This window comes from Perca fluviatilis, chromosome 15, assembly GCF_010015445.1.
Source record: "Perca fluviatilis chromosome 15, GENO_Pfluv_1.0, whole genome shotgun sequence".
Taxonomy (NCBI): Eukaryota; Metazoa; Chordata; class Actinopteri; order Perciformes; family Percidae; genus Perca; species Perca fluviatilis.
Window position 1 is genome coordinate 30243611 of NC_053126.1, and position 70311 is coordinate 30313921.

At 40.2% G+C, this 70311-nt stretch overlaps 3 protein-coding genes across 3 annotated transcripts in view; all 3 read left to right on the forward strand.

Annotated features, from left to right (window-relative positions):
* The window catches only part of LOC120574203 (platelet endothelial cell adhesion molecule-like), a 14190-nt gene extending 10907 nt beyond the window's left edge, over positions 1 to 3283 (forward strand). Inside the window, exons 7-8 of the mRNA XM_039824428.1 lie at positions 2526 to 2660; positions 2748 to 3283. Coding sequence (XP_039680362.1) covers positions 2526 to 2660; positions 2748 to 3046 — 434 coding nt within the window. The 3' untranslated portion in view covers positions 3047 to 3283. The remainder of the gene's footprint in view (positions 1 to 2525; positions 2661 to 2747) is intronic.
* A 5744-nt stretch (positions 3284 to 9027) lies between these two features.
* Positions 9028 to 49891, forward strand: LOC120575287 (deleted in malignant brain tumors 1 protein-like). The gene is made up of 10 exons (XM_039826007.1): positions 9028 to 9086; positions 13164 to 13199; positions 13293 to 13610; positions 13977 to 14279; positions 14634 to 14936; positions 16579 to 16878; positions 21590 to 21880; positions 29054 to 29377; positions 49417 to 49452; positions 49557 to 49891. The coding sequence occupies exons 1-10, from the start codon at positions 9044 to 9046 to the stop codon at positions 49889 to 49891; spliced, it is 2289 nt and encodes a 762-aa protein (XP_039681941.1). The 5' UTR covers positions 9028 to 9043.
* A 1833-nt stretch (positions 49892 to 51724) lies between these two features.
* LOC120575288 lies at positions 51725 to 59942 on the forward strand. The gene is made up of 3 exons (XM_039826008.1): positions 51725 to 51987; positions 53540 to 53788; positions 59611 to 59942. Exons 1-3 carry the CDS (start codon positions 51882 to 51884, stop codon positions 59940 to 59942), a joined length of 687 nt encoding a protein of 228 aa, XP_039681942.1. The 5' UTR covers positions 51725 to 51881.
* Positions 59943 to 70311: the final 10369 nt, after the last annotated feature.

A 70311-nucleotide genomic window follows, 5' to 3' on the forward strand; every position in this document is an offset into this window, starting at 1 on the left:
GGGAGCAGGTTTTCTTCAAGAAACCTTGAGTTTCTCTCAGTATCCTCCCTCTCAGAGGGAGGGGAAACTCATTTCCTCATTCATTCAGTCTGTATCAGGTGCATTTTAATGCAGTTTCTTATCTGCATGAATAAAACAACTTTGGTTTATGTTAGGCAGACTATAAAATGTTTTTTTTCTCAAACATGTCATGTCCTTTTGTCGACGATCCCGTTGATGAAAAAGCTGTATTTATTCAGAGGGCCCTATCTTGCACTCAGCGCAATTGCCTTTGTACACCGACGCATGTATCATTCCTATTTTGCACCCGACGCACAGCGGACTTTTCCCTCCACGGACGCACGTCGGTAAATTAGGGAATGTATTTGCGCTCCCGGGGGCGGTTCAGCGAAAAGAGGAGGCGTGTTCTGGCGCAAACGTTACGTGGTGCTATTTCGCAGTTTCAGAAAACAATTCCGCCACTGACCAGGAAAAACCTGGTCTAAAGTCAGTGGCGCTAGTCTAAAGTCTGTAGCGCGTTATTCAGATGCTATTTTAGAGATGAATGCTTGGCCATAATGTAGCGTGTGTACAACGCGCATACACTTCTCTCATCTACAGCAGTTCACATTTTTGAAAACCATACATAATTACAAAGAAAAATATTACTGAAAATGCGCTTCAGGTGTTTGGATAGATCAGGAGGCATTTTACAGAACAATCCTCAAAAAGTCGCAGCATTCTTTGTGGCTTGTTGTGTTTTACACAACATTTCCATGAATAATGGATGTGTTGATGACATAAATGAGGAAATATTAGAGGAGTTAAGGAGACATAATGTTGAACTATGGCGGGATTGGACACTCCGGCGGAATCTGGTCCGGGAGTAATGCGCGATGCGCTCCTGATGGAGTGGGTGGCCGGAGATGGAGTGGGGGGAGGAGGAAGGGGCACAACAGGTGCAGGTGGTGCGTTTGGCCAAGACGGGCATTTATTACTTTGCCGCATCCCGGACAGCTCCCGCTGGCGTGCGCCAGGCAAATTCGCCGTCATTATAGCAGTCCGCCATGGAACAAGCGCGCCTTTACTTATTCCGGATTCCTTATCCTTCCACTAGTTCAACATCGTGGACAGGCTTTAACATCCCAGCAGATTCTTTGTTACGGCAGTTTTCTTTATAACAGCAGCGGATCATACTGTAATAGTAAAGCCACTGTATGTAGAGCCGTCAGAAAAGTGTTATCGCTCTGAGATGTTTTTTAAACATTTTGTAGTGTTCCTGGACACAAACCAGTGAGAGCCATTAAAAAGAAATAAATGATTATTCTTATAGTTCTGTTAATGATCATGGTGCTGCAGCCTCAGAATGGGAATAGTATAGTTTACTTTTTCGCCCGCAGGATTGCACCTGAATAAAATTATAGGTGTAGCCTACAATTCCAGTTTTCACCAGTAGCCTAATATTATAAGTTAACTGTGATTAAATATGAAATTATACACCGTTAATGCGTACGCATTGACTTGAGCAGCAATTTTCTCCCACACCAATTCTCTCTCTTTTGCAGCAGCAGCCGCTGTTTTGCTTTTTTAACGAAATGCATGTTAAAACTCGCTGTTTGTGCGCATGAGTATTTCCGCCGACCCGTTTGTTTGTGGTTGTTACCATGGTGAATCGTAGAATCATGGCTCCATTCATACTGCCTTATGTGCACACGCGTAACCCTGAGTGAACCTACTCATATCAACTGTTCTGGAACCGAAAACTCAGAGTTTCCCATCTCAAGGTAAATCAACTCAGACATCAGGGTTAGACTCAGTTTGTTAAACCTCCTTCCTGGAACGGGCCCCTGGTCTCCTGGTTTAAAGTCCTGTGTTTTAAAAGTAATGTCTACCATACACTAAAAGACTTTGAACAAACTTTGAAAAGACTAAAGTCTGACACCATCTCACATCTAAAAGACAATATCCCACATCGAATGTTAAAGACTGGGGATCTTGCAGGGTCACAAATTACAAGAACACACGACTATATATAATAATGTTCCTCTTTAGCATTAAGCTTAGCGCCATAACAACCATAAACAACACTGGCTCTAGCTGTTTGCTGCTTCCTGTTTGGTGCTGGAGGGAGCGCACAGTGTTCATCCATTGGTTGTTGACTATGTTCATGTAATTTAACTTCACTACCAAGACTTAAAACGTTTGTGAGAATATCAAGACGGGAAAAATAGTGACTCAGACTGAGTTTTGTGAACACCTTACACCAAGCAATTGAGATGACGGGAGTGCATGAGTGAACCTCAGAATTTAATTCTGATGGATTGCAAATTAGTCTCAACGGTGGTAACGCTTGAAAAATTGTTTGGTGTAGGGTTGGCATAACACAAACTGAAAGAAAAAAGGATATCCTCTGACAAGCTAGCAGTTATTGTGTAGAGATAGATAGAGATATATCTATCTATCTATCATCTATCTATCATTGTTAATCCCAATGTAAAAAAATTGACAAAATGTAGGATTAACTGTTGAATGTTTGTCTCTCCTAGTGCATTTGTTGCCGCTGGTCTCTTCAGTAGCTGCTGGGGGTCTGCTGCTGCTCCTGCTAGTCTTGGTGGTGGTCTGTCTGGTCTGCAAGAGAAGACGACGAGCCAAGCACACTGGAGCCCTCGTCCAAACTCAATGTCGGTGCTCACACAGTACACATTCATCCAATGAGTTCAAATGCTTCTAAATAATTTCTTCTGATGTTCATGATGCTTGTGTTTCAGTGGCTGTCAGAGTCAGGAATGATTCTGAAGATAACGAGTATAAGGACGACGAGGCTGACTATGAGAATGTTGATCCAATGGACACCACGAAGAAACTCAAAGAGGAAGCAGGGAAAGGGGAGGAAGAGGAGACCAATGATTATGTGGAGCCAGAGAGCGACGTAGATCATGATTATGAGGAAGCGGACCCAAGTGCAAGTATTATAAAGACCAATGATATCAATTTCAGCGTAGAGAAAAACAGAGAAAAGAGAAGAAGAAGAAGAAGAAGAAGAAAAGACTATGAAAATGTAACCTAGCGACTTGGTGAAGAAACTTTTGACATTTATGGAGAACAGGATATTTATCAAAACTTTTAAAGTGTCCAATGGACAACAATAGCTAAGTTTCCATCCATTTGTCAATCGAATTATCTGAAGTTCGGTAAAAAAACTTGTGCGAATAAAGCTGGTGAAAGTGTGTTTCCATCCAACAGCTTTAAAGCGAATAAAAACCGGTCCGTAATGACATCACGTGCTGTTTTGCGATTAAATATGTATATCGAATTGATTTGAGACATTTTAAGGTGTTTCCATTCATTTTCACACTGAATCGCACAACATTCAAGCAAACATTTGCTAGACAAAAGTAGTTGTTGTTAATATTAGAAGCCAAGGAAGCTACGATGGGCCTTTGGCCGAGGATCTGGAGGATCTGATCCAGCTCATCAAAAAAGGTGGAACTTGCCTTTTATTTTCCCTCCGGCACCGCTGCGAGACAACGCTCTTTTTTGACACAACTCTCTTTTTTGAGACATGTATCGCTGTTTGAGCCCCTTCCATTTACTCCGGAAGACGTCCCACGGCTTGTCGTAACCTTTGTTGGTCATTTCCTTCGCGAGTTCCTGATAAATTATGGCATTTCTTAGATTTTTGCCATCTAAAATATCAGTTATATTTTGCTCTTAAATTAAATTAAAAAAGAATTCTCTTGTCTCCTCGTTCGTCCACTTACATCTGTCTTTGTTGACATCTGTCATGTGAGCAAACAGAGTGGAAATACTGGGCGGAAATGAACTAAAACTTCGTTTTGTGGCTGGTTGCAATCATAAAATGACCTAAAACTTAAATCGCAATTCATTAATTTATTCAGCAAATAAGGTTTCCATCCGCGTATATCGATCAAGAGAAAATCCGATGAGACCAAACGCATTTCCTTCGAGTCGATATTCATGAAATTTTATCAAATTTTACTGTTTCCATAAGGCATTTTTCATTCAATATCACTTAATTCGGATAAAAACGTGTGGATGGAAACATAGCTACTGTCACAGTGGTTACCGTGGATGGAGCACTGTTTTTTTGATCCACTGCAAAGAATTAAAATTTTAGAGTGCTTTCACTTCTGTAATTCGGCTAATTTGGTCAAGACCAAGGGCAAAAAAATATACAGTAGCATTTTTCAGCTGTTTCAGTTCCTTTTCACACCGTACAGTTTGCTCTGGTCCAAATCAGCTGATGAGTTGGTGAAATGAAGCAAAGTGCAACACCACAAGTCACAGCCATTTTGGGCCACAACAATATAAAAAAAAAAGAGGCCGCAAAATCCTGGAGGGACTGATATTTCCTAAACTGCTCTTCAATTGGTCAGAATTAACATGCAGGAAAATTCCAACGGAACTCCCGGTCATAAACAAAGAGAGGAGGAAAAGCCAGCAGACAACATGTGTTTTTGCCTTCTACGTTCTATGGAGAGACAACTGCAAGGGTTGATTGTAGCCCTGGTCATCATAGCATAGCACAGCTGACTACGGCAGCTGGTTTAGTCCAAACATGCACAGTTCTTCCAGTAGTTGGGTCTGTTCCAGGTCGGATCACGTTCTCACCACAAACAAATTCAAAGATTAAACCGAACTAAATTAGGCAGGTGTGAAAGTCCCTTTAAAAGTGACTATTCAAATAGATGGAGTAGATAAATATTAAAATGATGCTGAAGAAACTGCAGCATGGTGTCATCCAGCCTCAGGGGAATCGACTGGTCATAATTAATAATAATTATTTATTATTTTGAATTGCATATACCTAGATAAATTACCAAAACTCTTGAATGCACTGTTGTAGATCTAGGTTCTAATATTTTAAAAACCAGCAACTGTATTCCTATAGTTCAAAATTCTTGTAGGCTGGCCTGTTTACATATTTGAATATTGTAATTTATACCAATGAAATAATATATTATTATACTAATTACTATATTAATAATTATGAGCTAGTTTTGTGGCTCTGTATCATAATTTATATTTTTCAGGGGACTTAATTAAAGCCAGTTAGTATAACTGAAGCAAAAGGAGAACTGGTTGGTCTCTGGACATACAGTATGTTAATATTTTATTATATGTGGTCAATAGGTTCAAACAGCAAATTATAGTCCTATGGACAGTAGCCCATGATTATTTTATTGTTGCTTCTTTGCACATGTGATTTATCGTATTTAGGTCATGAATTGTTAATGTTTGTAGAATTCTATAATCTGATGTTTTGTATTTCATTTGCATTGGATTATATAAATGATTTATTGTTCCATCTACCAGTAACCATGGGCGGGAAATAGCAATTGTGCTAAAACCTGATACAGTGCATCGCTCCTTGTTTTTATTAGAAGTTTAATTGTTGTGGTTTTGGACATTTCTATTGCCTGTTTTATTATTATGCATGTTTCCTGTTTTGTATATTGTATTCTGTGGACTGTGTATATTTTGTTGTGTATATTTCTGTTCGCTGCTGTGTATATTTCGGTTTCCTGTTTTATTTTGATAGTCTGTTTTCTGTCTTGTTGTGTCTAGATTTACTTCCTGCGTTTTCCCGCCTGTGTGATTGTCTAATGTGTTCCACCTGTTCCCCAGCCCTGGTGTCACCTGTCCCGTGTTTGCTCATTACCTAGTTTTTTTAGCCTCTGTGTTTCCTTTCTTTTGTCAGAACTCTTTGTCTCCGTTTGGGTTTCCTCCCTGTCTGTTCGTGCCTTGTCAGCGTGTTGCCTCGAGTTCAAACCTTCTGCCTGCCTGCCTTCTCCTTGCATTTGGGTCCTTTAATCCCTGGAAACATAACATTAATGTGCACTGTCCCTGTCTGAATAAAATGACATTAAATGGCCCCCATGTACAGAGTATCCAATAATAATAATTGTTTTATCATGCACATAATAGTAACCTCTTAAATATTCAATTATGTACTTTTCTTGTTTATGCTACCTTTTATTTTTTTATTGAACCATTCAAGTCCAGCATGGGTCTTTAAAACACATTTCAATTAAGACCTTTATTTACGCCTATATTAACTGTCTTGTATTATTTTAAATAAACTTTTCACTTTCTTGCTGACTTGAAAATTGTAACCACAAAAATAAATAAAAAATATATATAAATAAAAAAAAATAAAAAAAATCACAGCAATTGCAATAACTCCAGTCCTAAAACAACTCCACTGGCTTCCTATCTCCCACCGGATCACCTACAAAATCCTGGTCCTCACCTACAAAGCCCTCCACCATCTGGCACCCTCATACCTCACTGACCTCCTCTCCCTGTACCAACCCTCACGGTCCCTCAGATCCACCTCAGCCGGTCTCCTTTCCATCCAAAACTCCAACCTCCGCAGTTTTGGGGACAGAGCATTCTCCAGGGCAGCTCCCAGGCTCTGGAACTCCCTCCCCCAAGAGATCCGCACCTCTCACCATCTTCCAGTCCCACCTCAAGACCCATCTCTTCACCTCTACCTATCCGTAGCCCCACCCCCCCTCCCTTTTCATCTGTGCCTGAATCTTGTTTTGTTCAGTTTTTGTAATCTACCTCCCCTGTAAAGCAACTTTGAGTCTATGAAAAGCGCTATATAAATACATTATTATTATTATTATTATTAAGAAGAAGAATAATAATAATAATAATCCCCCTCCCTTTCGTGCTTCCGCGCACTAACCCCCCGACCCCCACCCCCAAATCCTTCTTGTCGGTTATTGGCTGGAACGCTGGAAGAATGTTAGTTATGTTTGGTGGTGCAGGTTGGCTAGTTTGTTTTTGTTGGTATTTGTGGAGCCTGGGCTGTCTACAGAGACCGCGTTTTTTTTACAGTGTGTTCAGGGGACAGGCAGCTAGTGGATAGTGAAAAAAAACCAAACAGGTGACATCGCTTAGAGCACCTTTAAGATAATTGTGTTTTAGTCATGTGGTTTGCTACAGTTTCATGTGAGAAATAATTTGTTGTTTTATGAGGTCCTTACTGAAAACATTTAATCCTTACGAGTATAATCTGTACAACTACAGACTTTGCTTATTGATTACAAACTCACTCCCCTGTACTGGAGGTGCAGGAGCATGAATTCCAGTGTACAAACATACTTATAAGGCTTCCCATATTAGACTGCATCTCCAGTCTTGCTAGTTCTCTTTTTATCTGCTGAGATGATAAGCATCTCTCTTTGTCCATTTATTTCTGGCACTGGCACCTAGAAAAGGTGTTAAGGTTCTTGCTGATTCAGCACATAGAGCTTTGGGCGGACGATATATGGGCTAAGCCAAAATTGGGTATTTTTGTGACGATAAAACTGGAATATGGCTGTCACAAATGACAATTGGAGAGGAGGCTTTTCAAGTGCTCAAGTTGTGGCTTTATTAACAAAAACACCCTCACTCAAATCAAACCAAAATATTAAACTGAGGTAAAATAGCAGCAGACAAACAAAACGGTCACCTCACAGCAAGCTGCCAACCCTTCTTTCTTCTCCTGATGCCCTTTTAACTCAGCCTCCCCCCTCCCCCCCCTAATTGGAACCAACCACCTGCACAGGTGATTATAGGGTGAGCTAACCTGAGCATGCAACAGTAACACTTAAGTTTCTCAAAACATTATTACAATTGGATAGATCAGTTACTGCCGACATTATTATTTATACATATATGTGCACCCACTACAAAAGACGACCCAAAATATTATAAACATGTCATTTACTGCAGAACTATCTTACCCATTGTTTTTCACCTTCGTATTGCCCAGCCCCTCCCTACAGAAAGGACCTAATGAGGCAAACCTGCATCCACTCTCCCTGATTAAGCTGGTGAGCTGCTGAGCTAACCCCCACACACACACACACACACACACACACACAGGCAGAACCACAGCAAAACACTATGAACCCATAAAATATATATTGATAAATATATCAAATAATAAAATACTCTAAAACAATAACTTACAACATTACAGTGATATCAAGAATTAAGCAGACACAAAACAGTATCAATCTTGGGAACAGGGCCTAGTGAAAAGGGAGAAAGGCAGCCTTTTCACAATGGCACAGAGAATTATGTTGGATATAATTTGTCGAAAAGGCAAAGATCTCTATGTGCTCAAATGAGATCTGGGCTTTTACCTTTGACCGTTGAAACAGGACGATACGTTAATGTAGAAGAGGAAAAACGGATCTGTTCCATGTGTTGTTTGAATGATATAGAAAATGAGTTCCATTTTGTTTTCTGTTATCCTTTTTATTGTGAACAGCGTGATTTTTTTGTTTAGTAAGATAAAAGCAGAGATTGATTTGGTAAATATGGATGATGCTCAAAGACTGAGATGGCTGTTCACATGTGAAACATAAATTAGCCAGTTAGACTGTGTGTCTGTGTGTGTGTGTGCGTGTGTGTGTGTGTGTGTGTGTGTGGGGGTGTATATACTTGTACTCATGTATCTCTCCGAATGATTTGTATATGCGACCGGAAGACGTTTGCTAAATAAGTTTGTGGTGTCTTGTAATCTCATGTGGGATGGGCCAAATGTTTGGCATGACACAGAAATAAAATTAAACCAACTAACTAACTAAGTAACTAATTAGAACGATTTAACATGTTTATAGTTATCTTTATAGTTATCGTTCTTGGTGTGGAAGGCCCTTTAATCCATGCAGATGATATGCAGATGAGCAATCTTCATGACATTGAAGACTCTGGCTTTAGCCTTAACATATCTCACTAATTTATCAATCTCGCTTCAAGGTACACTCCTCTCTTGAATTTTCTTTTTAATCAACAATTTTAAGAGGCAGAAGTAGTGGTTGATGGATTGCTTTGGTGCTGCAGCTTTTGTACTTTGCATGGTTTTGAGCTACAGTGGTTCTGTACTCTGTAAATTTAGCTGAAAAAAGCTAAAAAAATTTGTGCAAGAGGAAGTGTTCTGGGATGTGCAGTCGTCTGTGAACCGCAGTATTAAGTTCAGTTTTCTGTCATCTGTTCTATCACTCATAAATGATACAGAGCAGCCTTAGTGTCAGCCATGGGGAGCAAACAACAGAGAAACCTTAACCATTTGGCCATGGGTAAGACAAATATTCGAAAAAAAATTATTTGGAAAGCAGCTTTTTTGTACAGTATAGACGCTGTATTGTATAGGCATGAAGTCTCTTAACACTAAGATTTTTCTGTATGAAGGTCCTACTCTTTAAATAGCAGTAAACGGCTATTTGCTATGAAAAGATATAGTGGTGTCCTGAGCAGAGAATTAATTCACATTCCTTCTGTGTGTGTTGTGTTCCGAGCTATGTTCATTGATGTATATGTATATATTCTTGATATTGACCATGCGTGCATGTTAGTGCATGTAAGTTCCTCCCTTTATAACAATTGAGCGGGCAGAAATATATTTCACTAGAAACTGAATTTGAATCGTTTACGTTTGAATTGGTTAACTTGAATAACTGCTTTGAAAAACTTAAACTGAATGTCATAATTTGAAATAGATTTTTTCAGTTTGGAAGAGAATTCCAATAAACTTGAAATTTAATGTAATATTATGAAATTGAATTTAGTTGCCCTAAACCTTACGTAAAAGCATTAAGGCCACATGGAAACCATTTATTTGAGTTCTGAGTCAGAACTCAAATCAATATAATATAAATTATATATAGTTTCCATGTGGCCCTAATCCTCTGTATCTGATCCTCATCAAATTCACCTCTGTTTACATCCACATTCAGTTTAATGAGAAACATAATCATTGGTTGACGAAGAGAAGAACTTTGGTCGGTGTATGTTTTGATAGTTTCTTTATTGGATTAAATCCAAAGTGTTAGAAATCCAACCTTCCGTTAGCGGCTGTAGCTACTCTACGCTGGGTCTAACCTGTGTAACTGCATCCATCCCAGACCCCCCAACGCCTTGCCAGATCAGCAACCTTCTTTTATCTCTGAACTTTTCAGCTTGTTCAATAAAATTAGCCTTGCCATTTATTTCTCTTCTCTCTATAGTCTGTTTTCTCTTGACTGTAACGTAACCTGCTGCAGGTCGGTTTTCAGTCATTTGTTTTTGTAAAATACTTAAATATTGTATATTATGTGTCTGACAAATGGCCATATTAGATTAGCTGGGTCAGGGTCATTTTGGTGCTCTGAAAGAGTTGAAATCTAGTAAAACAACATCTGGGGAACAGTATGTGATGACAACTGGGACTTAAACGATGCTAAGGTGGTGTGCAGAGAGTTGGGCTGTGGTACGGCACTGAGTGCCCCTCATTCAGCCTTCTTTGGTAAAGGAACCACACAAATCTGGCTTGATAATGTGGCCTGTTCAGGAAGTGAGAGTGTCAGTACAAAGGCTTGGGACATACAACTGTAAACATAGTGAGAATGTTGTCTGTTCAGGTGAGTAAACTTTTGGATAAAGTGTTTTAAATAAATGTACCATTTTCTATAGACAGCTCTGTCACTAAGTCTTTGTGGCTTGGGATTTGTGTAAGAGCTGTTCAGATGCAGCGATGAAAAAGAGCTGGTAACCACAGCATGCTTTTACAATTGGAAAGTAGAACAAGTGTGAAATGTTGCTAAAATGTCAGAAATTATACTGTAATGTAAGTGAAGAAGTTTATCGAAAGTGTTTTACTGGCAGTCAGTGTACGGGATGTAAGTAGGCTCCGAAATTAACACTTTGGCCAGACGCCAAATGTGGGTAAATTTTCCGTTTGGCGAGTAAATGTGAGAGGGCTATCCGCCACATGGCAAGTAAACGTTTGAACCAAAATATTTCTGTTTTTCCATCTTCATTTTGGTGAAGTTGCAGCTACTTTCTTCTGTTCCTCTACTGTCTGTGGTCATCATCGATATAGATTGAAGTGTCACGTAGCTCTCCACAAGCAGAAAAAAGAGGAGCTTAAAACTAAACTTGCTGGTTCAAAGTTAGGACTAGCAAATTAATTAGCAGTTAAGAAATGGATTGTATAGCCAGTGCTTAATTTGTAAAGTGGGAGATCCCGGAGCGCGGGGGGGTGGATCCAGCGACTCAAAACGGGGGTTGGACGTAACGGAACAAAAAACTAAAAATTACACTGCCTAGTAGCTTCTCGGACCAAAAAAACCTAAACAACAATGTGTGTACATCAGGGCAATGTTTATTTTTATTTCAGAACATGCACTGCATCGGTGCGAAATGTAAAAAAGTTTTCACAAGCAGCAGTTATCCATCGGACTATTAAATTAACCCACCGTGGTCTCCACATTCTTGATCGGCAGAAACGGTTTTTGCTTGTTTGGGATCCGACGGGCCAGCATATTTGAACAAATTATGCAAACTTTGTTGTCTTTTTGACATTTTTCGCCCTGAGGGAAATGAGGCTACAACAGCAATCTCAACCAGCACAAGTGCAGCCTCCCCTCCCTCTGTCCCTCTCCCTCCTCCGTCTTACCCTGAAAATTCACGTCAAAACGCATAGAAAATGCTAATATGAGATATAAAATGATAACAACATTGAACACTACACAAACAGTAGTTTATTTTTTTCATTTAGGCAATTAATTTTTCCTGGTGAGACAGGAGGGGCCGGATCCAATAAAAAAGGTTCCGGATCCAACGTCGGAGGTGCCGGAACATGTTCCGTCTCAAATTAAAGTGATGGTTCGGAGTAATTTACCCTAGGGTACTTTGCACCATGACATCGAGCCAAACACCCCCCCAGAAGCTTTTTTCACCTGGGTCTAACATTGGACGAGTTAGCGTAGAGTAGCGTTAGCCGCTGAATAGCTTAGCGCAGGGGCTAATGGACCCACGTTTGTATCTCTTAAATGACCCCACTAATAGTCCCGAAATGATACCAAAGGTCTACCTAGTATATATAGGTTATGCACTCAAAGCACGGATGGAGAAAGTTTGCAAGTACCCAGAAGTTTATGTAAATAACACTTGCCTGCTGGCTTCTGCTCTCTGCTGTTGTTGTTGCTGCTGTGAGACGAGTGCTTAGGGGACGTCTAAAATTACAACACCGAAAAGAGATGCAACAAAATTATTTTTTAATTTAACTTATTTTTTAAAGTAAGTGCTGTAATATAACTAAGCAAGGAGAAAGCAATAATTGAGGTAAGTTTGGAGACATTACCTTATTTAATCATTAAATTAATACATATTTTTGTTGTATCTCTTTTCGGTGTAGTAATTTGTAGATGTCCCTAAGCACTCGTCTAACTGCAGGTAGCAGCAGCAGCAACAGAGAGCAGAAGAGAGCAGGCAAGTGTTCATAAACTTCTGGTGTACTTACAAACTTTCCAATCCATCGTTTTATGAGCGCATAACCTATTCGTACTACTGTAGACGTTTGGTATCATTTCGGGCATTATTAGTGGGGTCATTTAAGAGATAGAAACGTGGGTCCATTAGCCCCTGCGCTAAGCTATTCAGCGGCTAACGCTACTCTACGCTAACTCGCCCAATGTTAGACCCAGGTGAAGAAAGCTTCTGGGGGGGTGTTTGGCTCGAGGTCATGGTGCAAAGGACCCTAGGGTAAATTACTCCGAACCATCACTTTAAGCCCTGTGTATAGCCTATTTACATTTTTGCCTATGCCTGGAAGTGGCGACATGCCACAGATGACCCTTCCACAGGAGAGCAGAAAACGATGACTGAACTCCGTTTTCTTAGTATGACGCATAGGCCTTCACTGTTACTTATTTTCATGTTTACACCACGTTGTGCTATTTTATTTAAAAATATATATATATTTTTTATTGAATATTGGAAGTTCATAAATAAGTGTTTTGACTGGCCTGGCTAAGTAGCACCATCCATGGTATTGAAAGGGAGGTTTCATTCTTGCATGTTTTATTTTGTTGCGCATGATTGCAGAGCCTATGTGTCCGCATGAGTAAGTTGAAGATAGGCTGGCCAAGGGCCACCGGTCACTAGCAAATGCTAATTAGCACACCTAGCAAACACCACTGCTAACTCCGTAGCAGCAGGAGGCGCAAATCAAGAGTCCGGTCTCCATGGCGGGAGGGACCGGTGTTGCATCACAGAAGTGTTATGCCCACTATTCAAAATGGGGCTCAGAAACCCAACCTTCCGCAAACTTTATTTATGTCTTAAAGCTTGTTGAATTTATGAGCCTAACCATTTTTCTCTCTTTCTCTCTATAGTCTATTTTCTCTTGAGTTCAACTTCACCTGCAGCAGGTCAGTCAAGTTTATGGTGTAATACATACAATCCTTTTAGTTTTCAGTTTTTGCAAAATTTTTAAATAGTGTATGTTGTTATGTGTCTGACAGATGGTCAGATCAGATTAGCTTGGTCTGGGTCTACTCTGTGCTCTGGAAGAGTTGAAATCTATTACAACAACACCTGGGGAACAGTCTGTGATGATAGCTGGGACTCAGATGATGCTAAGGTGGTTTGCAGAGAGTTGGGCTGTGATACGGCACTGAGTGCCCCTCATTCATCAGCCTACTTTGGTGAAGGAACCGGACAAATCTGGCTTGATGATGTGGCTTGTTCAGGAAATGAGAGGTCTCTAACTCAGTGTAAGCACAACAGATTTGGGACACACAACTGTGGACATGGAGAGGATGCTGGTGTTGTATGTTCAGGTGAGAAAGATTTTTGATAAAGTTTTTTGAATAAATGTATCCTTTTCTATAGACAGCTCTGTCACTCAGATGCAGTGATGGAAAAGAGCTGGTAACCACAGCATTCTTTTAGAATTAGAAAGCAGAACAAGTGTGAAATGTTGCTACCACACGAGAAACTGTTACTTAAACTGTAATGTAAGTGAAGCAGTGTATCAAGTGATTGATCAATATCATACTCACAGTCTTGTAAGGAATGTAAAGCATGTAAATTAGTCATACATTTTGCCAAATATGTTTAACAAAGACGGTTTCTGTCATGACTAAATGAAGACCACCACCCCCCACCCCCCCAGCAATGGTCTGTCTTCTGTGTTCTCTGCCTAGGTGTCAGATTGGCTGGGTCTACTCTGTGCTCTGGGCGAGTTGAAATATATTACAACAAAACCTGGGGAACAGTCTGTGATGATGGTTGGGACTTAAACGATGCTGAGGTGGTTTGCAGAGAGTTGGGCTGTGGTACGGCACTGAGTGCCACTCAATCAGCCTCTTTTGGTGAAGGAACCGGACAAATCTGGCTTGATGATGTGGCCTGTTCAGGAAGTGAGAGGTCTGTAACTCTGTGTCAGCACAGAGGATTTGGGACACACAACTGTGGACATGGAGAGGATGCAGGTGTGGTCTGTTCAGGTGACAAAGATTTTGGATAAAATGTTTTGAATAAATGTATCCTTTTCTATAGACAGCTCTGTCACTCAGATGCAGCGATGGAAAAGAGCTGGTAACCACACCATACTTTTAGAATTAGAAAGCAGAACAAGTGTGAAATGTTGCTAACACACCAGAAACTGTTACTTAAACTGTAATGTAAGTGAAGCAGTGTATCAAGTGATTGATCGATATCATACTCACAGTCTTGTAAGAATGTTAAGCATGCAAATTAGTCATAACTTTTGCCAAATGTGTTTAACAAAGACGGTTTTCTTTCATGACTAAATGAAGACCACCCCCAACAATGGTGTGTCTTCTGTGTTCTCTGCCTAGGTGTCCGATTGGCTGGGTCTACTCTGTGCTCTGGGCGAGTTGAAATATATTACAAGAATATCTGGGGAACAGTTTGTGATGATTATTGGGACTTAAACGATGCTGAGGTGGTTTGCAGAGAGTTGGGCTGTGGTACGGCACTGAATGCCCCTAAATCAGCCCACTTTGGTGAAGGAACCGGAGAAATCTGGCTTGATGATGTGGCCTGTTCAGGAAGTGAGAGGTCTGTAACTCAGTGTCAGCACAGAGGATTTGGGACACACAACTGTGGACATGGGGAGGATGCTGGTGTGGTCTGTTCAGGTGAGAAAGTTCTATTGAGTGTGTCCCTGCCATTCCAGTGAGAAGGTTCTGCTGCATGCTGGCTCATTCCCGGGCCGTGGCCCACTTAAATGGTAGGGCCATATTTAATGTTATTAATTACACCTACTTGCCCTTCAATGAAAATGTCAAAATTGTTGCTGTGAGATAAGGGCCTATTGCCATTCATAGAACATTGCTGTGGCTAAAAATACATCGTACACAAAAACAAAAACACAAACATTAGGAGAAAAGCACTCCAAATTAAAAATGCTTAAAATATCAAAGTCTATACATGAGTAAATTAAAACATCAAGAGACTTGTTCTCAAAATAAGAAAGAGACGCAAATGCTTAACCTTTAAACACTGTTTGTTGCTACCCCCTTAATTTACTGTTTTCGGTAAAATTTGACAGGACAGTTTTAACTGCTCTTATTTTAACATATATGCCAATAAAAATGACAAAAAGTATTTTTAATAGAACATTTATTGTAAGAGAACCTTATTAGAACATTAACATCTATAACGTGTGTGTGTGTGTGTGTGTGTGTGTGTGTGTTTCTGTGTATGTGTGCATGCATGTGTTTGTGAACATTGGTAGTTCACATGCACAAGTGTCAACATGAACTATGTGTGTGTGAGAGTGTGTGTGTGTGAGTGTACGTGTGTGTGTGTGTGTGTGTGTGTGTTTGTGTGTGTTTCTGTGTGTGCGAACATTGGTGGTTCACACGCACAAATGGCAAATTGCAGTCACGGTGCAGTGTCCCTTCCAAATTGAAGCTTTGCACCTGTGAATGGGTACACAAGCACAGGAAAGTTGTAGGAGTGTGTGTATGCAGAGGTCTTTTATTTCCTGGATGAAAATTATACTCTTTCCCATTTCCTATGGCGGTCATTTTTGACTGTAAACAAAAGAAGTGTGACTAAGTTGAATAAATCACTCAAAATAAAAAAAAAAAGTAGTCACAATGAATGTTATGTGTTCAAATGCCTTTTCTGAAGGATATCGTAGGGTCTTGTGGCAATCTGATGAAAAATGCCATATTTATGGTACAGGGAATGTGTAAATCAGTCATTATTGACGGGAACAGTGTTAGAAGGTTGAATACAAAACATGCATATGTGGCTCTTCTACCAAAATCCTGTTGTAAATAATTTTCATTTTGAATCATTTTACGTACATCATACAAGTTATTTGCCATTTGAGGTCCCACTCTTGACTTAAATGGGACAGAACTGCACACCATATGCAGGGAGACAAGCATATAATCAGGTTGTATTTAAAGTGTTCAGCTTGTGTTGCACCCTTTCACATGAGGGGCTTTCACAGCTTAAACTCTGGTTGTCTTTTTCAAATATCAGTGGAAGAGAAATTACATTTTAAAAACAAGCATGTGAACCTGAAAAAGTTGAGCAATTCAGGAAAGGCCTATAAAACAAACAATGCCTCTTTACAGTAATTCAGCTTGACTGGTACAAACATCGTTACTCAAAAAAATAAAAATAAAAAAGACCAGTAAATTCTCAAATCTTTAAACTTTTTATTAAAAACAGGAGGCTTTTAAATCTGTACGATTTATTGGATGTTCCATCAGTCAGAGTTCCCATTTTCCCTCCTGATTATATTGTTGTGTTATGTTTCAGCACTCCTCCCTAAGCCCAACATCTCCATGAATCCTGCTGCTGAGGTTACCTGGGGTCAGAACGTCGACATCACTTGTTCTGTCTCAACTCAAACTCAACAGATTTTAAGTCCAACATTTATTTTGAAAAAGGCTTCAAGTTCAGTTGGAGAAACCCAAATGTCAAGTACCAACTCTGCTACCTTCATCATGCCTAAAGTCAACTTTGACAACGAAGGATCATACCAGTGTCAGTATAAGATAACAGTTGCAGGTCAAGACTTCACCTCCTCAAGTGACTCTGTCAGCCTCTCTGTTACTGGTAAGGAAATCAGTCAGTTCCCCAAAAATTGATTAAAAATTTTGTTTGCAGAGTTGTTGGCTTTCTTGTTGAGAGTTATATGAGGAGACACCTGTGAGTAGTATCAATTTTCTCATCTAACTTCTGCAAGAAACACAATATAATATATACAGTTGGAACCAGATATTTACATACACTTCAGAAAAAAAACACAAAAACTTTTATTTCTTTACTGTCATACATTAAACCAGAGTAAACTTTTTCTGTTTTAGATCAATACATATTAACATATTTTTTGCATTTGTTAAATGTCAGAATCAAGCGAGGGAGAATTTTTATGTATTTTTTGTATCACTTTCATCAAAGTCAGAAGTATACATACACTTCCTTAGTATTTGGTAGAATTGCCCCGAAACTGTTTCACTTGGGCCAAATGTTTTGGGTATCCTTCCACAAGCTTTCTACAATAGTTTGCTGGAATTTTGGCCCACTCCTCTTGACAGAAGTGGTGTAACTGGGTCAGGTTTGTAGGCCTTCTTGCTCGCACTCGCCTTTTCAGTGCCGCCCACAAATTTTCTATGGGATTGAGATCAGGGCTTTGTGATGGTCACTCCAATACCTTGACTTTGTTGTCCTTAAGCCACTAATTTGGAGGTATGCTTTGGGTCATTGTCCATTTGGAAGACCCATTTGCACCCAAGCTTTAACTTCCTGGCTGATGTCTTCAGATGTTGCTTCAATATATCCACACAATTTTCTTTTCTCATGATGCCATCTATTTTGTGAAGTGCACCAGTCCCTTCTGCAGCAAAGCAGCCCCACAACATTATACTACCACCCCCATACTTCACAGTTGGGATGGTGTTCTGAGGCTTCAAAGCTTCGTCCTTTTTCCTCCAAATATACTGTTTATCATTATGGCCAAACAGTTACATTTTTGTAATCGTCAGACCACAGAACATGTCTCCAGAAATTAAGATTTTTGTCCCCATGTGCAGTTGAAAACTGTAGTCTGGCTTTTTTATGATGGTTTTGAAGTAATGGCTTTCTTCTCCCAGAGTAACCTTTTAGCTCATGGTGGTACAGGACTCGTTTTACTGTGGATAATGACACTGTCTTACCAGTTTCAGCTAGCATCTTCCCAAGGTCTTTTGCTGTTGTCCTGGGATTGATTCGCACATTTCGCACCAAAAAACCTTCCTCTCTGGGACTCAGAATCCGTCTCCTTCCTGAGCGGTATGATGGTTGTACATTCCCATGTTTTTTATACTTGCGTATTATTGTCTGAACAGATGAATGTGGGACCTTCAGGCATCTGGAAATTGCACCTAAGGATGAGCCACACTCGTGGATGTCCACAATTCTTTTCCTGATGTCTTGGTTGATTTCTCTTGATTTTCCCATGATGTCAAAGAAAGAGGCTGTGTGTTTGAGGTGTGCCTTTATATGCATCCACAGGCATGCCACCAATTGACCGTTCGCAAAACCCCGCCGTCGAACGGTCCTCGTCCAATCCTAGCTCAGCAACTGTAACTAAGGAGAAGGACCCCCGTCAAACATTGCGATTTCAGCAAGATCGTGAAACGATGCGCCTATGGTAAAAACGTACCCCAAACAACCTCAACGTTGTCCTTTTTAAACACTGATTAAACGAGAACTCCGGGCAATTTTTACGTTAATCTTGACCGCTATATGTATAGGAGTACTGTCGATAGCAAAAAAAGACGAGCCGAATCGGTGCTAGCAACACGGAGCTGCTAAAGCTAAGCTCCCACTCAGCTAAAATGGCAGTTTGGGGGGAAAAAAAAAAAGCCCCTTTTTAACAAAAAAAAAAAAAAAAAAAAAAAAAAAAAAAAAAAAAAAAAAAGGGGGGGGGGCGGTTCTTCCCCTTTTTTTTTTTAAAAAAAAAAAAAAAACCCCCCCCCAAAAAAAAAAAAAAAAAAAAAGGGAGTAAAAAAAAAAAATTTGGTGTTAAAAAAAAAAAAAAAAAAAAAAACCCACCACCCCCCCCCCCACCCCACCCACCCCCCCCCCCCCCCCCCCCCCACCCCAAAAACAACAAACCAAAACCCCCCCAACCCCACCCCACAACCCCCCAAAAAAAAAAAAAAAAAAAAAAAAAAAAAAATTATTTTTTTTTTCTTGGCCAAGTGGCGATGTTGCTGCGGCCTCTCGGGCGCATCTCCTCAAGTCTCGGAGATGATTGCTGCAGCGACGCGCGGGGGCCTCCAAACGCACCACCTGCACCTGTTGTGCCCCTTCCTCTTCCCCCACTCCATCTCCGTCCACCCGCTCCATCAGGACCTCATCCGCATTACTCCCCGGACCAGATCCCGCCGTAGTTCAACATCACGTCTCCTTAAGTCCTCTAATATTTCCTCATTTATGTCATCAACAGATCCATGATTCATGGAAATGTTGTGTAAAACACAACAAGCCACAAAGAATGCTGCGACTTTTTGAGGACTGTACTGTAGCCTCCTGACCTATCCAAACACCTGAAGCGCATTTTCAGTAATATTTTCCTTTGTAATTATGTATGGTTTGCAAAAATGGGAACTGCTGCATCCATTTAGATGAGAGAAGTGTATGCGCGTTGTGCACACGCTACATTATGGCCAAGCATGCGCCCCTAAAATAGCATCTGAATAACGCGCTACTGACTTTAGACTAGCACCACTGACTTTAGACCAGGTTTTTCCTGGTCAATGGTGGAATTGTTTTCTGAAACTGTAGAATAGCACAAAGTAACGTTTACGCCCGGAACACGCCTCCTCTTTTGCTGAACCGCCCCCCGGGAGCGCAAATACATTCCCTAATTTAACGGACTGCGTCTGTGGAGGGAAAAGTCCGACTGCGTCGGGTGCAAAATAGGAATGATACATGCGTCGGTGTACAAAGGCAATTGCGCGGAGTGCAAGATAGGGCTCATGAGTGCTTTTGCGCCTCTTAACAGACACAAAATGCAATTAAAATGTGCAACATGAACAGGGCCCTTACATGACAACAAGATGCGTTTAGCAACTTAGCCATTGTTTAAATTCACCTATACCTCTTAGCTGCTAGCTGCCGTCTGGGATGAGTGAGTGTGTTCAGCCAGGCTCCGGTAATAATCATCACGCAGCAGTTCCATGTGTATTTGTAGCATATATATATATATATATATATATATATATATATATATATATATATATATATATATATATATATATATATATATCCATTTTGTGTGAATATGAGTCTCTGCAGTGGCGAATTGTGTGGTAGTTTCCTTAGCCAGGCTAGCAGCCCCGTCCGGGGCATCCTTCTACTTCCTCCCTCGCCTGCCGTGGCCGACAACAATCCACAGGCGGCCGCTGGTCTGGTGGATGTCCTCCAGAGGACAGTTCATGCTTTGCGGCGATGTCCTCCAGAGGACAGTTCATGCTTTTGCGGCGAAATTTTGAAGTTTATTCCCTCCTCAAAAATAGGTATTTGAGCACTGTAGTGGTTATGATCATATCAGTGACTATGTAACTACATGGAAACGGGCCAAATCATGCCTGTTTCCCGTACAGTAACAGCGCCACTGAAGGCTAGCTCTAGCTCCATAGTTACTCCAAGCTTCTTCCCTTGTGAACACCTCCGCTCTTCACTTTTCACACATTAAGCTCCGATCTGCACACTGCTGTTTACCTTTTCCTGCTACAACTGAATTCCCACGGGACTTAAGCGCAAGACTACAGCCTTCTGCAACGCTAGTTACTCTACAAGAAACAGGCATCACTTGGTCCGCCATGGCTATGTGTCTGGTTCACAATTGTTTGACGGGCGTAGTAACAATAACTAGGGGGCGTGGCTTTTGCGAACGGTCAATTAACTTAAATGGAATCAATTAACCTATCAGAAGCTTCTTAAGCTCAGAATGGAATCATCTGGAGTTTTCTTTTTGTTTAAAGACACAAACGTAGTTTATGTATACTTCTGACTTTGATGAAAGTGATAAAAAAAATACGTAAAAATTCTCCCTCGCTCAATTCTGACATTTAACAAATGCAAAAAATATGTTAATATTTATTGATCTAAAACAGAAAAAGTTTACTCTGATTTAATGTATGATAGTAAAGAAATAAAACACTTCTTTTTTCTGAAGTGTATGTAAATATCTGGTTCCAACTGTATATGCCCAGTCGGGCATGCTAGCCCGGCTAAGGGAATTAACACACAAATCGACACTGCCAAGCCTCCTACTCACCAACACCAGATCAATCACACACAAAATGGGTGAGCTACACGGAACTGCTGCATGATAATTAAAACAGAAGCTTGGCTGAACACACTCATCACAGATGGCAGCTAGCAGCTAACAGCTAGCAGCTAACAGGGCTAGCTACCTACCGGCAGGATCGAGACAGGATAGGTGAATTTAAACAATGTCTGAAAACACATGTTGTCACGTAAGAGCCCTGTTTATGTTTCAAAGACATTTTGATTGAATTTTGTGTCTGTTAAGAGGCACAAAGGCGCTCTTAAACTAGTAGTTGCCTGCACCGGGTCGGGGTTTTTTCACTCGAAAGTACAAGCATATTTATAGCGATCAAGATTAACGTAAAAAAAAAATTAAAGCAATTCAGGCAACTAACAAGGGAAATTCCCCAGTGTGGGATTAATAAAGTCTATCACATCTTATAACTGAAAAATATCTCAGCTCAAGGTAATACATTTTTCACTCTTAACATTTTATTTTTTTCAGTGAGCCTCCCGACACCCAGCATATCCATGAATCCTGTTGGTGAGGTTACCTGGGGTCAAGATGTTGGCATCACTTGTTTGATCTCAACTCAGGTTTTAGGAGGGACATTCATCCTGCAGCACTCCTCAGGTTCATCCAGAAAGACAGAAACACGTACCAACTCTGCTACCTTCAACATTGTCCAAGTGGACTTTCCCAATGAAGGATCGTACCAGTGTCAGTATCAGACAAGGAGTTCAAGTCAAGACTTCATCTCACCCCAAAGTAACTTTGTCAGATTCTCTGTTTCTGGTAAGATTAATGGACAAATAATCTAATAAAACAACACAACAAGTAACACAGAATAGCCAAGAATAACCGAACATAAAGAAACAGTACAGGAATATAGCAAGGCGTTTGTTAATGTGTGTGTGTGTGTGTGTGTTGCCACAGTTACTTTGAAAAAGTAACTTAGTTACTTTACAGATTACTTAGATTACAAGTTACTTTACTAGTTACATTCAGCAACAACACCCCCACAGCCTCAACATAAAAATGACAACCGGTTTACTGTGAGGCAGCTCGGCGTTGCCAGTAGTAGGGATCTGGTTTATTATGGCACGAAAGAGAGCGAGTCAACCGTGTTTAAGGGCAGCATTTCCGCTACAACATAGGCCTACTGCCCGACCAACTTCTTCAACTCTCCCCCACTTACTGGTTTTGCACTGATGTCCAGCTTTTGTTGTTTGGGTGATGGGGGACCTCCTTCTCTCTGCTTCGCACCACCTGCTGGGACTTGCTCTGTAAGTTTGACTGCAGTGCTGCGACTCCAAATGTTTCTTCAAATTTGACGTAGTGTTTTCGTAGCTAGATAGCACTTTGTCGCCACCAGCACAGAGTGTACAACGAACCTTAATATTGCCGTCTTTAGCTGACACAAACTCAAAATAGTGACTGTATTTCCAGCTAGAAAGCGCGCATCTCTCTCCTCCCTCAATTGTTGTTTACGTTTGTGTCGCTGCGTGGTACACGTGAACTGTCCACATGCTGAAAACGCGTGACCTGTCGTACACGCTGACTTCACTCCCGACGAAGAAAAGAAAGCAAAAATATATATTTTTACTATGGAAAATGACAAAAATAGTAACGCACAGTGACTTGGATAAGTAACTTTAATCTGATTACTGGTTTGGAAATAGTAACGCGTTAGATTACTCGTTACTGAAAAAAGTGGTCAGATTAGAGTAACGCGTTACTTGGCATCACTGTATATATATATATATATATATATATATATATATATATATATATATATATATATATATATATATGCTATGACTATGAGTCATCCTCAGGTCTGTATTCTTATTAAGCATGAGTAAATTCAGGCAGAATGGACAATATACATTTGAGTTACAGCAACTTGTTTTATAGCAAAACATGCAAAATGGTTGCCATGCCATGTCGTGCTGTTCGATAAAAATTCAAGCTTTTAATAACTTTCAATCATTAAGGTCTTTGGATTGTACACAATGTTTTTTTAATTGATCTGGTCAAATCTGTAGGAGGATTTCTTTAAAGCTAAAGTGCATAGTTTCTGTTGCCCCCATGAGGAATTCTAAGTAATAATAAAAATACTGTCAACAATAGGTAGCCAGCTACAGAGTAGCCATGATGTGTTGAACCCCAGGAAGAATAGTCTTCACTACGGTGATGACTAATGGTAATCCTTAATAAACGATAAACAACAATAAACTATCCGCACATTCACACTATTGACTATGGAGCCAATTGGTCACGCCTGAGCCAAAGCCAAATTTCAATATTTCAATAGTTTCCCAACACATTCTTATGAACAGGTTTGTATGATATCATACACAAATGTATGAATACCAATTCATATGATATACTACGATATTAGGCGACCGTGGGCCGTTGCTTGATGCGGCTACAGAGCTCTGTGAGCTGTCGCTCGTATCAGCGGCAGTTGGTAGTTAAGTTTATCCGACAATAGGTTACTGGTAGCCAGCTACAGAGCTCTGTGAGCTGTCAGTCTTATGAGTGAACATGACATTTAAGTTTAGCCAACCATAACTAAACTAAACATGACTTTCAACTCACACCTCCGGCAGAGCTTTTCGTGCATCCCTGTGGAGGCTGGGGGCATTGAACCCGAGTGGACAATGTTCAAAGTTTCCATTGCTGAAGCTGTGGCGAGGAGCTGTGGTCTTAGGGTCTTAGGTGCCTCAAGGGGCGGTAACCCACGAACACTGTGGTGGACACCGGTAGTCAGGGAAGCCGTCCGACTGAAGAAGGAGTCCTTCCGGGATATGTTATCCCAGAGGACTCCTGAGGCAGATGCAGGGTACCGAAGGGCTGCAGCCTCTGCCGTGAGAGAGGCAAAGCAGCGAGTGTGGGAGAAGTTTGGAGAAGACATGGAGAAGGACTTTCGGTCGGCACCAAGGTGCTTCTGGAAAACTGTTCGCCACCTCAGGATGGGGAAGCGGGGAACCATCCAAGCTGTGTACAGTAAGGATGGGACACTGTTGACCTCAACTGAGGAGGTAATAGGGCGGTGGAAGGAGCACTTTGAGGAACTCCTGAATCCGACTAATACTATGTTAGAGGCAGAGCTGGAGGATGATGGGGGATCGTTGTCAATTTCCCAGGCGGAAGTCACTGATGTAGTCAAACAACTCCACAGTGGCAAAGCCCCTGGGATTGATGAGATCTGTCCAGAAATGCTCAAGGCTCTGGCTGTCCTGGTTGACACGCCTCTTCAACATTGCGTGGAAGTCTGGGACAGTGCCAAAGGAGTGGCAGACTGGGGTGGTGGTTCCCCTTTTTAAAAAGGGGGACCAGAGGGTGTGTGCCAATTACAGGGGTATCACACTTCTCAGCCTCCCTGGTAAAGTCTACTCCAAGGTGCTGGAAAGGAGGGTTTGGCCGATAGTCGAACCTCGGGTTGAAGAAGAACGACCAGAACATTCCGTCCTGGTCGTGGAACAACGGACCAGCTCTTCACTCTCACAAGGATCCTGGAGGGAGCCTGGGAGTATGCCCAACCAGTTTACATGTGTTTTGTGGATCTGGAAAAGGCGTATGACCGGGTCCCCCGGGAGATACTGTGGGAGGTGCTGCGGGAGTATGGGGTGAGGGGGTCTCTTCTCAGGGCCATCCAATCTCTGTACGACCAAAGTGAGAGCTTTGTCCGGGTTCTCGGCAGTAAATCGGACTCGTTTCAAGTGAGGGTTGGCCTCTGCCAGGGCTGCACTTTGTCACCAATCCTGTTTGTAATATTTATGGATAGGATATCAAGGCGTAGTCGGGGTGGGGAGGGGTTGCAGTTTGGTGGGCTGGGGATCTCATCGCTGCTCTTTGCAGATGATGTGGTCCTCATGGCATCAACGGCCTGTGACCTTCAACACTCACTGGATCGGTTCGCAGCCGAGTGCGAAGCGGCTGGGATGAGGATCAGCACCTCTAAATCTGAGGCCATGGTTCTCAGCAGGAAACCGATGGAATGCCCTCTCCAGGTGGAGAATGAGTCCTTACCCCAAGTGAAGGAGTTCAAGTAACTTGGGGTTTTGTTCGCGAGTGAGGGGACAATGGAGCGGGAGATTGGTCGGAGAATTGGCGCAGCGGGTGCGGTATTACATTCAATCTATCACACGATTGTGACGAAAAGAGAGCTGAGCCAGAAGGCAAAGCTCTCGATCTACCAGTCAGTTGTCGTTCCTACCCTCACCTATGGTCATGAAGGCTGGGTCATGACCGAAAGAACAAGATCCAGGGTACAAGCGGCCGAAATGGGTTTCGTCAGGAGGGTGGCTGGCGTCTCCCTTAGAGATAGGGTGAGGAGCTCGGAGTAGAGCCGCTGCTCCTTTGCGTCGAAAGGAGCCAGTTGAGGTGGTTCGGGCATCTGGTACGGATGCCCCCTGGGCGCCTCCCTAGGGAGGTGTCCCAGGCACATCCAGCTGGGAGGAGGCCTCGGGGAAGACCCAGGACTAGGTGGAGGGATTATATCTCCAACCTGGCCTGGGAACGCCTCGGGATCCCCCAGTCTGAGCTGGTTAATGTGGCTCGGGAAAGGGAAGTTTGGGGTCCCCTGCTGGAGCTGCTCCCCCCGCGACCCGAGAACTAAGAAAAGAGATCATATCTCTCCTGTATTAGATTCTCTTCATTGGCTTCCTGTAAAATTCAGGATTGACTTTAAAGTCCTTCTCCTGACCTACAAAGCCCTAAATGGTCAAGCACCATCCTATCTAGAACAGCTCTTAGTACCTTATTTTCCCACTAGAGCACTGTGCTCCCAGAATGCAGAGTTACTTGTGGTTCCTAGAGTCTCTAAAAGTAGAATGGGAGCCAGAGCCTTCAGCTATCAGGCTCCTTTCCTGTGGAACCAGCTCCCAGTCTGGGTTCGGGGGGCAGACACCGTCACCACATTTAAGAGTAAACTGAAAACTCTCCTCTTTGATAAAGCTTATAGTTAAGGAGTGAGGAGTTGCAGCGTCCGCCTAACCCGGCCCACCTGCTTCTCTTCATAGTCATCAGATTTGTTTATCATATAATCAATAATATAGTGAGAGTAGAGGGAGGCAGGCCAGTACAGCCTCTCATCAATGTTTTCATTTGTTTCCTTTTGTATGCATCCTGTCCCAGAACTGCTTGTTACTAACCTAGCTCTGGGGAGTTTACTCCCGGAGTCTATGTTGCGGGTTGGACATTACAGGGAATCGCGCAGGCTCTGCAAATTCCCTGTAATGTCCAGCCGCGTCCTGCTGCCTCCGCCGCATCCACCCATGCTCTGCAGCGCCACGTTTCATCCCGCAACGTCCTGCTGTGATGTTCATACGCACAGAGTAGTCAGGATCCGGTATAGGAGACTGCACTACTCAGTATGACACGATGTGCCCTGCTATGACATGAACTACAACGACTACCTTCGAAGTCAGTGTTTCACTATCTTTAATGTGACTTTTATCGCCACTGTTCATCACACCCCCAACCGGCTCCGTCAGACACCGCCTACCAAGAGTCTGGGTCTGCCGAGGTTTCTTCCTAAAGGGAGTTTTTCCTCGCCACAGTCGCAATAGCAACTGCTAATGCTTGCTCTTGAGGGAATTACTGTAATTGTTGGGGCTTTGTAAATTATAGAGTGTGGTCTAGACCCACTCTATCTGTAAAGTGTCTCGAGATAACTCTCGAGATTTGATACTATAAATAAAATTAAATTGAAAATTGAAATTGGAGAAGCGGACGAAGATAGATAGATGGAACCATAAGGGGGCACCATGCTACAACCACATTTTAGTTTAAGCACTAAAACAAGTATTTATGTTCTTGAAAAGAAACATGTTTTTGGATTAAAACACTCTTGTGAACAGATACATGTTTCCTGGGTGAAAGTGTTTTGTATTCCCCAGGATGTGAACTCCGCTCCCTGGCTTGAAAGCACAGTGTCTTATGACCCACCCATCCACCCCGACCTTCTCCATATGTGGCTCACAGCATTCTTATACAGCAACACACAACGGGGTCCATGCAGCAAAGAATATGGAATACATAAGAATTACAGTGCTTAACTTTTCAAAGCTATATGTAAGAATGATTCATGAGAACAGCCTCTCGTATCAGCGGCCGTTGCTAGTTGAGTGAGAGAAGTTGACTTTGAGCCAGGTACAGAGCATCGCCAGATGACGGTCCTTTCAGGGGCAGTAAAGTTTAGCCGACAAAAGATAAGTGTCATGCGGAGACGACAGTTAAATTTAGGCTCCAAATTAATAGTTAAATTAAGGAAAAAGATTTTGGTTTGGATTAGATAGACAGACAGACAGACAGACAGACAGACAGACAGATAGATAGATAGATAGATAGATAGATAGATAGATAGATAGATAGATAGATATTGAGCCCCAAGGGGAAATTCAATTAATTAAAACACTCACGAAGTATGAACATGTTTCCTTGGTGTCTTTTGTTGCTGGTATTTCGATGGGAAATGGGTCTTAGTCTGAGAAATTATATCTCAGAACTACTTCTGTTTCTGCCGCAACTTCAGTCTGCTGCCACTTAACTAAAAACATGCATCCGTCATGAGTGATCTGATCAAAAGTGAACAGCTCTAAGCACGTGGTCACACCCAGTGAGTAGAATGTTTCGCCATATGTGTCTTGAGTAACCCTAATCTTATCTAACACGTGTTAATCTTTATGTGCGGAAGTGAGATCAGATTATGGGTTAGGGGTCAGTAGAAAATTATGTGTATATACACATTTTAATTTGCATATAGATAGCCTACTATACTACTTCTTTTCAGCGCCATATTTGTACTCTTGGGGTCTACTAAAATAGGTTTACATTCTTTGATGTTAAAAAAACATGTTTCTCATACTGCCCATTTCTGCAGCTCCTTTGCCTGAAACTCTGTCTGAGATCAGTCTGACCAAATTCAAACAAGTCACACCACCACCTCATGCAAAGGCCGATGAAACGATGTTTTGAGGAAGCTGGACAGAAAACTTGAGTGCAAAACCGGTGGTGATTATTAACAAAACAACAAATACATACTCAAACAAATGGCACACACTGAATCCAGAGAAATACAAATAATAAATAAATAAAATTACACTGAGGCAAAAAACATTAAGCCAACAAAAGGGCAACCTCTCAGCATACTGCAAAAAAAATTCCTTCATCCCTCTCCCTTTCACACAACCTGTATACATACACACACACATGGGTGTGTAACAGTGGCGGCTGCTGGTCATTCAAAGAGGGGAAGCTCATTTTTGGCCTACATCATAAAAATGGTCCATTTATTTATATTAAAGATGCAGTAGGTAAGTCTTATAAAACGAAATTTCTGTCATATTTGCTGAAACTGACCCTATGTTCCAGTAGAACTACATGAATTATGTAAAAAAAAAAAGACAGCTCCTCTGGCACCTCCTACAGCCTGTAGTGCCATTGGCAAAATTCCACCGCTCCCGGTCGATTTTCTCCAATCAGGGCCACAGGGGTGGTCTATCTGCCTGTCAATCACTGCTCAGGCACACGCATATATAGCGTTCTCCCCTCCCCCCTCACGAGCTGCAGAAAAGTTTTCCAAAACTCTGTGAATAATGGAGTGGCTTTTCAGAGGTGATACTAATTCTGAACCAACTCGTCTTCGAGATGAACGTATTCTAAAGCATTTTAGTCAATGAAATGTTAACACAATAGTACATATTTGACCATTAAATTTCAGACATTTTAGGGGAAGCGGAGCTTCCCTTGCAGTCTTAAAGAAATCGCCACTGGTGTGTAACCGCCGCCAATAACAGCGTGCAGGGTGTGCATTCCGTTTTCATAAAAAAAACATTTTTGTGTATAAAGGGTCAACATGCCAAAACCTTTGCCCACCTTTGCCATCTTGATCTATGTTAATTTGATATTCTCCTAATATTATCTCTTGTCCCTTTTGTACTTTTCCTCTTACTTTAGTGCCGCTGCAGCAGCCCAACATCTCCCTAACATCTCCTAACAGAGGGCTGGTCTGGGGCCCTGAAGGTGCACAGATCACCAGGGGTTTCAGCTTTGTCTTCACCTGCTCCACTTCCTCCCATTATCCTGGAGGTGTTTTCCATCTCATCTTCTCTGGTTCAAACCTCACCAACACAGAGCCAGCAGTCAACCAGTCAGCCTCCTTTTCCTTCCTGGTGGCTGAGTATGAACAACAGGGCAACTACAGCTGTGTGTATGAAGTCACACTGTCCTCGAGAAGATTCACTTCTACACAGACAGCAACTATTAGAGTCGTCATTAAAAGTAAGTGGAATGAACAAAAAATAATTGAACTAAATTTTGCAATGTTTTATCAACAATATTTAAATGATACATAGACTACTTCCTGTATATGGGGGGAGGTCGTCGGTTCAATCCCTAGACTGACAGGATAAAATCTGGGTGGGGAAAGTGAAAGAGCAGGGCTTGTCCCTACCTCATTACCACCACTGAGGTGCCCTTGAGCAAGGCCTTTAACCCCAACCTCTCCATTGGAGCTGCTCAGTGGCCAGCAGGTTAGGCTGTGGTTGTACTGGGGAGCTTCCAGGTATGAATGTGTGTGAATGTGTTCTCAATCGACTTACCTGGATAAATAAAGGTTAAAAAAAATTAAAGAAATTAAATTAAATATGGCTTATTTCCAGAAAGCCAGAGCAGATAGAGAAATAATGAGCTGCATGATTGTACATGTACCAGCCATGTTACTGTTATAGTAGTCTGGATCAACGGAAGTACATTTCGGGATAACTGCCTGTCATTGCGCCAGATGTCTCTCGCTTTCCACTCTTTGTGTGTTTCCATTCTCAAAGTCCCTTTGCTCCAGGAAACAACAGATCTCGAGTTAGCAAACTACATGCTGAAAATGGCAAGTTTTTAAGAAATTTTGTTGTTTTTTTCTAGTATACCAGAATGTATGTGTGGTGTAGCCAGACCTTACTCCACAGCGCTGTGGAGATAGGCCTGGCAATGCGAGACTAGGCCAATGCATTAAGATGCATTCATGGACAAAACCAAATTTGCAAGTCCTTCACACCATATGATGAAATAGGTAGTTTATTTCTACCCTCAAATACGACACACAAGAGCATTTTCCATCCTCATATCTAAAACAGAGAACGTAATGGTCATGGTTTTAAGGATGGTCACAGTTTGGTTATGTTTAGCCACCAAAACTATTTAGTTAGGTTTAGGAACAACATTGTGGTTTGGGTTAAAATCAAGTAACTTTACTTCCGGTTATGCATGTGACGCTGAATGTGACGTAGCTCAGCTTGTTCTGTAAAGTAAAAAAAAAATATTCAAACGGGACTTGAACCCGGTCTCATGTTTTAAAGTCCTGTGTTTTAAAAGTAATGTCTACCATACACTAGAAGACTTTTAACAGACTTTGAAAATACTAAAGTCTGACACCATCTCACATCTAAAGACAATATCCCACATCGAATGTTAACAACTGGGGATCTTGCAGGGTCACAAATTGCTAGACTACACAAGGTCCGCGTTTATCCGCCGTTAAAACTCCGGTTGGATGACTCGCTTCAGAAAGGTTGAAAAACTTTGCGCTATAGCAACCATAAACAACACTGGCTGTAGCTGTTTGCTGCTTCCTGTTTGGTGCTGGAGGGAGCGCACTGTGCGCACCCATTGGTTGTTGACAATGTTGTTCACTACCAAGGCTTAAAACTTTTGTGAGTTTTTTGACCACCTGACACCAAACAATTGAGATGATGGAACGCCCCAACTCTAGCAAGACTCTCAGGATATCATTCCGATATTGGAAACGGTCGAAAACACTTGAAAAGTCGTTTGGTGTAGGGTCGGCATAACACAAACGGAAAGAAAAAAGGGTCTTCTCGGACAAGCTAGCAGTTAGTGTGTAGATATATCAGATTGTTAATCCCCATGTATAAAGAAATGGACATTAGGATTATAATAATTTAGGATTAACTGTTGAATGTGTGTGTCTCTCCTAGTGCATTTGTTGCCACTGGTCTCTTCAGTAGTTGCTGGGGGTCTGCTGTTGCTCCTGCTAGTGTTGGTGGTGGTCTGTCTGGTCTGCAAGAGAAGACGACGAGCCAAGCACACTGGAGCACTCGTCCAAATTCAATGTCTGTGCTCGCACAGTAAGGCAAGTATTATAAAGACCAACGAGGTCTGTTTCAGCAAAGAGGAAAACAGAGAAGAAGAAGAAGAAGAAGAAGAAGAAGAAGAAGAAGAAGAAGACTATGAAAATGTGACCGAGCCATTTGGTGAAGAAACTTTGGACATTTATGGAGAAGAGGATATTTATCAAAACTTTTAAGGTGTCCAATGGTCAACAGTGTCACAGTGGTTACCGTGGATGAAGCACTGTTTTTTGACCCACTGCAAAGAATTTAAATCTAAGGGTGCTTTCACTTCTGTAGTTGGGCTAATTTGGTCAAAAGGGCAAAAAAATATACATTGTAGCATTTTTCAGCTGTTTCAGTTCCTTTTCACACCACACAGTTTGCTCTGGTCTGAATCAGCTGATGAGTTGGTGAAACGAAGCAAAATGCAGCAACACAAGTCACATAATTGGCCACACATTTCAGTCCCTCCAGGATTTCGCGATGTCGCGATCGGAACAATTAACACAAATTCAACCAATGACAAATCAATTTGGTGTGACTCTCAATTTGACCAATCACCGCAACTTTTCCGCAAATCTGACCAATAACCAGAGTTTCCAGCGACTTCAACCAATTCCAGCAGTCCCACATGCCACTCTTTGCATTAGTATGTAATTCTGAGGCGTACTCTAAGAGCCACAGACCAATCAGGAGTGAGAACGGTGTAACACGTATGCCGCGAAATTCATTTCCTTGTTTCTGATATGAAGACGAGACGTGTGTGACTTGAACATCTCGCATTAACAACAAAACGTACAGTGAAAGACCGTGCAAAACATTTCAGACTGTCGTTCCAACCTGTATACATTTTAACATTAATGTACGCTGTAATGTTTTTTCACTCTAAAGTAGCTGAAAGCTGCTGCTGTTTCAATCCTGTTAGCTCTCTGCAGCGGGCGGGGTTGCTGCTCATACAGTTCCCCCCGCTACTGACACGCGCACACACACACACACACACACACACACACTGGATACAGGAAAAACCGGAGATGAGACGTACATGATGACGTAAATTGAGGACAGCTATGCTCGTTATTGTAAGTGCAATGATAAGTTGTTACTTGTAAGTACTTTATCAAACCGTATGAAGATGTGTCCCAGGCCAGGATAGGAAATTAACTAACAATGTAAAGATCAACAAGCCACTGACACATATGTTCAAATTTGATTAATTTAATAAATTATAATTTTTTCGCCCTCAGAGCCCTACGGCATCGTCCACGACGTCACACGGCACCTCCGATTAATATTTAGATTATTTAATGAAACTTTTATCGATCTTATTACCGTTTTTTCCAGCTAGAAGCTAACAAGCTAGCCATCACGGGGGTGTCTTCATTGTCTTTGTAGCCTTTACAGAAGGTTTTCTATCCAGCCTGGAACTTGTGCCTCTTTTCGGAGTTGTTCAGCAATAAATCAAAAAAAGATTACATCCAAGACTTATCCACTCGATGTCCGTAATTTATCAATTTTCCGTCATTTTTGCCGCCAGCTATGTGCTACCGGCTGCAACAGTCTAGTATAAATCTCCCATGATGCTTTGCAAGACTGTTTTGACGTTTTTCAACCAATGGGAAGGCAGGTCCATCACACAAACAGTATATAGTCGAAAAGAGAGTTCACTCCCGGAAATAGGAGCGAGAACAAAGAGTAAAGTGAAAAAGAAAGATAACTACGGTCTATGACCGTTCTACAGAGAAGAATGGCGTCACTGTTGAGATATTTGGGATACATTTGGGCCTTTTTGACAATGATTTTTCTGTTGGTATACTTAGATAACCAAATCTTCTTATACGAGAACTCCGGCAAATTTTCGGATCGGATTTCAGGCCCGGCCGCGTCCTTGCTTTTCCTTCCTCCCCACCCTCCTTGCTTGACACGGCCGACAACAATCCAACGAGCGCCCGCTGGTTTGGTGGATGTCCTCCACGGCAACATTTTTAGTTTATTTCCACCTCAAAAATAGGTAATTGAGCACTGTAGTGGTTATGACCATTAGCTGCAACAGCTCCGTGTTGCTAGCACTGATTTGGCTCGTTTTTTTCTATCGACATGTCTCGAATATTTATAGTTATCAAGATTACCGTAAAAATTGGCTGGAGTTCTCCTTTAATTCCTTTGCAGTACCAAAAGGCATGCATAAGGGAGTCACCATATAGGTTATATTTTAAACAAATATCTGATGATGTGTTATCAAACTTGCTTATTTTATCTCTAGTATATAAGATTCTTGTCATTATCTTAAACTGTATTAGTCACAGTCATAGTAGTTATTATTTGTATGTTATTGACAAGCTTTCTTTCCATTTATCTTTAACGTCAACCCCTAGGTCTTCTATATACTTTGTAATAATGTATTTCACACTTTCCATGCTTATCAGTAAATTGTACATAGAGCCGATCAGCCTCCTTTTTCTGCTGCTTTGGCTTAAAATGAAACATTTCAGGTCTGATGTTCTTTCCCAAAATTGCAAGTAATCCAGTTTTCAACCAAACTAAATTAGGCAGGTGTGAAAGTCCCCTTTCACACCTTGACTATTCAAATAGATGGAGTAGATAAATATTAAATTGATGCTGAAGAAACTGCAGCACGGTGTCTTCCGGCCTCAGGGCAATCAACTAGTCATTCAATTCTTTATTATTTTGAATTGCATATACCTAGATAAATGACCAAAACTCTTGAATGCACTGTTGTAGATCTAGGTTTTAATATTTTAAAAACCAGCAAAGCCAGAAAAAAAAACTATTTGGTTTTTGATATGTCCAACTGTATTCCTATAGTTCCAAATTCTTGTAGGCTGGCCTATTTACATATTTGAATATTGTAATTTATACCAATGAAACAATATTATCATATTAGTATAATTAATATATTAATAATTATGAGCTAGTTTTGTAGTTCTGTATCATAATTTATATTTTTCAGGGGACTTGAAGCCAGTTAGTATAACTGAAGCAGAAGGAGAACTGGTCTCTGGACATATGAACATTTATTATATGTATTCACTAGGAACCACAGCAAAATTATAGTCCTATGGACAGTAGTCCATGATAATTTTATTGCTGCTCCTTTGCACATATTTGCGAATTATCGTGATTAGGTCATGAATTGTTAATGTTTGTAGAATTCTATAATCTGGTGTTTTGTATTTCATTTGCATTGGATTATATACATTATTTATTGTTTTATCTACCAGTAACCATGGGTGGAAAATAGCAATTGTGCTAAAACCTGATACAGTGCATCTTTTCTTGGTTTTATTACAAGGTTAATGTTTAATTGTGTTTATGATTTTTCACTGTTGTAACATCACTTTATGAAAATAAAAACTGTCCTCTGGTAAAAAAAAAAGAAGTAAAACAGAAATCTGATGAAAAACCGTGGATAACTAACAGTATATTAAATGCATGTAAGAAAAGAAATTTATTATATAAAGAATTTTTAAAGAAGAGAACAAAAGAAGCAGAAAACAAATGTAAAGATATAAAAAGCAATATGAGAAGCAATAAACATAATTATTACAGTAAACTACTGGAGGACAACAGAAATAATATAAGAAACAGATGGAAGGTGTTGAATTAAATTATCAAGAACAAAAAAGGCAAAACAGGAGACTATTTTCTGACTAAAAACAATTCAGCAGTTAAGGATATGACCTTAGCTGCAAATTAATTTAATGATTTTTTTTCTTGGAGTTTGTCCAGATTTAGCTGAGGAGTTTACAAAGACTGGCAGTATAATGATGTGCTAAGCAAGAATGTAAATGTTAATGAATCTATGTTTGTTAAGGGAACTAATGAAAAAGAAATTATCAAGATTGTTAAAACATTTAAGAGTAAAAAGTCCACAGACTGGAATTGTATTGGCGTGTATGAAGTATTATTGGTTGTAATGTTAAACCTCTAGTACATGTATTTAATCAATCTCTGAAAAGTTTTTCCAGATAAAATGAAATGGCAAAGGTGATACCAATATACAAGGCTGGTGATAAACATACACGTTCAAACTACATACCTGTTTCACTGCTCTCCCAGTTCTCAAAAATACTAGAAAAAAATATTCTCTCTAGGCTCGACAACTTCATTACTAAACACAATATACTGTGTGATCAGCAATATGGTTTAAGGGCTAATAGGACAACTTCACATGCACTTATTCAATTTGTAGAAGAAATAACAGCAATAGAACATAACAAATATGCAGTGAGGATATTCTTGGACTTAAGAAGGCATTTGATACAGTAGACGGCAATTTATTGATAATGATATTACACAAATATGGAATTAGGGGGACTGCACTTTCTTGGTTAAATAGCTACTTACATAATCAACATCAATATGTTGAATTGCAGAACTTCAAATCAAAGTTAAATAAAATCACCTGTGGGGTCCCCCAGGGTCAGCGTTGTTATTTAACTTACATAAATAATGTAGGTGAGGTATCAAAAGCACTGAAAACCATTTTATTTGCTGATGACACTAATTTAATCTCTTCTGGGGAAAATCTGGAACAACTCTTGGATACAGTGGAAGATTAATGAAGATGAAGAGATGGTTTGATGCAAATAAAACACTGAACTTAAGTAAAACAAAATTTATATTTTTTTGGAATAAAAAAAACAAATTTACACAAAAATCTTATAAATGACATTGAAATAGAAAAAGTAAAATAACTTAAATTTCTGGGCGTTGGAAGCCACATATACATCATATTAAGGCCAAAATATCCAAATCAATTGCGATACTGTATAAAACCAAAAACCTATTAAACCAACGATCGGTGTACATGTTGTATTGTTCCTTCATCCTGCCATACATTACTTAGTGTTTGGAAGTGTGGGGAAACAAAACAAACACTGAATCTATATTCATCCTTCAAAAGAGAGCTTTAAGAATTGTAAATAAAACCACTTATAGAGCACCAACTAAACCAATTTTCGTCAAACTAAAAGCACTAAAATTCAAAGATGCTTTTGACTTTAAAACTGCACAAATCATGTACTAAGTAAATCATTAACAACTATCGAACATTATCCAAGGGTTGGTTCAAATGAGAGAGAGTAAACATCACTTAAGAGGAACTTTTGTATTTCAAAAGAAATGCTAAATATCACTGCATCACAACCAAAGGAGTTAATTTATGGAACAGCTGCAGGGAAGAGATGAAATCATGTACAAGTAAGTCTAATAAAAAAAAGTCTAGTAAGTCTAGTTTGGATGGGTTATTATTCGGTTTGATGTAGATAGATGAAACAAAGTAGATAGATGGAAAAGAAAAAAAGTGTGTATGCATGTATGGGTGACTCTCTATTACCAAGGGGGAGCGCTGCGGCTCCAACTCTAGAGCATCTGGAAGCCACCACTCGAGGAAAGAGCAAGCGTCGCTTCCCTCGGCGCCTTCGGGAAGACGCACCAACCTTAAGTTATTTCTCTTGCTGCGGTCTTCTAGGTCAACTACTTTAAAAGTGAGCGCGTGAACCTCTTTTTCAAGAGCAGCTGTAGTTGCCTGTAGTGCTGTGATGTCGTCTTCAGCTCCAGAAATGTGTGTCTCCGCCTGTGAAATTCGCCCGGTGCATTCTTTGATTTCCTCCTTTACACTGTTTACTGCAAGCAGTACACTTTCGAATTTAGCCGAAAATTCTGCATTCATGTCTTTGATGGCCTTGAGAATATCCTCCGAGCTAACCCTATCGCTTCCCGCGGTCATCATCTCTGTTCCTTCTTCCCCACGAGTATTAGCCTGTATAGCACTTGCAGCTAGCAAGATGTCTTCCTCAGACTCTAAATTTTCAGTTGCAGAGTCTGCTTTTTTTGGGTGATTTTTTTTAGGAAGCATTCTGAGTAAAGGAAGCCGATAAAATAAACTTGCCCTACCTGGCACTTAAAAATCAACGGTGAACTTTTTCAGGGTTAAATTCAAGTTTGTAGTGGAGTGAAAAAAGATGCAGCTGATCAGCTCTGTGCCATACCGGAAGTCCGCATGTTAACTACTTGAACATAAATGTTGCTCTCCTTTCCTTCTGGCCAACAAATTTCTAAATGACTCTCTGATTAAAGTCAGTCATCTCAGTAACAAGTCTCTCTTCCATGGACAGCATGGCCAGTTCATTCAGCCTCTCCTGGGTCATGGTGTTTCTGAGAAAAGTTTTTATTCTTTCTAGGTTGAGAAGCACCTCTCAGCTTTGGGTGTGGTTATGACAACTTTCAGGAGAGTTTTTTTTTTTTTTGGAAAAGACTTCTTCAAGATTATTCTCCATAAACAGCTGGAATAGCTCCACAGCACCACAGCAGGCTTTGAATTCTTCCTTGCTGTAGATGAGACTGAGCTCTGTCGTCACTTCACTTTTTTTCTCTTGTAACAGACAACATACAGTCCAGTAGCTCATTCTGTATAGTTTTTACATTCCCTTAAATACAGTGGCGCTGTCCAGGTGCTCTTTCAAAGCTCCATCGAGAGAGGCAAGAAAATCCACCATATTCTGGACAGTATGGGTTGATTTTTTTGTCACCTCTTCGTTGTGCCTTTTAATGCCAATCCTGTAGCCTTCATCTAGTTGGTCAGCAATGCTAATTCTGCCAAAAATTGTTAGCTTCATACTATTATCAAGATGGCTGCGGCTACTTTCATGACGTTTGCATTTTCCAGAGATATGTTTTAGTTCTCTTACCCCTGTTCTTGTCCACAAAACCCCAGTGCCGACACTTAATAAATAATAGAAAGCAAAAAAAGGCATTGCTAACATTGCAGCCAGCCAACTCCATTTTGCAAAACAAGAGCGGTGAAGCCCCGGATGTAGCTTCCTCCTCTGTCACTTGCCTGCTGCTGGATTTGGAAATCGGGTTGGTCCGGTTCGAGATCCTTTATCCTTTTTTTTTCTTCTAACGAACGTTTTGTGAAAGGGTTTTTTTGTAAATCAGTGACATAATTCTGGTTCATAATGCTGTGAAACACATTACAGAGGCAAGCCATTTACAGAAAGTCATGGAGTCATAGTGCTCACCACTGTCTTCACACTCCCAGTGTCAACCGCCGGGTGTAAAAGGGGATTTAGCAGCGTGAACCATATTTTCACAGACAGAAACAGAATGAACATCTCCACAGCCTACTGTTCATTTCAGTAAATAGACCAGGGGTTGCCTCCTTCCCTGCCTGGAAATTTGCACCATGTTGTGCTATTTTATTTTGAGTTTTTTTTTATTTTTTATTTTTTATTGAAGTTCATAAATAAGTGTTTTGGTTGGCCTGGCTAAGTGGCACTATCTGTGGTATTGAAAAGGGGGGGATTTTATTCTTGCATGTTTTATTTTGTTGCGCATGATTGCAGAACCTATGTGTCCACATGAGTAAGTTGAAGATAGGCTATTAAAGTAAATATATTGATGAGTTAAATAAGAAAAAAAGTTCCTACAAATGCCCTTACCCCTAACCCTAACTGTTCCTTAAACAGGAAAACATTTGACATATGAACGTATCTTACAACGGAGTGAGTTAGCGCCTACGATTAGTGGCTAAGGACTACCGGTCTCTAGCAAATGTTAATCAGCACACCTAGCAAACACCACTGCTAACTCCGTAGCAGCAGGAGAGGCAAATCAAGAGTCCGGTCTCCATGGTGGGAAGGACCAGTGTTGCATCACAGAAGTGTTACGCCCACTATACAAAATGGCAGCTCTGGCAGAGTCACACAAGCAATATGCTTGTATGTATAATTTAAAATATTAGTTAACAAGTTTAGTCTATCTTAGCTTTATTTAGATACTAAACACCTTGTGATGTTAATGTGAATGTGACAGCACAGACATCACACCCAACGCAAATGAACAATGACTCGTCTCTATTACTTTCCAGCACTATATAAACAGGCATGGAGAATAATCCTTCCAATGGTTTGTAAAGAACTAGTTAGCTAAGCTATCGTCTTTAGCATGGAGGTTAAGTAGTTGCCAGCTTACCCAGACAATTCATGGCACTAAGGGGGGGGGGGGAGGGTAGGAACTGTGAAGTCGTCCACATAAGCAAGGTTTAAAAAACATCCGTCCACATGAAAACGTAAAAACACGCTATCAAGTGCCGTCAAGAGCATGCCAAACCAACAGGTGTTGATATAACCGTTAAGCAATGTTGGCCAATCAGAAGCCTGAAGTTCCCCTGGAGGTCCAACCAGGTCTAGTCCGTCTCATCCAAAACCGGCGACGATGGTGGCGAGTTCTGTGTCGTGGGAGTGTAGTCAAAAGCACCTCTGTTCCGCAATATAATGGGAGAACTGTGTTCATGTATCTGTTATATATTTAACAAGCCCTGTTAGCACAGTTATTAGCAGCAATATCTTAGCTACGTCTGCCATTGCAGAGATTTGTCTCATGTAAACAAAGGTGATGGCAGCGCACAATCTGATGTCAAACGAAGGAGACAGAGTGCGCACTCCGACATCACAAGCAAAAATCACCGTTTTCACTGGCTACACGACACCAATGCAACCGGAGTTTCTGAAAATCTTCACCCTGGCAGGAGTTTTCAAAAAGGTTTGGTTTCGGACGAACGGCCTAACCGTAAAGAAAAAGCCACGGTTTTGAAAGTACCTGTGTTCGTGTGGACAGGGCCTAAACACTGATAACGGATGTGCATCAACATTGTCTTTCAGGAAGTTACCCAGGATAAATACATATTAAATGACAACTTTTCAATCAGCACTTCTTCATTTATTCTAGCCTGTCTAGAATGAGATGATCTGATGTTTGGATTTGCTAGCTTTAAGACAAACATTGCTAACATTATTTAGCATAAAAGCAAATACTGTGAACATCAAACCATGACACACATCCCATTATGAAGGATGAGGTCACATAGCACAGCATCAAGGCAGTCGTATGTCTGTAGATATAGTTTATAAGAGTATAAGCGTCTGCTGAATTTAAGAAAATAAATGATTACACTTTGATGAAACCACTTTGCTTGGATGCAGTTGTACTTCCCATGTGTCATGTCTTGTTTGTCTTCCTGCCTTGTGAGTTTTCCCACATTTGTGATTGTCTGCCCCACCGAGATGTGTTTTACATGTTTTTTTTGCCCTTATGTCACTCTTCTTTCGATACAACCACTGCTGCCCTGTGTACAGAGATGGCAAAAGTACTCACTTCCCGTACTTAAGTAGAAGTACAGATACTTGTGTTAAAAAATACTCTAAAAGTAAAAGTACTGATTTAACTTCTTTACTTAAGTAAAAGTAACAAAGTACAGGCTTTGAAATGTACTTAAAGTATAAAAGTAAAAGTAGCCTTGCGAATGACAACCACTTCTTATGCAAAGCTACCTGGACCACACACGTTACTAGAGTGTAAGATGAGAAACTTCAGTGGACATAAAAACCAGGCTCTTTATATGCCATTGTCTACATTTTAAATGGATGTCTGCCAAACATCACATATATGATTATTGTGACAGAGACTGGGACTCCAGCTTAATAAGATTCTGAATAAGTAGCAAGATATGAATTCAATTGTGATTCTGTGAGAATTCACAGATCCAGTTTCTCTTTTTTAATAGTCTTAACATTTAAAGGAATCTACATGTATGTGTGTGTGCTCAAATATAGAAAGAAAATAAAGGATACAATATGAATTACTAAACATAGATTAATTAAGAAGTTCCCCATACTTTTAGAGTTACACAGCACATTGGCCAGGAGTCATACTTGACGCCTCCTAGCCTATCTCAAACATCTCTCTCAGATAAGGCCAGGGATGATTGGGAACGTCTTGCTGCTTGTCTGCCTAATCTCTGGGATCTCTGTTTTCTTCATTTTCAATCATGTCGCCGTCCATACTGCTAGTGCTAACGTTACAGCCATCAAGCTGCAATTATTTGCCGCAAATGAATGCAGAATGCGGCCGAATCTGTCGAGTCGTCTTGTAATGGTGCGTTACATGCAACGTAGCCTACAGTATATTCCCATCCAATTAGATTGAATTCGATATTGATCATGTGAAAAATAATAACGGTAACTCCAGTGAAATTATTTGAAACTTCCTAGTGAGGACTAGATTAGGACCGTATTTAAAGCTGATGCTGGTTTCAAACTTCGCCCCCCAGGTGTGTCTGTAAAACACGGACAACTTCTCTCTTTTGATGCTTGGGAATGACGTTGCGTGTAGCAACGTGAAACCTAGCTAACAGGTGAAGAACACAAACAACTAAATCACTAGCTAACCTACTTTAACTGTGCAGGAACTACAGACCAATACAACAACAGGCTTAAATGAACTGACAACATAAGTTATACGACTTACAGTTCTCAAGGACGCACACACACCATCTCAACTGATTATCCTCCCGGACAGCAGTCTCTCTTTCTTTTTCTCACTTTTTTCTGTGTGGTGAGCGCTCGGCCATGTGGAGGCGCGGCTGTCCGCTTATTCTCCGACATTACGACCTCTTGTACAAAACTAAAGTAACGAGCCAATTTTTAAAATGTAAGGAGTAGAAAGTACCGATATTCGTGTTAAAATGTAAGGAGTAAAAGTAAAAAGTCGCCACAAAAAAAAATAGTAAAGTAAAGTAGAAATATCTGAAAAATCTACTTAAGTACAGTAACGAAGTATTTGTACTTCGTTACTTCCCATCTCTGCCTGTGTATTTAGTCTGTGTGCCGCCTTTGTCTGGTCTTATTTCTTGTGTTTAGATGTTTTGTTTGTAGTGTTCACTTTCCTAGTGTTCCTGGTTTTTCCCTGTCATTTGGATTTACTGCTTTTGTTCCTGGCTCCTAGTGTTATCTTCCAGTATTTTGTATTACTAGCACTTTTGGATTTCTTTGGATTAAACTGTATTTTATTAAAGCTCGCCTCTCTTGCACTTGAGCCCATACCAGCTTTCATCAAACTGTGACACTGGGAGCCAATAAGAGCTTACAGATGGAAAGGGTAGGAGTGGCAACAGGGAGCCAGGAGCTATGGCCGGTAGCTGAGAGGTCAGGCTGAGATGTGGAAGTCAATAAAGAAAAAGGAGTGATTAGAGAGCCATCTTCGTGACATTGAAGACTCTGGCTTAAGGCACAACATACCTCACTAACTCACTAATCTCGCTTCGTGGTATACACCTCTATTGAACTTTCTTTGATCAACAACAATTTTAAGAATTAGCCATTGTTGCTTTGGTGCTGCAGCTTTTGTACTTTGCACTCTATGGTTCAGAACAATCCAGTCTCACGTCAGTTCGTGATGGCATTACGAAATTAAATCTATTAGAACGTGATACCCTCACATTATTTTGAAGATTTACGTGTTGGGGTCACGTTTTTTATACTAATGTATTTCAATGAGAAGCATCTTACGTAATCACAGCACGAAACTTTCTGCCAGTCGGGCTGCAGCAGAGAAGCTGGATACAGCTTTGATATTATTGGTATTTTTAGCCCAATAATCGCTGTTTTAATCCACATTTATTCACCAGATCTTATCACGGTTTATATGTATTTCTTTTAATGTTATTATTTCGGTCTATTTCGGCCAGGGAAGCTGGATTGCTTTGTTGTTTATTGATATTTTTTAAACTATAACGCTACATCTTTCAACATGTATTTAGCTGTTATCATGGTATGCATTTCTTTATTTTAATAATATTATTTCGGTCTTATTACCGGTGAAATATTACAGTAAATAAGACAGAACAGTAGGCTACGATATGAGCCGAGCTGGGCGCATTCAAAGCCGATGTCCCAAGATGCAATGCGGGCATTCATTCACAGAATCAGACAGCGATCAGCGGAAGGGATCACGCAGAGTGATGATCACGTAGAGCGTTGTTATAGCGAATACAACAACGACGGGTGATCAGGACCCCGACGCCAATCTTCTTCTAGCGGATTTATTGATAGCTCTCCTCCAGAGGGAACAGAACTGCGTCCATGGCAACGCTCTGCTATGCATGGCAACGGTGTGTTATACTTAGCAACGGTCTGTTATCAAGAAAATAACAGACCGCATTGTACATTAGAATATAAGCAAGTCATGTAATAAATATATATAATCAGTAGTTTTGTCACCAGCAACAACACGTTGCTCAGTTTTGTTCCAGTAAGTTATGCATCGTAATAACGTTTAAAGAAAATCAGCTGAAGACTCCGGAAGTGACGTCGTAATTACCGCTCGGCGGATCGAAAAGATACAAATACATAATATTCGTAATATTGATGTTTTTGTCTAACGTTGTATTTGAGGAGTTAAACAATAAAGATAGCATCAATAATTTCATGTATTTGTCTCTTGTATTGCGTGCTCGGCCGGCCGGCGGGCGGCATCAATCTGAAATGGAATGAAGCCCACTCACGGTAGACAGCAGAAACAGGAGCCGAACACGTCCTCCCACCCACCCCGGAAGAACGACAAGTACTCAAGCTTTGTAACAGATTCTGGGCCGCTTCTATAGTGGGAGTTGTAGTTTTTAAATATATTGGTATGTTTCTCATAAGTAGAAGTTGGTAGTGTAGAATTTTGGATACACCCTGGGGTTTTTTGGGATGGGGAACACACTGGTGTCATCAGATTTTAAAAATAGAATCATTAAATAGGTGAAAATAGCTTATTACCATATTTGACAGTGCTTACAGTGGGTAAACTTTGGAGACCATATCTACACGATAGCTGAGGTCCAGAGCTTTCTATAACAGCTGGTTTTATGTGTGTAGCACCTTCTGTTGCTAAATGACATCAGCTGAAGACTCCGGAAGTGACGTAGTAATTACCACTCAGCGGATAGAAAAGATTGCTGCACGTAAAAAAATAAAACAAATTGCTGCACGTTGTATGTGAGAATTTATACAATAAAAATACCAATAATGAAAAAATAGTGTTTTATGCTAAGCACTTTGATTTGCCTTGTCGCAGAAAAATACTAGGCCTATATAAACAAACTACAGTTGAGTGTTTAGAACTACAGCCTAATGGCTTGGTGGACTAATGGGCATTTGTTTTGACTTGTAGGCTACTGTTGTGAAAAACAAAAAATAAACTACTTACAAAGAGAAGCATTTTTCATTTTATTTTCCATGCATAGTTATTTAAAAACGCAATTTTCTAATTTTGCAGTTGATGAATGTTAATAGCAAAGACTAAAGGGGAAAAAAACATGAGTATATTTATGTGTGGGACTTAATTTGATTTAACATCACACTGCATTATTAGTTGTTTTAAATAACTGACTTTTTTAAAATAATTTATGGCAGGCCTATCATATTAATTATTATTCAGAAGATGATCCTCATATCAATCAGCATGGTTACAGCTTGTAGCTATAACCTTTGAGACTACCTTTTCAAAATTAAGAAGGGGCTAGTTTTAGGAACATTTTAAGCAGATTTTTGCTGAGGTTTTTGTTCACAGAGATGTATAGCTTTGTATGGGTATGTGTACACAAACGTGTTTTGGCATTTTTGGCACCCTTCTACTGCAGCCTACTGCACACAGACACAAGTACTTTTGAATATTCTGCTAAAATAGAGACCAGAATGTGGTGCCAAACCAACAATCTCATTCAACCATTTCACAAAATGAGGAGTTTCATTCATTCATTCATTTCATTTATTTGTATAGCACAAATAAACACAACAGAAGTTGACCACTGTGCTTCACATAACAAGAGTCAGGAAAGAGAATAAAACATCCTTCAGACAGCAGAAAACATAAATAAAAATAAGAATTTAGAGAAATGCACGCTCCAAGAGATAAAACTTTAGTTTGAGTTTAAACTCATAAAGAGGACAGCGATCTCAAGGAGACGGGGAGGCTATGTCACAGCCTAGGACCAACAACAGCGAAGGCATGGTCTCCTCTTGACTTTAGACGCGAGCGTGGCTTGGACAGATTATAGTTGCTCATGGAGTTGGTCGTGACATGGGTCAGAGGGTATATGAGGTCATAAATGATGAACCAATCAATCGGCTCTGCTCCTATAGCACCTTGGTGTGTATATATATAACACCTTTGGCTGGAAGGCCCGTGTTGAAAGTGTGTCTTATCATTTAGAGCAGACACTCACAGTGAATCAGAGGGTTTATGTTATACAAGGCTGCATTACAGAGCATTTTAATATGTCAGCAATATCTAAAAACATCTCATTTAAAGCTTACTTGTAAGGGGAGCACAGAGAATATGGTCTGATCAATATTTATTCTCCATGCCAAGTAGCTCTTATCCTCTGTCGGAAGAAATGGGTGCCCTAATGTAAACTAAATAATTCTAACCTATAGCCCTAATTTGGACCTACCTCAATTAAAACTTTAAATAATGTTGCTTGAGGCTGCAGGGAATAGCTTCATGGTATGATGCATATAGGGTTGTGTGTTGCTCACTGTTTGTGAAAGATGAGCAATAGATTGTGGCTGTGTGATGTGCTTCAATCTGACTACATATCACTTTGTTTATTTTTTTTATCATAAGTATGTCATCTGTATGATAAAACAATATGTCAAGCGTTATTTGTGAAGCATTTGAACTCAAGGCAAATATCCCTCTGGGGACAATAAAGTAGGCCTATAGCTTGCAAAATGGTCCCTATGATATGTGAAAATGAAAACCTTGTCGTAGGACTATAGCAAATATATCGTTGGAAATGTCTCAACCTGGAGAGTAACATATGTCAGTCTGGAGAGCATACATTACTCCTGCTTTGAAATATTGACCTCTGAACCTTGAACCCAGTCCATGTTTGAAGGCTTGTCATTTAGAAACAGAAGGTGCTACACACATAAAACCAGCTGTTATAGAAAGCTTTGGACCTCAGCTATCATGTAGATATGGTCTCCAAAGTTTATCCCCTGTAAGCACTGTCAAATATGGTAATAAGCTATTTTCACCTATTTAATGATTCTATTTTTAAAATCTGATGACACCAGTGTCTTCCCCATCCCAAAAAAACCCAGGGTGTATCCAAAATTCTACACTACCAACTTCTACTTATGAGAAATATACCAATATATTTAAAAACTACAACTCCCACTATAGACGCGGCCCAGAATCTGTTACAAAGCTTGAGCACTTGTAGTTCTTCCGGGGTGGGTGGGAGGACGTGTTCGGCTCCTGTTTCTGCCGTCTGCAGTGAGTGGACTTCATTCCATTTCAGATTGATGCCGCCGGCCGAGCACACAATACATGAGACAAATACATGAAACTGTATTTTATTATTATTGTTATCTTTATTGTTTAACTCCTCAAATACAACGTTAGACAAAAACATCAATATTACGAATATTATGTATTTGTATCTTTTCTATCCGCCGAGCGGTAATTACGACGTCACTTCCGGAGTCTTCAGCTGATTTTTTTTAAACGTTATTACGATGCATAACTTACTGGAACAAAACTGAGCAACGTGTTGTTGCTGGTGACAACCTACTGATTATATATATTTATTACATGACTTGCTTATATTCTAATGTACAATGCGGTCTGTTATTTTCTTGATAACAGACCGTTGCTAAGTATAACACAACGTTGCCATGCATAGCAGAGCGTTGCCATGGACGCAGTTCTGTTCCCTCTGGAGGAGAGCTATCAATAAATCCGCTAGAAGAAGATTGGCGTCGGGGTCCTGATCACCCTGTTGTTGTTGTATTCGCATAACAACGCTCTACATGATCCCTTACGTACATTGAAGCGATACAGGCGTTATAGACCCGCTGATCGCTGTCTGATTCTGTGAATGAATGCCCGCATTGCATCTTGGGACATCGGCTTTGAATGCGCCCAGCTCGGCTCATTTCGTAGCCTACTGTTCTGTCTTATTTACTGTAATATTTCACCGGTAATAAGACCGAGATAATATTATTAAAATAAAGAAATGCATACCATGATAACAGCTAAATACATGTTGAAAGATGTAGCGTAATAGTTTTAAAAATATCAATAAACAACAAAGCAATCCAGCTTCCCTGGCCGAAATAGACCGAAATAATAACATTAAAAGAAATACATATAAATCGTGATACGATCTGGTGAATAAATGTTGATTAAAACAGCGATTATTGGGCTAAAAAAACCAATAATATCAAAGCTGTATCCAGCTTCTCTGCTGCAGCCCGACTGGCAGAAAGTTTCGTGCTGTGATTACGTAAGATGCTTCTCATTGAAATACATTAGTATAAAAAACGTGACCCCAACACGTAAATCTTCAAAATAACATGAGGGTATCACGTTTATTTAATTTCGTAATGCCATCACAAACTGACGTGAGACTGGATTGTTCAGAACTACAGAGCTTCTATACTCTCAAACTGTCAAACTCAACTTCACTAAGGGCCACACTGGAAAATAAGAATCACATCAAGGGCCAGACATGTTTACTTTATTGATAGGTTTTTTTTTAAATCAAAAAAGTCAAATATCTTTGACTGTATTATTGCATGTGTCATACAGTCTTCTCACTTCTCACTCTCTCACTTCTTCTCACAGTTTGGTCGACATAAAGTCCTAAAGCAGTCAGGAAAACGTTCCTCAGCCATCATAGAAAAAAAGTGGCAGCAACGTCAGAAAAAGTGACAAAAAACGTCAGAAAAAGTGACAAAAACGTCGGAAAAGGTGACAACAACATTGGAAAAAGTTAAAATTGTCAAAACAAAGTGACAAAAACGCCAAAATGTATTGTAAACCTAAATATAAATGCGGGCCGGATCTGGCCAGTGGGCCTTGAGTTTGACACGTGCTCTAGAGGAAATGTTCCAGGAAGCACTAGCAGTGTGAAATCTTCTTTGCAACGCAGTATTAAGTTCAGTTTTCTGTCACTGATGAATGAGACAGAGCAGCCTTAGTGTCAGCCATGGGGAGCAAACAACAGAGAAACATTTGCCATTTGGCCATGGGTAAGACCAATATTCCAAAATTGTATTTGGAAAGCAGATTTTGTAAGTTAAGTCTTAAGTCTAGCAGCTGTATGGTATAGTATAGACATGAAGTTTCTTAAGACTAACTTTCAACTTCAAATTTTCAGTATAAAGGTCGTTCTTTTCACTTAAAAGGCGCTGTAAATGACATTCAGAACATTAATGTAGCAGTAAACGGTTATGTGAAGATATAGTGGTGTCCAGAGTAGAGAATGAATTCACATTCCTTCTGTGTATGTTGTTATCCAAGCTTCTCTATTCTTTGATAAATACATCCTTTCATATCATAATCATGATTTGATAGCTTGTTCGGTCGTGCGTGCAAGGTAGTGCGTGGGAGTCCCTCCCTTTGAAACAGTTGAATGGGCAGAAAAATGTGTTGCTAGAAACTGGATTTAAATAATTTATATTTTAATTTGAATGGCTTAACGTGCATGGTTGCTTTGATAAACTGAACCGCAGTAGCATAATTTCTAATTTAATTTGTTTGGAAGTAAAGTCCAGTAAACTTGAAGCGGAATGTAATTAGGGATGCACCTAATCCAGATTTTTGGGGGTTTGGTACTCCCATCCTCAGTCCATTAACACAGTAAACACATTAATGAAGTAAACAACATCCACAGTAGTGCATTTTTGTCCTTTTCTGTCCTTCCTTTGCCGTACCTGAAGTTTTTGCATTTTGGCTGCTGTGTGTAGATTCCTTCATGCACAACTCATATTCTTTTGGATGTTTAATATGAAAATGTTTTAACAGCGGCAATGTGTATTGTTTAGGGTCCTTGCCACCATGAGACAAATCAGCATTGCAAATTGAACGTGTAGCTCGACTTGAATCGCCTTCTTTTGACTGAAAGTACTGCCAAACAAGACTTTTTCTGCTCACAAGTTCCATTTTCACTTTCTCACAGCCTACTGCATTGAACGGTCCACCTATGTAAACACCTTCCCGTAATTAACGGCGGCGTCATTACATGGACTAGCGTAGCACGCGTAGTGCAAGCGTAGGGTTTGGTTCGGTGGAAAAAAATTCTAAGGTAAAAGGTATAATTGAATAATTGAAAATGTTACTCTCTCTACTTTCACATTCACCTTACTGGGACACACATCCGGTCATTGATGAAGGGAAATGAAGTGCACTTTCAAACAACTCCGCGTATGTTTGAATACTTTGTTTATTGGATTAAATCCAAAGTGGCAGAAACCCAACCTTCCACAAACTTTATTTATGTCTTAAAGCTTGTTGAATTTATGAGCCTTACAATTATTTTTCTCTTTTTCTCTATAGTCTATTTTGTCTTGAGTTCAACTTCACCTGCTGCAGGTCAGTCATGTTTATGGTGTAATGCATACAATCCTTTTAGTTTTCAGTTTACATTCTTAGCTAAATACTTAAATATTGTATGTTATTTCTTATGTGTCTGACAGATGGTCGGATCAGATTAACTGGGTCGGGGTCTACTTGGTGCTCTGGAAGAGTTGAAATCTATTACAACAACACCTGGGGAACAGTCTGTGATGATGGTTGGGACTCAGATGATGCTAAGGTGGTTTGCAGAGAGTTGGGCTGTGATACGGCACTGAGTGCCCCTAAATCAGCCCGCTTTGGTGAAGGAACTGGACGAATTTGGCTTGATGATGTGGCCTGTTCAGGAAATGAGAGGTCTGTAACTCTGTGTAAGCACAGTGGATTTGGGACACATGACTGTGGACATGGAGAGGATGCTGGTGTTATCTGTTCAGGTGAGAAAGATTTTGGATAAAGTGTTTTGAATAAATGTGTCCTTTTCTATAGACGGCTCTGTCACTCAGATGCAGCGATAGAAAAGAGCTCGTAACCACAGCATACTTTTAGAATTAGAAAGCAGATCAAGTATGAAATGTTGATAACACACCAGAAACTACTACTTAAACTGGAATGTAAGTGAAGCAGTGTATCAAGTGCTTGATCAATATCATACTCACAGTCTTGTAAGGAATGCAAAGCATGTAAATTAGTCATAACTTTTGCCAAATGTGTTAAACAAAGATGGTTTCTGTCATGACTAAATGAAGACCACCACCCCCCAGCAATGTTTTGTCTTCTGTGTTCTCTGCCTAGATGTCAGATTGGCTGGGTCTACTCTGTGCTCTGGGCGAGTTGAAATATATTACAACAACATCTGGGGAACAGTCTGTGATGATGATTGGGATTTAAATGATACTGAGGTGGTTTGCAGAGAGTTGGGCTGTGGTACGGCACTGAGTGCCACTCATTCAGCCCGCTTTGGTGAAGGAAACAGACAAATCTGGCTTGATGATGTGGCCTGTTCAGGAAGTGAGAGGTCTGTAACTCTGTGTCAGCACAGAGAATTTGGGACACACAACTGTGGACATGGAGAGGATGCTGGTGTGGTCTGTTCAGGTGAGGAAGATTTTGTAATGGTTTTATCAAAGTCAGCTAGATGGTTCTGCTAGCTCAAAGTACCCCGAATGTCCATACAATCTCATCCAAAAGTTGTAAAGATGTTTTATTTAATACCAAAAATGTCAACCTCATGGTCGTGCTAGAGGTGAAGTCAAGGGAAAACTGTGAATGTTTTTAGTAAATTTCATTGTTTTCCATCCAGTAGTTGTTGAGGTATCTTAGCCTAGACCTAGGTGGTGGACTGCAGACCAACATAGGCCCGTTTTATAGACTGATAAGAAGGGGGGGTTATTTAGTGTGTCCCTGCCATTCCAGTGAGTAGCACCTGCTGCATGCTAGCTCATTCCCGGGCCGTGGCCCACTTAAATGGTAGTGCCGTATTTAATGTTATTAATTACACCTACTTGCCCTTCAATGGAAATGTCAAAATTGTTGCTGTGAGATAAGGGCCTATTGCCATCCATAGAGCAATGCTGTGGTGAAAAATACATCACATACAAAATCAAAAACACAAACATTAGGAGAAAAGCACTCCAAATTCAGAATGCTTAAAATATCAAAGTCTATACATGAGTAAATTAAAACATCAAGAGAAATGTTCTCAAAATAAGAGACGCAAATGCTTAAATACAACACATGCATATGTGGCTTTTCCACCCAAATCCTGTTGTAAATTCTTTTCATTTTGAAACATTTTATGAACATCATACAAGTTATTTGCCATTTGAGGTCCCACTCTTGACTTAAATGGGATAAAACTGCACACCATATGCAGGGAGACAAGCATATAATAAGGTTGTATTGAAGTGTTCAGCTTGTCTTGCACCCTTTCATATGAGACAGCTTTCACAGCTTAAACTCTGGTTGTCTTTTTCAAATATCAGTGGAAGAGAAATTAGATTTGAAAAACAAGCATGTGAACCTGAAAAAGTTGTGCAATTCGGGAAAGGCCCATAGAACATAAACACTGCCTCTTTACAGTAATTTAGCTTGACTGTTACAAATATGGTTTCTCTAAAAAAAAAAGACCAGTAAATTCTCAAATCTTTAAACTTTGTATTATACACGACAAAGGTTTTTAAATCGGTTCTATTTATTGGATGTTCCATCAGTCAGAGCTCCCATTATACCTCCTCATTATATTGTGTTATGTTTCAGCACTCCTCCCTAAGTCCAACATCTCCATGAATCCTGCTGCTGAGGTTACCTGGGGTCAGAACGTCAGCATCAATTGTTCTGTCTCAACTCAAACTCAACAGATTTTAAGTTCAAAATTTATTTTGAAAAAAAATTCAAGTTCAGTTGGAGAAACCCAAACGTCAAGTACCAACTCTGCTACCTTCAACATGCCTGAAGTCAACTTTGACAACGAAGGATCATACCAGTGTCAGTATAAGATAACAGTTGCAGGTCAAGACTTCACCTCCTCAAGTGACTCTGTCAGCCTCTCTGGTAAGGAAATCAGTCAGTTCCCCGAAAAATTGATGTTTAAACATTTTGTTTGCAAAGTTAATGGCTTTCTTTAGAGTTATATTAGGAGACACATGTGAGTGGTATTATAAATACATTTGATTGATTGATTGATTAATTTTCTCATCTTATTTCTGCAAGAAACAAAAAAAATATATAAATTAAGCAATTCAGCCAACTTATAAAACAACAAGGGAATTTCCCCAGTGTGGGATTAATAAAGTCTATCACATCTTAAAACTGAAAAATATATCTCAGCTCAAGATAATACATTTTTCACTCTTAACATTTAATTTTTTTCAGTGAGCCCCCCAAAACCCAGCATGACTAATGGTAATCCTTAATAAACTCTGCTGCCTGGCATGAAAGCAATGTGTTTTATGACCCACCCATCCACCCCGACCTTCTCCATATGTGGCTCACAGCATTCTTATACAACAACACACAATGGCGTCCATGCAGCAAAGAATATGGAATACATAAGAATTGCAGTGCTTAACTTTTCAAAGCTATATGTACGAATGATTCATGAGAACAGCCTCTACTGTGAGTCGGTCGTATCAGCGGCCATTGCTAGTTGAATTTAGCCAACAAAAGGTGACTTTGATCCAGGTACAGAGCACCGCCAGATGACAGTCCTTTCAGGGGCAGTAAAGTTTAGCGGACTAAAGGTAAGTGTCATGAGGCGACAATAGTTAAGATTAGGCACCAAGTGAATAGTTAAGTTAAGGAAAAAGATTTTGGTTTGGATTAAAACACTCCCCGAAGTACAAACATGTTTCTTTGGTGTCTTTTTTTGCTGGTATTTCGATGGGAAATGGGTCTTAGACTGAGAAATTATATCTCAGAACTACAGTATTTCTGTTTGTGCCTCAAATTCAATCTGCTGCCGCTAAACTTAAAAACATGCATCCTTCATGAGTGATCTGATCAAAAGTGAACATCTCTAAGGATGTGGTTACACCCATTAGTTGAATGTTTCTCCATATGCATCTTGAGTAACCCTAATCTGATCTCACACATAGAGATTAACACATACATAATTTTCATTTGCATATAGATAGCCTACTATACTATTCCTTTTCAGCGTCATATTTGTACTCTTGGGGTCTACTAGAATAAGTTTACATGCTTTGGTGTTAAAAAAACATTTGTTTTGCATACTGCCCATTTCTGCAGCGCCTTAGCCTGAAACACTCTGAGATCAGTCTGACCAAATTCAAACAAATCACTGGGTGGGTGTCACACCACCACCTCATACAATGGCCGATGAAACAATGTTTTGAGGAAGCTTGACAGAAAACTTGATAAGTGCAAAACCGGTGGTGATTATGAACAAAACAAAAAAAGAAAATTACAATTACACAGAGGCAAAAAACATTAAACAAACAAAAGGGCAACCTCTCAGCATGCTGCAAAAAAATCCTTCTTCCCTCTCCCTTTCAAACAACCTCAATATATATCTTATGTTCATTCATTAATTTGATATTCTCCTAATACTCTTGTCCTTTTTGTACTTTTCCTCTTACTTTAGTGCCGCTGCAGCAGCCCAGCATCTCCCTAACATCTCCTAACAGAGGGCTGGTCTGGGGCCCTGAAGGTGCACAGATCACCAGGGGTTTCAGCTTTGTCTTCACCTGCTCCACTTCCTCCCATTATCCTGGAGGTGTTTTCCATCTCATCTTCTCTGGTTCAAACCTCACCAACACAGAGCCAGCAGTCAACCAGTCAGCCTCCTTTTCCTTCCCGGTGGCTGAGTATGAACAACAGGGAAACTACAGCTGTGTGTATGAAGTCATGCTGTCCTCGAGAACATTCACTTCTACACAGACAGCACAGATTAGTGTCGTCATTAAAAGGTCAAGGTCGTTTTATTTCATACCCGTAGGTAAATTCATTATGCAGTAAAAAGAATTTGGTCGTCCACACATAATAGACATAACAACATACAATTATTTCACATACAAATTTACAAGTAATAATTAATAATCATCATGACAACCTGCACCACAAAACACATAGATGTTCTCTATCCATGGTAATTATGAAAAAACTAAAACTTCTCTCGTACTGATATTATTTAAAACTTCAATTGCGGCCGGAACAAAAGTATTCCTGTACCGTCTTGTTTTCCATCTTGAGGCTGCAAACCGGCAACCAGACGGAAGTAACTTAAAATCAATTCGTAAGGGATGCGACAGATCACTCAAGAAAGTACTTGCTTTCCGATACAGCTGATTTGTGTAAATACTTCCTAAATTCTTTTGATTTACTCCTATTATTCTACTCGCCCACCTTACAATTTGGTTTAAAGAGTTTTTGTTCTTCACTGACAGACTTCCATACCACACCCCAATGGAGAATGACAGAAAAGATTCAATAAAAGCAGAATAAAATAATGTCAACATGCGTCCATCAACGTGAAATTTAGCAAGTTTCCTAAGGCAACTCAAACGCTGGTGACCCTTTTTACAAACCATTTCACAATTCAGCTCGAAAGACAATTTTGAATCAATAACAATACCAAGATATTTAAAATTCTCTACCTGATCCACAGCCTCCCCTTTAATAATCGTAGTGACATGATCAACAGGGCGTGTTCTAAAATCAATTATCATATCTTTAGTTTTAGTAATATTTAACTTTAAATAGGAATCATCACACCAGGTTACAAAATCCTCTACAACTGGACCATGGCCAGACTCATCCCCCTGTAGCAGGCTCACTATCACTGTATCGTCAGCAAACTTTATAAATATCCTATTTTCATGTAAGCTTTGACACATGTTGGTGTATAGAATGTATAGTAAGGGTGAAAGAACACAGCCTTGTGGTGATCCTGTGGATAAACATAATACATCAGAAAAGCTACCATTTACTTTTACCCTCTGCGTTCTATTAGTTAAAAAGTCTAGTAACCATCCCACTACATTGTGGTTCAACTTAAAATACTCTAGCAGTCTTCTGGCTAATATGTGGGGTTGAATAGTGTTAAAAGCGGACGCAAAGTCAATGAACAACAATCTTGCGTGAGTATTTTTACCCTCTAGATGCTTAGTCAGTAAGTTTAACAACATAAGTGAAGCATCCTCAACACTTCTATTCACTCTATATGCGAATTGCAAAGGATCGAGGACTTGTCCAGTCTTACTTAAAAGCTCAGATTTCACTAATTTCTCAAATGATTTCATCACTAAAGAGGTGAGGGCAACCGGTCTCAGGTCATTAAGTACTTTAGGCTTATTGCATTTAGAAACAGGAATAATAATAGACTTTTTCCACAGGTTAGGTACCTTTTGTACCCGTAGTGACCAATTAAAAATATCAGAAGATATTGAAGTTAGTTGCTTTGCACAGTGCTTTAAAATTCTCCCACATATATGGTCTGGACCAGGACTCTTGTTCACCTTAGTGGTGAGAAACATTTTCTCCACCGCTGCCTGTTCTAAGGGCGTTTTCACACATACCTCGTTTGGTCCGGACTTTCGGACTTTTTAGTTTGATCCGAACCAAAATTAAAGGTGTGAAACCTCCCCCGGACCACGGTCCGGATCAAAAGACCAAATTTTGGTCCGACAAAAAGAGGTGGTCTCGGTCCGGACCAAACTGAACCATGGTCCGGTTCGTTGATAGTGTGAAAGCATTTTTTGGATGGTTCGGACTTTCGGACCAAATACAGGAAGCTCTGGCAGGCTCTCCTCGTGTTACAAGACCGGGGAAGCTCCTTTAAGGAATAGCTCGGTGCTTAGAGAGAGAGAGAGAGAGAGAGAGAGAGAGAGAGACGGTAAATGCGCTCAGAGCAGACAGCTGTCGGCTATCAGAGCAGAGAATACATCAGCAGTTTATTTGTTAAGTGGTAGTAAATGTACAGTGTAGGTTTCAGTTTGTCTCTGAATAAATGCTCCAGAAAGAAAGTTCCCGTGTCTTGCTTCTCACAACAAAACAAAATGAGCCGCGGCAGTAGGGGAGAGCAGCGGTCAGTTGAATAGCCTAAACTCGGACCCAGAGAGAGGATACGAGAGGACGGGGAAGCCCGTCAACAAACCAATCAGTTCTAAGTATCTGGAGACGCAGCTCACGTATGTGATGACGGCAGGACGTAGTTTTGTCACGTATAGATCTGTAGTGCGCTTGCAAAACTGCAGTGTGAAACCAAAACTTACCGGATCAAATGTATACAATGTAACAAAAACATGAACCTTGGTACGGACCTTGGTTCGGACTTTCATGTGTGAAAACGCCCTTAGACTATATGGGGATCATCCTTACATAGGCATCTTAGTTCTTCTACTTCATTTTTAAAATCAAAACTCTCAAACCTTGAATAAAACATATTAAGAGCATTTGAAAAGTCATCATTTGATCTAAAACCGTCAATACACGCCGTGCTCTTATTTACATTATGGTGTATTCCTGCAATTTTCTTCATACCCGACCAAGCTGAACCTAAGTTATTATCTGTCTAAAGTAAGTAGAATTAAAGCTGCGAGCAGCGATGGACGGGCCCTCGCGAGTCGACGTGCGTCGGGGTTACCGGCGGACGCCGCTCCTTGCGACCATGCATTTGCGCGGCACTCAGACGCCGCAAATCGTCAACAATGAAAAGGGAACTCCCAGCCGAGTTCAACAATAGCTTACACAAGACTCTACGTCATACGGTTCATTAGCTTTGAAAAGGGGCGTGGCTACAGCATAGGGGGCGGGTCAAACCACCACCAATTAAAAAGGAACTCTCTGCTGAGTTCAATGATACCTCACACAAGACTCTACCTTAAACGGTAAGTGGGCATGGTCATATTATAGGGGCCGGTTCAGTATCACATGTAGACCACACATTCTGAGTTTCATGTAAATCGGATGATGTTTGTCATATAAGGCAGATTTCCTGTTGCCAGCGGGGGGCACTATGACCAAAAGTCAATTTTGGCCTGTAGGTGTCCTCAGGCCTGGACCCTTGTGAATCGTGACAAATTTCGGGCAGATACGACAACGTACACTCAAGTTAAAACAACTTCTTTGTTCATCGCTAAACACTCAAAATGGCCGCCCCGCCCACACCGTCTGACGAAAAGTTTTTCTTTTAATAATTTTTCATCTTTAACTTCTTAAGATTGCACAGACCGAGTTTGAAGTTGATCGGATGAAATCTCTAGGAGGAGTTCGTTAAAGTACGACATGTGGAAATGGCCAAAATCGCACTAATTTCAAACTTTGAAATCAAAATGGCGGACTTCCTGTTGGGTTTAGGGTATGGCTCAAAGACGTTTTTTGTACATCTTGACATGTTACATATGTGTACCAAGTTTCGTGAGTCTACGTTAAACGCACTGCAGGGGATCAATTGTTTTAACTTTCTAGTGGGCGCTAGTGAGCCATTTTTGTGTACCTATTCCCGAAACCCTTAAAATATGTAAATTTTCACCAGAATTGATGCGACCGCCAAATTTGGTGAGTTTTTGAATATGTTAAGCCCCTCAAAAAGCCAATTCATTTGACGGGAAAAATAATAATTCCTTCAGTTTCAATAGGGCCTTCGCCGCTGTCGGCGCTCGGGCCCTAATGAACAAAATATAATTGAACTAAATTTTGCAATGTTTTATCAACAATATTTGAATGATACATAGACTACTTCCTGTATATGGGGGGAGCTTGTCGGTTCAATCCCCAGACCGACAGGATAAAATCTGGTTGGGGAAAGTGAAAGAGCAGCGCTTGTCCCTCCCTCATTACCACCACTGAGGTGCCCTTGAGCAAGGCCTTTAACCTCAACTATTCTAGTGGAGCTGCTCAGTGGCCAGCAGATCAGGCTGTGGTTGTACTGGGCACCTTCCAGGTCGTTTTTTATATATATATATATATATATATATATATATATATAATATGTATATCATATCACATCACATATATTAGCATGTAGATATCCTCAGGTCTAAACTCTTATAAAGCATGAGTAATTACAGGCAGAATGGACAATTTGTGTTGCAACAACTTCTTGTTTTATAGCAAAACATGCAAAATGGTTGCCATGCCACGTCACGCTGTTCGACGAAAATTCAAGCTTTTAATAACTTTCCATCATTAAGGTCTTTGTATTGTACAGAATTTTTTTAAAGTTGATCTGGTCGAATCTGTAGGGGGATTTCTTTAAAGCTATAGTGCATAGCTTCTGTCGCCCCCATGAGGAATTCTCACTACGGTGATGACTAATGGTAATCCTTAATAAACGATAAACAAATTGTCCACACATTCACATGACTATTGGCTATGGAGCCAATTGGTCACGCCTGAGCCCAAGCCAGATTTCAATATTTCAATAGTCTCCCAACATATTCTTATTAACAGGTTTGTATGATATTGTACGAAAATGTATGAATACCAATTCATATTATATCCTATGAAATTAGGTGGCCGCGGTCCGTCGCTTGATGCAGCTACAGAGCTCTGTGAGCTGCTGCTGGTATCAGCTGCAGTTGGTAGTTAAGTTTATCCGACAACAGGTTACTGGTCGCCAGATACAGAGGTCCGTGAGCTGTCGGTCTTATGAGCGGACATTACATTTAAGTTTAGCCAACCATAAGGGGGCATATAGATAGCCTACTATACTACTCCTTTTCAGTGTCATAGTTGTACTCTTGGGGTCTACTACAATAGGTTTACATGCTTTGATGTTAAAAAAACATATTATGTTTCTCATACTGCCCATTTCTGCAGCACCTTTGCCTGAAACAAGCTCTGTCTGAGATCAGTCTGACCAAATTCAAACAATTCACTGGGCGGGTGTCACACCACCACCTCATGCAAAGGCCGATGAAACGATGTTTTGAGGAAGCTGGACAGAAAACTTGATAAGTGCAAAACCGGTAGCCTGACAAGCCATCAAGATGTTGGGTCTGGGAACTCACCATACACAGGGCTCAATCCGAGGGGCGGGATAAATGGTTGTCTTTCAAGTTCCCTCTGCACATAATAAGATAGCACTACAACCAGGCAGAGCAACGAAGAAGGTAGCAGAGCTAGTTGATGGATTAAACTTTTGCCGTATCCGGTCGGCAAAACTCCGAACACATCTTCCATTTTAATAATGATCTCTGTGCCGTTCTTTGTTCGTTTCTCAAAGAAAGGTTTACAAGTCTTTCCAAGTCTTCCAGAAGACTGCTGTTCCCAGCAGCAGCAACAATAAGCCCGCCCACCGACTCTATACACTATGTGATTGGCCTGACCAAAATTTGGTTTTTCCAGATCGCAAGCCAACGGAGAGTGCCTAGACCCCCCTTGGCTGCAAAATAAATTTGCTGCCACTAGGGTGCGTCTAGATTTCTAGGCTACAAAACCGGTGGTGATTATTAACAAAACAAAAACATACTCAAACAAATGGCACAAACTGAACCCCGAGAAATACACACAAAAAAACAATTATACGAGGCAAAAAACATTAAACAAACAAAAAGGCAACCTCTCAGCATGCTGCAAAAAACATTCCCTCTCCCTTTCACACATCCTGGATATATATAACCCCAGCCAATAACAGCGTTGATCTATGTTGATTCATTCATTTGATATTCTCCTAATACTCTTTTCCCTTTTGTACTTTTCCTCTTACTTTAGTGCCGCTGCAGCAGCCCAGCATCTCCCTAACATCTCCTAACAGAGGGCTGGTCTGGGGCCCTGAAGGTGCACAGATCACCAGGGGTTTCAGCTTTGTCTTCACCTGCTCCACTTCCTCCCATTATCCTGGAGGTGTTTTCCATCTCATCTTCTCTGGTTCAAACCTCACCAACACAGAGCCAGCAGTCAACCAGTCAGCCTCCTTTTCCTTCCCGGTGGCTGAGTATGAACAACAGGGCAACTACAGCTGTGTGTATGAAGTCACACTGTCCTCGAGAACATTCACTTCTACACAGACAGCACCGATTAGTGTCGTCATTAAAAGTAAGTAGAGTGAACACAAAATAATTGAACTAAATTTTACAATGTTAGAGAGAGTATAAGCAGGGGTCTCTGTCACTTAAAAATGTGGGATTTTGATGGATGACCTTTTGACCTGGGGGGTCAAGAGGTCACGACCTGTCAGAAAGTGATTGATGCCTTCCAGGTGTGCGTGACTGGTCTGTTCTGGAAGCTTCTAGAAGGAAGGCGTGTCCCGGAAATGACGTGTGTTAAAGTGATGCGAGTAGATGAGCGCGGAGTAGAAAAATGTTTCATTTAAATGATCCAATGAGCGTTACAGATGAAATATCCGGATGTGTTTGAAATGAGTCAGTGAGAGAAGAGGGGTGTAGCGTTAAATTTTGAGCATAAAAAGGGTTTCTTCCCCGTTTGAAACAGAGAAAGATAGGTTTTTCATTCTACACACAGCATGAATGTAAGTTTGAGTAACACTGATGCGTTTGAAATGAGCCAATGACCAAGAATTAAATCAAGTATCTTTACACTCTTTGGAGCAGAGAGCAGAACGTGTGTAAGGCAGGGTTGTAAAATAGGAATGTGTAAGGCTCCTCTTACAACAGGCCAAGTAAGTGATTGTAATAAGCGTGAATGGGCCTAAGCCCAAAGGTCAATGCATTTCTACCCACACTCACGCACACACACACATGCACACACTCACACACACTCACGCACACACACACACACACACACACACACACAAACAGCCACAGTTCATGTTGTCAGTACATGTTGATCGTATGTCTGTGCATGCTTAGCTCTACTCCATATGTCTGGCCCTCCTGCGTCCTCCGCTGCTCCGTACTCATCTGGCTGTGCCTTCTTCGTTCTGGCCCGGGGATCGGTGTTCACTCCCTTTTCCCAACATACCCCTTTTTCCCACGCCTCTTTTTTCCCATGCCCACAGCAACACTCTACCAGAAATTGCGTTTTCAATTCAAATAAGCGAACCAGTGAGAAGTAGTAAAAAAAAAAAAACATTTTCAACAGATCACACAAAATCACAAATGGCATTTGAACACATAACATTCATTGTGACTACTTTCTTTGAATTTTGAGTGATTTATTCAACTTAGTCACACTTATTTTTTGTTTACGGTCAAAATGACCACCATAGAAAAAAAAAAAAGTATAATATTCATCCATACACACACTCCTACAACTTTCCTGTGCTTGTGTGCCATTATACACATGAAACACACGCACACAAACAGACACAGTTCATGTTGTCAGTACATGTTGTCATGTTGCCGCTGCATGTGAGCCACTAATGTTCGCACACATATGCATATGAATTTTAATTTGTGAATACATTTGTATCATTTAAATGTAACCACATTGACTTAAAAGATTGTTTGTGTTTAATGTGGTGAAAGATGCAAACAAAAATTAAAAAACAAAAAGTATGCTTTTGTATTTATACAAAATGCAACCTGAACCAGGTTGTAAAAACGCCAGCGTAAAACGCCAGCGTTAAAAGTAAATAGTTCTAACTTGAAGTTATATGACTTCACCGGATGCATTTATGTTTTAGAGACGTTGCGTTGTAATTCAGAATTAAAACAATGTCGCCAAAATGTAAGTCTTACAGGCAAGATATGGTATGTTCAACATGAATTTGTGAATACAAAACTTATTTTGTATAATTTTAATGTAACTAGCACATTTGACAAAAAATAAAAAAATAAAAAAAATGTGTTTAATGTGGTGAAAGATGTCAATTTAAAAAAGATCAGTACTTCCTTAAGTATTTACGACCCTCATAAAACTGAATTCAAAGAAAACAACAGTGTTTTTTTTTGTTTGTTTTTTACCACGCCCAGAACGCTTCCATACCACACCTTTTTTCCAGAAGTTTCCAAACTACGCCCCGTTCCAGAATTTTCCTAACCACACCCCCCTTACAATAGTATAAAGACTGAAGCAGACAGCGACAGAACATGCCACAGATGCGTTTGAAATGACGGACTGAGTAAGAATTAAATCACGTATCTTTACACTATTTGGAGCAGTGAGCAGAACGTGTGTAAGGAACCAGAGAGAGAGAGAGAGAGAGAGAGAGAGAGAGGGAGAGAGGGTTTCCCGTTTTACTTTATGAAAGACACACATGTCCAAACAAGCATCCACCGTCTAACAATCTTGAATGTGGCCTCACACGGAGTATCTTACCATGGAAAGTCTTACCCGAAAAAGACTCAGCTACATAGAGGCCAGTAACATGGCCAGAGTGAACTACGTGGCCGATGTTCTGTTGCACCACGAGATGATATCAGGTGAAGAGTTGGAGTACATCCAGGCTATGAGAGGCACTCGGGACAGGGCTAGGGCCTTGATCGACCATGCAAGGAAGAAGGGCAACGCGTGTTTGTAAGACGTTTATGGAAACCTGGGAGGACAACGACAACCACAACGTCTTCTGTGGCTCGTCCGCAAGCACCGAGGTGTCCGGAGAGATTCTCGCCATCTTGGACGATTCCGGCACTGAATATTTTGTGGGACTCAAGTATTTCCTGCGCGACATACAAGTGTTTGGTCGAAGCCCCATTGCTTCGAGCCGTTATGGATCGTCTGACTCATAGAACCCAGATAGCAGATACAATGCGGCTTCCGCTAACGATAAAGCCTGCGCGGTCTTGATCATCCTGCTGAAGCGCATACACCGTAATGACCTGGTGGAAAGGATCTCTAGCGGCACCCGCGGGACGGTGGCCAAACGTCAAATCAGCCACGACCCTTTACCTTTGCTGAATATCGCAAAGCTATCCAAGGAAATGCAGCTGATGTCAGGGAGAATGTGTGCCATACACTTCGGGGACCTCGACGCTGACACCATGACCACGATTCATATGGACCCTGCATCTCCCAAGCAGCAAGTCTTAATGTCCACGAGTGTCAGTGATCTTGTAAAAGCATCCACAGAGCATGTAAATCCGACACGTTCATATACACGGTGGAAACGCTGTAATTGCTTGTACGCGTTTGGGAGAAATGACTTAGCCCAAAGGTTGGAGATGCACATAGCTAGGCTCGGTGTCTGAACCTCGTGGCCTGCTTCGTTCTGGCCTGGTGTTTACTCCCCTTTTCCCAACACACCCCTTTTTCCCATGCTCCAACACTCTATACCAGAAATAGCGTTTTCAATTCAAATAAGCGAACCAGTGAGAAATCAAAGATGTGTGCGCATCACGCAGCGCTGTGCCTCTGGCGAGCGTCTGGTTTGTGGTTGTTTCTGTTTTTTTAACTGCTGATCCTTTTACTAGCTCCTAATCGTTTTCTCACCCTTCAACAAAACCAGCTGCGGATTTTCTTTTTTAATTCTTTTGGTGAAAACAAGAGGAATCGTTTTTCAGCCATGTCTATCCACACATTTGGACAACAATCAGGATCATCTGATGTTGAAGAAGGTGAGACAGCTAGAGTAGGACCCACTACATTTGCTCTGTACACTAAGCCCCGAAAAGAGTTATGGGGAGGTGGAGAGACTGGAACACTATTTGGCTTGCGACAGGCCCCTCGAAAAGAGGCATCAGACGACGGCGATGCTAATACTGGAACAACAGGCGGTTTGAGCCAGGCTCCCAGAAAGAAGCGATTCCGTCCAGAGATCTTTCCTACAAGCATGACTGAATCGTGTACATCTGATCTAGAATATGTCGGTGTCAATGGATACAGATATTCAATTCGATACAGTGCAGGATACGTGACATTAGCTGTTTACACTAGTGTTGCTGTCGAACTATCTAGCAAAGCCAAAACAGCCTGTACAATCTCTGTGAAAGACTGGAGCCTTTTTCGTGAGGTTGTCTGCCCAGACCTTGACAATCCTGGCTTACCTGAGCTAGTGTATGTGTGTCAATGGGACAGTAGCATTGGCGCCAGTATCTATCGTGTGGAAGCAGACCGTTTCACTAGACCTACAGAGGATTTTATTTTCCTTAGCGTATGCAGCGACAGGGAGAAGTTAGTTGCAGCCCGTGGTCCTGAAGAATGGAAGTTAAAACCATACCCTGTTTCTAACGAGGAATACAACAAATGGTTTAAAAATGTCTTCTTTATACAATGGTGTGACTGGGAGATTTTGAAGAAACAGTTTGATACCATTGACTATGTCATCAGAAGAGACAAAATAAGGAGTTCTTATGAAAACATGAGAAAAAGATTGATATTTGGGGATGCTGACCAACAGTCTCTGCCCCTGCCACGGACCCTCTATAGACCTAAAATCGTGAGACACAAAGACTAGCAAAACGGTGGGTCTAATATAATGTGCTAATTATTTGCCAAAATAGTTAAAATGCTTCCTTTTTTTTTTTCTTTTTTTTTTGCGACTGTGATTGTAATGTGTGATTTGTTTCTTCCCAGAGGATCTGGAGTGGTGTCATCCGTCCCCCGGAACGCCGCCTAACACCCCGTATTTATTTGCACCACTGACGGCAACCGGCTCTCCTAAATCCCTTTTCATCATCATCATGGACACCTCCAATGCCGGATCACTTTCTTAGTATTTGGTAGGATTGCCTGTTTCACTTGGGCCAAACGTTTTGGGTGTCCTTCCACAAGCTTTCTACAATAGTTTGATGGAATTTTGGCCCACTCCTCTTGACAGAACTGGTGTAACTGGGTCAGGTTTGTAGGACTTCTTGCTCGCACTCGCCTTTTCAGTGCCGCCCACAAATGTTCTATGGGATTGAGATCAGGGCTTTGTGATGGCCACTCCAATACCTTTGTGACTTTGTTGTCTTTAAGCCACTTTGTAACTAATTTGGAGGTATGCTTGGGGTCAGTGTCCACTTGGAAGACCCATTTGCGCCCAAGCTTTAACTTCCTGGCCGATATCTTCAGATGTTGCTTCATTATATCCACAACATTTTCTTTTCTCATGAGGCCATCTATTTTGTGAAGTGCACCAGTCCCTTCTGCAGCAAAGCGACCCCATACTTCACAGTTGGGATGGTGTTCTGAGGCTTCAAAGCTTCGCCCTTTTTCTTCCAAATATACCGTTTATCATTATGGCCGAACAGTTCAATCTTTGTTTCGTCAGACCACAGGACATGTCTCCAGAAATTGAGATTTTTGTCCACATGTATGGCTTTTTTATGGTGGTTTTGAAGTAATGGCTTTCTTCTCCCAGAGGAACCTTTTAGCTCATGGTGGTACAGGACTTGTTTTACTGTGGACACTGTCTTACCAGTTTCAGCTAGCATCTTCGCAAGGTTTTTTGCTGTTGTCCTGGGATTGATTCACACCAAAAAACGTTCCTCTCTGGGATTCAGAATCCGTCTCCTTCCTGAGCGGTATGATGGTTGTACATTCCCATGTTTTTTATATTTGTGTATTATTGTCTGAACAGATGAACGTGGGACCTTCAGGCATCTGGAAATTGTACCTAAGGATGAGCCACACTTGTAGAGCTCCACAATTATTTTCCTGATGTCTTGGTTGATTTCTCTTGATTTTCCCATGATGTCAAAGAAAGAGGTGTGCCTTTATATGCATCCACAGGTGTGCCACCAATTAACTCAAATGGAGATCTAAAACAGAAAAAGTTTACTCTGATTTCATGTATGACAGTAAAGAAATAAAAGTTTACTGATAAGTTTTCTGAAGTGTATGTAAATATCTGGTTTCAGCTGTATAATTATATGTTTTGCTATGTTAGGTTTGTGTGATATGCAAAAGTGATGGTTTTAATCACTCACCTTTTCAAGCTTCATGTTCCACGTATACGCTATCTATAAACGACTAAGCTAAGATGAATTTACAAATTTTGTTATTAAAGTACTGTTTATGCATATTTTCATTCTACATGGATTAAATCTGTAAATTAAACCTTTATTTAATTTATTTGTTGCAAAGTCCCCACTAATCACGATGGAATTTGTGTGAATTATGTAAATAACATGCAAATGAGGTCCAACCAACCATGTTAACTCAGTTTTTTACAAGTCCCCATATAGGATGGGGAAGTCATTACTTTATCAATTCAGATGTTTGAAGGTATAAGCTAACAAAGCTATGCTGAGTATACTTGATTTTTTTCATACGTCTAGCACCTTTAGAAAGGGTGGCCCCCACAAGTGATGGTTATAAAGTTGGTCCTCATAAAACATATAAATGAGTGTGTGTGTGTGTGTGTGTGTGTGTGTGTGTGTGTGTGTGTGTGTGTGTGTGTGTGTGTGTGTGTGTGTGTGTGTGTGTGTGTGTGTGAGTGAGTGAGTGAGTGTGTGTGTGTGTAAGCGGTGCAGAGCAGAGTTTGACCTTAGCTGACAACTGCAAGCTAGAGGCCCTTGCTCTGTTAAAGGTAGAAACTAGTCTACTCCAAGAGAGATCTTCCAACATTGATAGATGTTGTAGATAGAAAAAAAGACAATTAAAATAATCTAGCACTCAGGTTGAAATGCAGATAACATGAGACCAGGGTTACTTACTTATACTTATTATTAAATACTTCAAGATAGTACTACTTACTTTTAACGTTGGTGTTTTACAAAAAAAAAAAAAAAAAAAAAAAAAAAAAACAGGGCAGGGTGCAAAGTTGAATCTCATCTTACATTTTTATACATATTGTGTACGTCAAGGAGAATACAATATCATTTTAAAAGCTGTATTAATACAAAAATGTCACAAGCACTTTGTTTTTTTTAACACTGGTAATGTTTGTAAATAATAAAGTAAAATCCATAGTACGAAGCTCTGAGCTCAGGTTGAAATGCAGATAGCATAAGACCAGAGTAAAATGCAAAAGTAAGTACTACTTACTTTTAACGTTGACGTTTTACAAAGAAAGAAATTTTTGGAAGGCAACGTTGAATCTCATCTTACATTTGTTATTAACACTGATCACATAAGGTTTAAAAATGTTTAATGTTTGTATATTTATTATAATTAGCTAAACTATTTACTACTACTACTACTACTACTCTTTTTAAAGCGACATCTTTCACCACATTAAACACATCCAATCTTTTAAGCGAATGTTAGTTATATTAAAATTATACAAAATAATTTTTGCATTCATGAATTCATATTCATGTTGATCATACCATATCTTGTCTGTGAGACTTACATTTTGGCGATGTGTTAATTCTGTGGTAAGGAAGTCGCCCCAAAAACATAAATGCATCTGGTGAAGTTTTTATTGAATTTTCAGTACATTGTAACAACTGAACAGTCGCCTCAATTTTTGTGAGTGATATATGGAAAAACAACACCATAAACATAACATAAAAATAAAATAAATGCGTTAAAAGGGGAGAAACAAGTCTTGTGAGGAAAGGCGGTGATACAAAAATAGAAATAAAATGTATACATTTCAAGTCACTGCTTTATCCACTAATGAGTCCAAGCTGCAATGTCCTTATGCTTTATTTAAGTAAAATGTCCACTTCTGCAATCTTTTGGCACCTTTTCTCAGACCTAGTTCAACCTTTCCATTTCCCTTATTTCATGTATGACCTCAAACTATTGTTGCTGTTTAGGACAATCGGGTTTATACCAGTTTCTGTCCCTCTGTACTGTTACATGTGAAATATGGCCCAATTACAAGACAGTACATAAGAAAGGAATCTTATAGCCAAGTACATTACTCAAAACTAAATGTACATCCTCCCAAAATTACTTTTATTTTCAGAACTCCAAAAAACGTGTGTGTGATGATGTTTTACTGCTAATCTTAGGTGTAATAAAGAAACGCACCAAATTCTTACAGTTAAACACACTCAATTGTTGTGAACTTGCGGAAGTATGTTGGGTTTAACACATATTGTACCATACATCTGATGGATTTTCCATTATTAGTTCCTTTTATCACGTTAATTTCAAATATAATGTTGAGTTGCTCCTACATTCGATAATTCTTTCATACAACATAGAAATGATTTTAACGCAGTTACTATTTGGTCTATAAGCATTTATCATTTATCTTATAACTGGATTACATTCTTGTGAGTTCTCCATTTTCAATTCTTTGTGTTAGTAATCTCTAAATTGTATATACCTAAATAAATCCCGATTGTGAAGGGAACATTTTTCTTTTAATGTTTGGAAAGTCTGTCATTCATTGTTGTCTATTATCGTACACACTGCCTTAATACCTTTTACTGACCAATCCTTGAATAACTCCTGGCTTAAACAGGGTGTCAAAGGCTATCCATCTAAGCACTCGCTGGTCTTTCCTTAGTTTTAGCTGCCCGCCAAAGTTAAACCAGAACTTCTTTTTCTCCTAACACTGACTGTATCGGATAACCTTCAACGTACGTCTCGATTTCCTTCCATCTAGCAAAATAGTTGTCATTACACCAAAGAAATAGGGGGCGGAACTGAGCTGCTTTAAGATTGGGGAGCGCCATTCCTACTTTATTGTTTGGCCGACTGAAGTGTTGCATATTTTATTCTAGGCTTCTTTCCATCCCAGGCTAAGAACTGATGACCACTACTGGCAAGGCCTGAATAGATATAGCAATCTAGGCTAAATGTTCCTTAATTACGCTAATCTTACTACTAAAATCCAATGGGTGTGTAGACCATCTTTCAATATCTTTTTAATATTTTGGTTAATTAAATTATAGTTTACCTCCATATAATTTTGTTTTAACTATGTGCACCCGTAAGTACTTTATTGATTCCATATCCCATTTTACATCATATCTACATCTTATTTCCTTTGAAGGAGTATAGTTGAATGACCAAAGTTGTGTCTTTGTAATATTTATTTTATAACCAGCATAATAACTAAACTCCTCTAGGATTTCCATCAGTATAGATAAGGAGGTCCAGGGTTCAATATTAAACGAAATAGTGTGGGACTGAGACAACAACCTTGTCTAGTGCCCCTCCATCGTGAAAAATGGATACAATGATCCATTGACTTTGTTGTTGATAAAGTGTTCTAATTATAGTTACTCCAATATTCCCTCCTTTGGGAAGTACTGTAATAAGTGCCTCTTTCCATGATGGCGGGAGTTTACCTTCTCCTTTAATCCCATTAAATGCTTTCAGCAGGACGGGAACTAGCTCTTCTTTAAAGGTTCTATACCACTGGAAAACCATCACTACCTGGAGTTTTACTTGCTTTTAAGTTGGCTATTGCATTATTTATCTCTTCAAGTGAAAAAATCTGCTAATGATACAATCATTTTGTTTCTTGCCAATCTGAGGTAGATCCAGATCGTTAAGAAAATGTTCCATTGCTTCTACTTTAGTACTGGAGGTTTTTGGTATATAGTTTTTTGTAGTAGTATAGGAAAATGTCTTCTATTTCTACAGCATGATATTTTAGTTGATTTGTTTCTGGGTCCGCATCTTATGTATGGTACTATCCGCTTCTTGTTTACGTAAGCAAGTGAATTTAGCGCGCCTGATTCGTAATATGTCTGGTTGTAAAAACAAGCTTTCTTCTCAACATCTTGTTCTAATAGATCATTAATCTGATTCTTTAATTGTTGTATTTGCACTAAAAAGTTGTGGATCACTGTTATTTTATGTTGCTGCTCCACATTAGATAGGTCTAATACAAAGGTTATTATATTCAAGACCCTCTCCTTTTATTTGGCGTTGTTAAGGCAATCAATTATGCGCAAGTCACTGCCTTCAGTGAGTCCCAAGATGGATCCACCTCTCCGTTGTCATTAATCTTCAAATATTCTCTTATATCTGATTTAATTTATTATACAGCTGATTTGTTATTTAATAAGCCTATATTTAACCCGGTATTCCGCATCCATACCTTCTAGTTGAACTGTTAGATATAGTGCACTATGGTCAGAGACATCAGCTACCTCAATTCTATTTTTCTTTAGACTAGTTGTATCCAGGTAGCTATTCAATACTATGTTAAAATCACCTACACATAAACAGACACCCTTCCAGTGCAGTTACATCCATTAGTTATTTGAAAAATGTTTTTACTATTAGAAGTTGCACTCAACAAAAAAAATATATATATATATATATAGCGTTCTCTCTTTTTTAATTTGGCCTTTACCTTAGACCTTTTAAAGATTGGGTTTCCCAACCCAATCACATTTAAGGACAGTAGCTTCACTTCATTAGAGCTGCATCACAGCAGGGGGCTGAAAATATCTCACACCATTCTGTTTCCCACAGGCTTAAACATTGAAACCATAAGTAGAAGATAACTGGAGCACAATAGTATGTGCTTAGAACAAGCATTATAAACAAACACAAAATAAAACTATAAAAAAGTTTTAAGTGAAGGGAATGATACTTTTGACTAACAGTCTCTGAACTTCCAGTGTCGCCACGTGAAGACAGAGCTGACCTCTCACTGCTCCCCGGGAGTCAGCACATAAAAATACAATATAGTAGCCCTAGTTATCTAGACGCGCTCTAGCGGCAGCCATA

Coding starts and splice junctions, on each gene's coding strand:
- LOC120575287 (XM_039826007.1), top strand. CDS start 9,044: ATGGGGAGCAAACAACAGAGAAACCTTAACCATTTGGCCATGG. Junction 13,611..13,976: donor TGCTGGTGTTGTATGTTCAG/GTGAGAAAGATT, acceptor TTCTCTGCCTAG/GTGTCAGATTGGCTGGGTCT. Junction 49,453..49,556: donor TTCAACTTCACCTGCTGCAG/GTCAGTCATGTT, acceptor TGTGTCTGACAG/ATGGTCGGATCAGATTAACT.
- LOC120575288 (XM_039826008.1), top strand. CDS start 51,882: ATGCCTGAAGTCAACTTTGACAACGAAGGATCATACCAGTGTCAGTAT. Junction 51,988..53,539: donor TGACTCTGTCAGCCTCTCTG/GTAAGGAAATCA, acceptor CTCTTACTTTAG/TGCCGCTGCAGCAGCCCAGC. Junction 53,789..59,610: donor ACAACAGGGAAACTACAGCT/GTGTGTATGAAG, acceptor CTCTTACTTTAG/TGCCGCTGCAGCAGCCCAGC.